The sequence below is a fragment of the Camellia sinensis genome, chromosome 11, assembly GCF_055761805.1.
Source record: "Camellia sinensis isolate YWXY chromosome 11, ASM5576180v1, whole genome shotgun sequence".
In the NCBI taxonomy this organism is placed as follows: domain Eukaryota; kingdom Viridiplantae; phylum Streptophyta; class Magnoliopsida; order Ericales; family Theaceae; genus Camellia; species Camellia sinensis.
Window position 1 is genome coordinate 137,437,527 of NC_138971.1, and position 72,089 is coordinate 137,509,615.

At 38.2% G+C, this 72,089-nt stretch overlaps 2 protein-coding genes across 3 annotated transcripts; one reads left to right on the forward strand and one right to left on the reverse strand.

Moving 5' to 3' along the window:
- Positions 1-25,045: 25,045 nt before the first annotated feature.
- Positions 25,046-31,981, forward strand: LOC114314384 (cytochrome P450 711A1). 2 transcript variants are annotated; one of them, XM_028260864.2, is made up of 5 exons: positions 25,046-25,491; positions 29,177-29,329; positions 30,332-31,121; positions 31,245-31,340; positions 31,456-31,981. In XM_028260864.2, exons 1-5 carry the CDS (start codon positions 25,226-25,228, stop codon positions 31,783-31,785), a joined length of 1,635 nt encoding a protein of 544 aa, XP_028116665.2. In that variant the 5' UTR covers positions 25,046-25,225; the 3' UTR covers positions 31,786-31,981. The 2 variants fall into 2 exon arrangements, with proteins under 2 accessions (XP_028116665.2, XP_028116664.2); XM_028260863.2 differs by lacking the exon at positions 25,046-25,491 and adding an exon at positions 27,691-28,565.
- A 37-nt stretch (positions 31,982-32,018) lies between these two features.
- LOC114314385 (protein IQ-DOMAIN 6) lies at positions 32,019-35,063 on the reverse strand. The gene is made up of 5 exons (XM_028260865.2): positions 34,671-35,063; positions 34,322-34,579; positions 33,196-33,423; positions 32,973-33,086; positions 32,019-32,899 (listed from the first exon to the last, which is right to left on the reverse strand). The coding sequence occupies exons 1-5, from the start codon at positions 34,734-34,736 to the stop codon at positions 32,207-32,209; spliced, it is 1,359 nt and encodes a 452-aa protein (XP_028116666.1). The 5' UTR covers positions 34,737-35,063; the 3' UTR covers positions 32,019-32,206.
- Positions 35,064-72,089: the final 37,026 nt, after the last annotated feature.

Sequence of the window (72,089 nt, forward strand, 5' to 3'; positions counted from 1 at the left end):
CACTTGAGTAAAAATTCTACTTTTCATTTGAGATCAAAACACATTGATGTGAGATACAATTGGATTCGTGATGTGTTAGATTCGAAATTGTTGCAACTCGAAAAGGTTCACATAGATGATAATATTTCAGATATGTTGACTAAGACTTTGTCGAGGGACAAACATTTGAAGTGTCGAATTTTGGCGGGTATGGTTGATGTCTCCACCTAAGTCGGTAGGGGGAGAATTGTTGGGATATACCTCCTTATTGGAGTTTGAGACCCATTTGATTTTGGAAAAAAAATTTTAATTTGGTTTGGTTTAGGTATAATATATTTTAATATATTATATCTAATTTTGTGGAAACCTAATTCAATTTAGATACAACTAGGGTTTTGATTGAAAAGCTCATTAATCAACAATATATAGATATATATATTGTTTATGTTTTTGCCCGGTGGGAGAAAAAAAAAGAAAAAAGCGGCAGTAGCAAAGTTTTTCGGCAACAGTGCTTCAATTGGTGTTGTTTGTTATTCTCGAGTTGACTTGGTCAATCAAGAATTGGTGCTTTGATTTGTGAAGCGGATTGGTTCAATTTCGGTTTTTGAAGCTCGGTTTGGGGGCATCTTCGGTTAGTATTGGTTGGCTATTTTGGCTCTTCTTCAACTCTGATTTTGAAGATTTTTATTCATCTATTTGGTGAGATCTTTCCTCTTGTTTATTTTGTGATTATTTGGAATTCACCTAAGGATGGTTTTGTGAGACTATTAGTGTCTCATTTGTAATCGTTTGGAAACTTATTTGGTTGATAGTGGAATCGGATTTCGATCCCGTGGACGTATCTCATATTAAGGGAATCACGTAAAAATTCTTGTGTTGCTTTTGATTTAATTTTTCCGCATTAGTTTTTATTCCTATTGATTGATTTACTTATGGAATCATTGATTTTTCCTAACAGGTCTAACCACTTGACCAATCACATTTGATTCGATTTGAGACATTTTGTGTGGATGTTTAGAAAATTGTCATTTTAGTAGACTATTTTAATTTTTAGCTACTTTAATAAATTAAAATTTTTATGTTTGATAAGATAATTGAATTTTTTTATAATCGGATGTGATGTTTGTAAGAAAAAAAAGTAAAATAATTATAAATTTAATGTGACATTTTATCTTATAAATTATTTTAATTCATTTTTTTTAATATATATAAATTTTAGCCCAAAAAAGGCTAAAAACTTTTGTGATCGGAGGCAGTGATTAACTTGAATTTGACTTCTCTTCAATGGCAGTGAATAATTTTTCGAAAGTGATGGTGATAATATGTATAGTTGGAGTGAAAGGAGTTAGAAATCTGTCAGTGTTCGAGAAGAAACCTGTCTGTGTTAAGGTGCTTGCTATTTACCCTTCTTTTCTTTTCTTTTTTTAATTTTATTTTTTTATTCAAATTTTTTAAAAAATATAATTAATCTCATATTTTTAATATAATTACAGTAATATCTCTTGAAGTTGTTCACATAATAGTAAGATCACTTTTTTATTATTATCAATAATTGGTTAATTGTATGAATATAAAAATATTTTTTTTAATATTACATGTATATTTACTTTATTTTTTAATGTCTGCCTATTATTTATATTAATTTCAATCATTTTAACCTTATTAAAATGGTCAATATAATTATGTTAAAAATGTGAGATTGACTGTATTTTTTTCCAAATTATATGAGAAGTGTAAAATAACCTTTTTTAATTTAATGATTCTTTTAAAGAACCTATTTTTATAAAAATTAATTTAATTTTTTTTTATACTTTTAGCTTCTACTCAACTAGGTAGATGAGAAAAAACAATTTAAAAAAATTCAAGAAGAATAAAAAATAAAAAATAGTTAGTAATTATTTTTTTTTTGGTCTGTAGTTAAATGTACTTTTTAGATTTCTTTATACAAGATGAAATTTTTTATTTTTTTTAGATAGTCCATATAAGACGAACTTAAAAAGTAAATTTTTTTAATATAATTAAAATAATATCACTAAAAACAAAAATAAAAAAAAAATGTGAAAAAAAAGGGGACTTTTTTGAACACCAGACCCGGTGTGTGTTGCGTTACATTTGTGAATTGTGTGTGGTGGAGCCTGGAGGTGGCAAATTGGCAATCGTGATTCGTGGGGTCGCCCATGCACAAGGTCAAATCTAAATATCACATTCTTTCTAAGCGTCATGCCCCTCGTCAGCATAAAATTATTAAGGCCAAGTTTGGGAAGACTAAATAAGTGCACTTTTTGTCTTTTTAGACTAAAGAGTTGAGGTTGAAAATATGAATGTTTGGGTTAAACTTTTGACTTTTTATAGAAAAATGTGTAATAAAAAATTGTAAAAATTAGTTTGTAGGGGAAAATTAGAATTGGGAATTGTGCAGCCGTAATTGTTGACTTTGGTGAATAGTAATGACTTTTTAACTTTTTGAGTAACTTTTTGACTTTTTGACTTTTTTTAAACTACCCAAACTTATCCTAAATATTATTGGATATGACTGTAAAATTTATCATGAGTCTTATTTTATTAATTGGAATCTATTATTTTATAAAATTATTTGTATATATTATCTATGAAAAAATCCTAAGTTGAATCGATAATCAAATTCATTTTCATTTTATCAAGTTTGTCCCTACAAAAATAAATAATAAATAAACGATAGTCTTCTATCCTATTATTAAAAGGTAACACTATTTTTGGTGTCATGAAGCCTCTACCATGTCCACGTGTAATTTAGGTGAATTGACCAAAAAAAAAAAAAAAAAAAATCACATCCCATGTTTTCCACTTTGTCCTCAATCAACTACCCAATACTCGGTTGCTCAAAAAAACTACTCAATACTCAATTTTCTCTCTCTCTCTCTCTCTGCTTTGTTCTCACATTTCTTGGCTCAGAGTTTTCTCTCTTTACCACCCCATGGCCACCGCATCCCAAAAGCTCGCTTTCAGAGTCCTCTTCCTTTCTTCGCCACCGCATTGCCAGAAACTACTGCTATTGTTACCGTTGCTAGAATCACCACCGCAAACCTCTTTTCTCGCCGCCCGCAAAACCTTCTCGATTGATCTGAGATTTCTCTCCCTCTCTTGCCCCGACCGAAGCAGAAGCTTGATCACATGTTTATTCTTCTACGACGAACAAGTTGCTTCAATTGAGAAGGCTTTCGAGAGCTCTCAAACCTCACCTTCCTTCTTCCTTAATTCAAAGATCATATTTCTATTCTTCTACAGACCTTCCGGAAGCTTCGAACAGTGCTTGCAGTCCTCATTTTTCTTAGTCACACAGGCTTTAAGAGATGGCCATTTCATTATGAAATTCTGTATGAATTTTAAATTCATACAGTGTTGATTTCATTTATTGTCTTTGGTGTCCATTGCTTTTAAGGTTTTTTTTTTTTTAAATAGTTTTTTTTTTTTTTTTTGGTTTTGGCTAGGTTATTTTAATTTTAATTTTTTTTTTATAAATCTCTTTGATTGTAAATGTTTTAATGGGTTTGTATTTTTGTAGTTTGTGTGTGCTAATTTAATTATACTTTTTATTTTTTTCATTAAAAAATAAAAAAAAAGTTGAAAAGTTTCATTATATTATCAAGTTCTAAGAGAGAAAATTTGATTATTATTTTACTTGGTTTATATCAACAAAAAAAAAAAAAAAAATCAACATAATCGTTTTTATATATATATATATATTTTGTGTATATTAAATTTATTTGACTATAAATATTCTAAGAATCTTAAATTTATAATTTTTAAAAAGAGTATTATTTTTTTAAGAATTATTATTTTATTTTGTTTATATCAAAACTGTAAGTGTTCTTTATTTATTTTTTTAATAAATTTGTGATGTATATTTATTTTTTTAAAAAATAATATTATTTATTTTTTAATTTTAAATTTTATAAATTTGTTAAACAATCGACTTACAAGGAACTGAGATATTTTGCCTTAGTTTTATAGGCAACAAATGATACAAAAATTGAAAGCTTACTGAGATATTACAATGTAATATACTTATAGGTTTGTATGTATAACAAAAGTTACGTACTTCATTTTTTTGTCAATTCCATCTTATTTTTTGTAGTTGTCATAAATCTATGACAAAAATTGGATCAAGACAATTTGAAAAGATTGTTGGACGTGACGTGTGATTTGGACTACGTCAATCTATCAAAATGTAAGTTTTTAATTTTGTTTATAAAAAATTAACACAATAGTTACCTTTTGTGTCTTTATACATAATAAGTCAATTAGAAAACCAAAGTTATTATTGTACTCTATTAGCTAAAGTATGCATATGTATAATTATGGCTCACTTTAAGAACGAAAATTTTTAATTTAATCAATGTATATTATTAGCAAACTAAGTTTTACATATATCTTACATATTTTTTTGCAGGATTTGCAGGATCTCCAGTCATATATTACCAAATTCAGATTTTATATAAATTTTTGTTAGACAAATTTTTTAGTTAATATTAATAAATATTGTATTTTTTTAAAGATTTATACATCTTTTAATGTACGTGTATTTTATTTGTCAAACACGTTAATATCAAATATTACATTATACATAGTTACTCATTTTATAGTATATGTATATTATTAAAAAAATAATATGAAATTCATATTATAATTCAAAAACAAATTACACACGCATTGCGTATACCCGACCACTAGTGTTTTTAAAAATAAACATGTTTTCATGTATAATCTGTTGGACAACCAAAAAAAAAATCTGTGAAGTCGTGCTCAAAACCGGTTCCTATTCCATCACTGATATCACAAACCTATTAAAAAAAAAACAAAAGGATAAATTACACTTACACTCCTTAATGTTTATATTTATTATAGTTTTTTCTCACATTTAAAAAATTACATTGACTTTTCTTGTTAATTTAATTTCATGTATGATGATCATTATGGTGAAGGGAAAACTATTATGAAACTTTAAATTTCAGGGAGTAATCTGTAATGAAATTTTAAATTTCAAGGAAGGAGATGTAATTTTCAAAAAGTGAGAAAAAATTATAAAAAATATAAATCTCAGGGGGTGTCAATGCAATTTACCCAAAAAAAAAAAAACCAATTTAATATTTCTTAAAAAAAAAATCAAATGCCTGGAATGAGTGGGGTGGGCTTGGGATGCCAGATGTCAGGGGGATTCTATTCACTCTTACTTTTAGTTTTTTGAATTCATTTTTTAAAAAAATTTATTTTTCGTATTTTTTTTTTAATTTTTTTAATAATTTAAGCAATTTTTTTAATTTTTAGACATACTTAATAAAAATGTACTTAAAAAGTATAATATTTGTGAAAAAAATCTTTAAAAAATTCACTAAATATCAAAAATACAAAAAATACAAAAACTTAGTATATTTTTAGTATTTTTGTGCATTTATTAAAATTTTAAAGTATCTTTTCACAAATATTTTACTATTTAGATACATCTATATAAGGTGCATCTAAAAAAGTAAAAAAAAAATTGTTTAAAATTTAAAAAATATTCACTAAAAATAGAAAAACATGAAAAACGAAAAACTTAATTTTCAGAAAACTGAATTCAGAAAATTGAAACCAAACAAACTGATTTGCACCAAAAAAATCATTCAGTACGCCTAATTTGTTAGTATTTTTTATTAAATTATTTAGGATTGTAATTTATTCTCAATACACTTTATGTTTTTTTTTCACAAATTACCCTTTAATAAAAAATCATAATTTGTGGTACACTTAAATAATAAAAAAAAAATCAACATTAAGTACCACACAAGCTTGAAAATCAACCAAAAGAAGCCTCACATAGCATTTAACGGCGGATACTATTTCCTCTTTGGATTGAATTAATTTTTTTGTAGGTTTAAGATTTAGGATTTATTGTAAAGATTGTTTCTCATTAGTTTACCTTTTTATTTTCTGATTCTCCTGCTATAATACATGCGAAGCCCAATCCTGGTGAACATGTTTTTTTTGGTTTTTGTGTTTTTCTTTAAGGAAAAGCTACTGCATCAATTGTTTGTTGTGGCTCTGGAGGTGATCAAATGCTTTTTCTTCTCTTAATTGATTTATTTAAATCTTGATGAAGTAAGTAACTGGGAATGCATGAGTGTTGATTTGGAGTAGTTTGGAGTGATGATGATGTTGAAAAGGGATGGATTTGAGTGAAATAAAGATTGTGGTGGATTGGTGAAGAAATTCTAATTATAATAGGCGGCTCCGTTTGGGAAGAGTTATTTGGGATTTTTTTTTGGCTATTTTAATCACAAAAGACAAAATAAGCTATTTTAGTAACAAAAAATAAAATATCACATCTAACCCATAATCATTACACTCTTCTCTCACAAAAAAAGTCAAAAAAGCCAAAAAGTCAAAAACCCTTCCCAAACTAAACTTTTTAGCACAGGCTAAAATAGTTAAAAAAGCCAAAAAGTCAAAAAGTTAATCCACTTCCCAAACAGAGGCTTACCTAGTCGTCAAAGTTTTAAAACTTCGTGGCTCTAAACCCAGTTCTTCCATGAATCCTAAAACTCTTTTAATTGAATACGTATAAATAATTAAGGTATACTATGAGAAAAAAATAATATTTTATTTTAAAATTTAATATGTATTGTCCATATTAATAAATTTATATTAAGGTATAATAGAAATTAAAATTTCAAAAGTTTAGTTAGGCATACTAAATTACTATTTGGGTACAAATAGAATCACCCGAGATATTATTTGTTAACATATGAACTGGCCCAATATATATATTTGTCTTACCAAAAGAAAGTCTTTCATGGTCCAGCAGCTAGTTTTTCAATCCTTTTAGCCGGGTTCCGGTCCAAGAGATTTTGTTTATAGAGAATAGAGCTTGGTTAAGATATGTGTATGCAAATCTAATATGACTAGCCCATCATTATTCATTGCTTCCGTGTTCCTCAAATGAGCACTTTTCATTTAAATTTTTAGCAATAAGTGATAAGAAAATTAAAGATGATGCTAACGTTCTAAAGGAACAAGCTGCCCAGACTCCCATTTCTAACATCTACTGGGACACATCAAATGACGGCACCGGAAGTAATAGAGAAATCTCAAATGAAATTGCATATTATTAATCAAAAGTTGAATTGCCTGAGGCTTATATCATTATTACTAAGAAGAAGCCCTAATCAAATTAGGAAACAAATCAGCAAAATACTCAGGTGTAAATAAAAAAAAATATAAAAATTATAAAAAATGAAAAGATTTGAGTTAAGCGCAAATCTGAAAACTATAATAGAAAAAGAAATGTAACGAAAAAAATCTAGCCAAAATTGAATTCATCTAGACCAAATTATAGATGAATAAATTATTTTCTAAAATGACAAAATTGCAAAATTGAAAACCTAAACGTTGAAATTTTCTTAAAATCTATCATCAGGGCCTATTATGACATTTTTTTTTTGTATCTCAGCCAAATTTCAAGCCATTCCAAGTACGAGTTGTTTTATCTCTACACACGTCGACTAATGACCTATAAAATGACACTCGCGGATTGTCTACCAGCAACTTTTGCCTTTGCCATATTTATCAAGCAGTTTCAAAAATTATATGGCCAAACACTAATAATATTGTGTTTGGTTGGGAGATTTGGAGAGAGATTTGGAAAGAAAAATGAAAAAGGTAGGTGAAATGTGAATAAATCATGCCTATATTTTATATAGTTTCACACACATTTTCTCTTTCCTTTTTCAAATCCCTCATCAAATCTCCTAACCAAACACAGCATAAGGAACTGGGTAGATGAGAATTTTGATTCCTCTTTAATTAAATGAGTGGTGCAATATTCCTTAATTTTATCCCCTCAATTCCATCTATAATGATATGGCTCACCCCATGTAAAGTGGTCTTACACTCCTTTCCTTCTCATTTTTAGCCTCCTCAATTCTACATCATTAGAAGTGGAATTAAGAGAATAAAATTAAGGGATGAATCATTATAATATGACACATTTGCAAAAGTTCTTGGTGAAAAACAAAAATATTAAAAATAGAGTATAGCTGAAATAGTAATTCTACATATTGGTCAAGTTTCAGAAAAGAAAAAAAAAGAAGCTGAAATACGACTATTGGTGAAAATTTGGGATTGGCATCTTTGACCTTGTTTAAAAAGTAAGCCATTAGATAATGGAAGAATTTAATTAATGTAAGGGTCTAATTATGATTGTTGAACTTTTTATTAATTTTTATTTTCTGAAGTGACTCTGTAAGTTTGTGTAGGCAAAACATCCTAGCCGAAATCTTGAAAGGAACAACAATGGGTTTTTAGCATTGTATTATTCGGATCAAATTGAAATTGGAAAATAATTTTTGGATAAATTACAAATACACTCTCTGAGATTTGTTTAAAGTATAAATTGTTCTTTGTAATTTGAAAAATTATAAATATCCCCTTGTCAGATGTGATTTGAAAAATTATAAATATCCTCTTGTCAGAATTTTTTATTTAACAGAATTAACTAAAAAAATAAAATTTATAATTGTTCTCCTATACAATAATAAAATTACTTAAATTATTAATGAAATATATTTCTAACATTATTAAAAACTGTTAATTGACTTAATAATTTATTAATAAAAAGGACAATTTGTTGTGAAATTAGAAATCTTAGGGGGTGGAATGTAATTTTTAAAATTATTAATGAAATATATCTCTAGCTTAATTTAATTTTTTTTAATGAAATCAAATGCTTGCATATTATTGATAAATCTATACAATCTCTAACTTTAAAATTAAATTGAAATCATATCGTAAGAATGTGATTGTATGGGAAAAAAAAAAGTGCATGAATTAAGATTCATCAATGTTTATGAAATTATAAATGTGTCTTTACTTTATGTTTGCATGTTTGGAAATAATGAATTTTAGTAAAAAAAATTAATACAAAAAGTTAATTTATTCTTTTTAATTTTTTTTCATGTCTTTTTATAAAAATTCAAGGAAAGAAAAAAAAAAAACTCAATTCTCAAACGAATTGCCATCAAATAAGAAGATCGAAACGGGAAGACAAAAAAATAATAGACAAAATAGGTAATAATGTACATTAATGATTAAGGAAACACTATGGTACATGTGCACCTTATAATTAAAAAAAAATGATATAATTTTATATTTTTTGAGTCATTATTAAAAAAATTATCATAATTAAATACAACATGAGATATAATTAAAGAACTTATGAATCATAACTAAAATAATGTCATAACTAGAGAAAAAAATTAGTTATACTTAAAGAAAAAAAATGACATAATTAAAAATACATATAATACACAATTTTTAAGAATGTGTATATTAAAATTTTCCAATGATTTAATCCATACTCTTGACCAAAATTATTATAATTTTGTAATTAATCAATGTACGCTAGGTTATGATCCAATATAACACTCCTAGAAGACAAAACCCACAAAAAGGGAATCCCCAATACAGAGAGTCTCATGCCGAACAAAGCATATTCTCATCTATCTGGACAAAACATGGAAAGAATGGTGGCATTTTTGAAGAAGAATATTGCCGGCTGATAAGATTAAAAGTTAAATAATGAACATGTAGGCCATGTTTGTTTGGGTGGACATGAGGTTGGGATTGGATTAATAGTCTAATAAAATTATTAATCCGATGTTTGGTTAAACAATTGAAGTACGAACTAATTATTTTAAACTTGACTTTTAGTTAAGATAGGATACATAATCTAACGGATTCGTAATCTTAGGATTATTAATCATGGGAATGCTAATCTAGTCCGCCCAAACAAACATGGCCGTAATGTTTTATGAATAAAAGAAATATAAATTAAACTTAGGTTCATCAACCCCCTTTTGGACGAAAATTTATTAGATGGTCTTAAGGCATTATATAGTAATGTGCTGACCAACCATCAAATATCAAATCTCTTTATCTTTCTATCATCTAATATTAAATACTAAGTTTTATTCATTCCACCAATCACAGTCACAGTACTTTCGAAAAATTATTTGGCTATACTTGAGGAGAAGTTATTAATTAGTTTTAGAATACTTGTTACGTGATACCTAACAGTATTATGATTAGTGAAGGGAATGAGACTCACAGATTCATGTCAAATGATTAAGAAATATAAAAAAATATGATAAATTATGATTAATAAAGAATATAACTACATAACACATCTGAACTAACCGATAATTTTTCAAACTTAAGACCATCAAATGACTTCCCCTTTTGCACCCCATAACCATCAACTCATCCATTCAATCAAAGCTCTAACTCACATGGGCTTTTAGGTCATTTCATGACAAGATTGCTCAACTTCAAAAGTCCGATGTAGGAATGGCAACGGGGCGGGGCGGGGCGGGGCTGGGGATCACACTCCCCGTCCCCGATCCCCGATGGTAGAATTTCCCCCGGCCCCGATCCCCGACGAGGAACGTATCATTGCCCCCACCCCCGCCCCCAACGGGGATCGGGTTTCCCCGACCCCGAGCATACCCCGGCTAAAAAAAAAAAAAAAAATTCAGAAAATACAACTCACCAACAACAGCAACAACAACATCATCTAAAAACAGATCTGAAACAAAATTATTAATGGTCTGAAACAGATCTGAAACAACATCCGAAAATACAACAACATAAACAGCATCATCCAAAAATACAACATCAACAATCAGAAAATACAACATCAACAACATCATCAGAAAATACAACTCATCTGAGACAGATCTAAAAAAAAAAATTGTGAATCAGATCTGTCTGAAACAGATCTGAAAAAAAAAAGAAAAAAAAAGATCTCATCTGTGGTGTCGAGGCTCGTCGAGAGAGAGGGAGTGGATGAGAGTTGCGATGTGGTGGTGCGAGGCTCGGCGGTGGTGGTGCGAGGCTCGGCGGTGGTCGGCGGTGGTGGTGCGAGGCTCGGTAGTGGTCGGCGGTGGTGGTGTGAGGGTCGGCGGTGGTGGTGCGAGGCTCGGCAGTGGTCGGCGGTGGTGGTGCGAGGCTTGGCAGTGGTCGGCAGTGGTGGTGCGAGGCTCGACGGTGGTGGATCTGAGAAAGAGAGAGTAGTCAGTGAGAGACGGACACGGATAGACAGAAATGTCTGTAACACTGACCTGGTTTATATATATATATATATATATAAGTGTAAAATTATAATTTAACATCGGGGATAAAACCGGGCCGGGTACGGGACTGGAACACTGATCCCCGTCCCCGGCCCGAATCTGTTCGGGGATTGATTTTTAATCACTATCCCCTTCCCGTCGGGGGTATTTTTCGGGGAAAACCCGCTTAATTCGGGATCAGGGGGTCGGGTCCCCATCGGGCCGGTTTTAAATTGTCATCCCTAGTCCGATGCCCCTCCCTTGTCCTATTTACTTTAATTTTTCAACTGCTGAAATGGGTAATCATTTTTATTGAACTTTTTTTTAATATTTTAATTATTATTTTTTATTTTGTAGATATACTTAATTTTAATATTTCTAAAAATTTAAGAAAATGACTAAAATATGAAAAAAAAAATACTAAAAATGAAAGAAAATCTGTCTACAAATATATAGATTTTTGTTCAATTTTTTCTTATATTTTAGCAAACTTTTTCAAATTTTGATATTTTAAAAAAATATTAGAAACATCTACATTAAAAAAAAAAATCTACATTAATTGCATTTAAAAATAAAAAAGGATTAAAATAAAAAAAATCATTAAAGACAAATGAAAACTCGTTTAAAAATAATTGTTAAAAAATCAAATCAAACATATTTAATAGGCTATGTTTTTGATTTAGTCGCGTTAAGAAGAAATTTAGTATCCAAAATTGTATGAGCATATGTGACACAGATTTTAAAATGTAAAAAGTAAAAACAGTGTGATCCAACTTATGATTTGTTAATTTGGTGAGTGTGTGAATGTTGTAATATAAATGTGTGGAGAAGTGGTTTGGAAATACTCTTCAGATCCTGTGAGACGTTAATGATTCTCAGCTAGTCACCTGAAAATATACAAACACTCCGGTCGGTGGTGCCGGAATTAACACTCCGACGGACAAGTCAGTTCAAACACTCAGGATAGCTTGTTTACTAAGTTAAGTGAAGTGATTCTTACATACCTTTCTAAATCTGTGATTCTTGTATTTATACTTGCTTTTTGGACCTCGGGGCCTGAGCCTACTTTTATCCTATTCCCTTTTATTTATTCGGAGCTACTGATCTCCGGCTATTCGGCCTTACTAACGTATTCGGCATCCTAGTCACGCAATATGGAGCCGAATAATATCTGATTTCTGGGGTACGCACCTTCCGACTATTCTATTTATTTGGCTCCCACAATTGCCCCCCAAACACTTTACCAACGACAGTCTGGCTAGAGTGCTTGGTTCCGAATTTCTAAAAGTCAGAGCCAAAATTCGGCGGTTGACCTCATCCTTATGCGGATGACCTCATCCTTATGCGGATATCTTAGCGCACCCCTTTCGGTGGTCGTGTCGACTTCTCGCCCCCTCGTACGTGTCTATTTATTGCGACTTAAAATTTTGACGTCCTTTCGAGTATGTATTTTATGACGCTCGTCGCTGGATTGCCTTTTGAATCGTCCCTGCAACTCTCTTCTCCGATATCCTCTTCGTCCTTTGTAGGTTCTCTCATTCCTTGCTCCGACGACTCTTTCTGGTTTATTCCTTCCTCGGCATATTCTTATAAACTGTTGGGTATGGCGAAACATTTAAAAGATCTTGTCTCGTCAGATCAAATTGCTTGCTTTAAACGTCATTTCTCCATTCCTGATGATGTCCGTCTGTCGTTTGTGGCAAACGACACTCTTGATATGGAAAGGGAGGACAAAACCACGATTGTCTTTCCTCTTTTGTCAATCGCAGAGGGTGGAGTCAATTTTCCCCTTCACCCGTTTCTTAGGGTTGTGCTTCGCCATTGGGGTTTAATCCCTTCTCAATTCAATGTGAATTTCTTTAGAATTATAATGGGGGTTATAGCGCTCAACCGTCGCCTTAGAATTAACCTTGGCATTCCAGCCATCTGGCATTGCTATGCCTTGGCTAAGTCTTCTGGTCGGCACGGGCGTTTCTTCCTTAGGGCCAAGGATATCAACCATCAGCTAATTACTATGCTTTCTAGTTCTGGGAAACGAGTTGATGATGTTATGGTCGTTGTCCAGGGTAACTGGGAATTTGGCGAAGGGGAAGATCACGCCAACCCTATTCCCAGACGGACGGGCGAGCCAGGTGGCCGATTGCCTTCTCGTTTTTATTATTTGTTCATTTTTGTTGTAAAGCCTCTTCTTTGAAATGTTACGGCTTGGCTTGTGTAGGGAACGGTTTGAAGAAAGTCCTGTCTTCGACTGACGACGCCGTTCTTTCGGATATCAAAGTCGCGCTCAAGTATTTCGGCCGTCGAAGTCTTCAGAAACAAGGGAGGGTGGCCAACGTTCTGCTTCGTTACGAGCCGACATACACGACCTTCTCGGCGGCGGAAAATATCTCGATTCCGGAGGGTGAAGATTCTCTTATCGCTCTTATTTTGTCCGACTTCAAAAACTTGAGGCACGTTGGTTTTGAAGGGTCTGATTCGGAGCGGGATGTAGCTAATGTTACCGAATTAGATCAGTACGAAACCAAGTCTGACGAGGCATTGAATTCGGTCGATCTTCCATCCACTTCGGACCGAGGGGATCTTTCACCTGACGGCGTTTTTCACGGCTTAGAGGATCTTCCCGCCGGAGGCCCCGAAGACATGGCCGGGTTAAGCCTGACAAAACTTTCCAGGAAGACGAATGCGGAAAGGTTGGCTGCGCGGCGAAGAGCGGAGGCCCTTCCGTCTGAAGTACCACCCGCCACCGAATCTCAACTCTCCCTACCTATTAGCGAATCAGAGTCCTTGTGCGTTATTGAGGTGGAGACGGCAAAAAATCGGAATGCCGAATCTACTTTGATCGTGCAGGCCGGCCAAGAAGTTGAGGAGGAGGCAGAGAAACGCCCTACCGAGTTTGAGGCTGGCTCGGAAGAACAAGGTGGCAAACGTCCTCGATTAGAGGGATCGAATGTGATCGTTCCTTTTGTCATTCAGCCGATGATAAAAAACATGCCGGTTTCTTCTGATGCTTCGGCGCTTAAAGATCCAGAAGTCGCATTCAGCTTGACTACATCCATGTCGTTGCCGTCTGACAAGGAGGCTTTCCGGGTGGAACCAAATCTGAATGCGACAGCACTAGCCGCCCAATCGGAACGTTTGGTACATATTCGGACTTTGCTTTACTTAATCCAAATGCTGTTGAAGTTATGGTTTTAAATTCTTATTTTGCAGACCGTTGGAAGGATAGCCGATATGGGCCGTCGACATCGCGACGCCGTCAAACAGATTGGTCGTTTACGAAAGGAAGTTGAGGGCCAGATGAGAAGGGCCGAGGTCGAAGTTTTGAGGGCGAACAAAGAAGCCTCAAGGGCCGAGGCCGAGGTGGAAAAGGCTCGTAGCGCGGATCAATTGAGATCGGATACCGAGAAGGGGGCGAAGGCGAGCGAAAATGCGCTCAAATTGGCCTAGAAGGCGGTCTCTAAACTGGAGGCTGAGTTGGCTGAAATGAAGGCGGCGAAGGAAACAGCCGACTCGGAGGCTTCCAAAGTATTCGAGGCCGGGAAAAATGCTAGACTCGCCGAGTATTTGGACCAAGTCCCCAAGTTTGAAAATCGGGGATTCAAACATGGCTAGCACAAAGCCCTTGATGCTACTAAAGTTTCATTGATTATGCCAATACCATATGAGCAAGTGGATGTTGAACCATTGGAGTCTGATTCCGATGACTGATCTGGGCGACTGGCATAGTTTTTAGGATGTCGAATGTATCTTTACAGTTTTTAATTTGGTATTTTTTATGTGTTGCTACAGTCATAGTTGTTTGCTAGGCATTTTCATGCGGGTTTGTAGCTTTTTGTTTAGTAATTTGCGTATATAACATTTCATGAGTCGTGCTGAACTTGCTAAGGAAAATGTTGTTGATGAATGATATTGCTTTCGGTTATGGTTAGATCGGCTGCCTAGCTTAGGTATTTGGCCGACCAGATTAGTAAATATGCCATTGCCTTAGCCAGGGCGCGAGCTTGCGAAGCCGAATGGGCCTAACTCGTGGGCTGGCTGAGGTACAGATTGATCGGCGCTTGCGCTTGGAAACATGGCCGACCAGATTAAAAAATTTACCCTTGCCTTAGCTAGGGCGCGAGCTTGCGAAGCCGAATGGGCCTAACTCGTGGGCTGGCTGAGGCACAGATTGATTGGCGCTTGCCCTTGGAAACATGGCCGACCAAATTAATAAATCTGCCCTTGCCTTGGCCAGGACGCGAGCTTGCGATGCCGAATGGGCCTAACTCGTGGGCTGGCTGAGGCACAGATTGATCGGCGCTTGCGCTTGGAAACATGGCCGATAGATTAGTAAATTTGCCCTTGCTTTAGCCAGGGCGTGAGCTTGCGAAGCCGAATGGGCCTAACTTGTGGGCTGGCTGAGGCACAGATTGATCGGCACTTGCGCTTGGAAACATAGCCGACCAGATTAATAAATCTGCCTTTGCCTTAACCAGGGCGCGAGCTTGCGAAGCCGAATGGGCCTAACTCGTGGGCTGGCTAAGGCACAGATTGATCGGCGCTTGTGCTTGGAAACATGGCCGATAGATTAGTAAATCTGCCCTTAGCCAGGGCGCAAGCTTGCAAAGCCGAATAGGCCTAACTCGTGGGCTGGCTGAGGCACAGATTGATTGGCGCTTGCGCTTGGAAACATGGCCGACCAGATTAGTAAATCTGTCATTGCCTTAGCCAGGGCGCGAGCTTGCGAAGCCGAATGGGCCTAACTCGTGGGCTGGTTGAGGCACAGATTGATCGGCGCTTGCGCTTGGAAACATGGTCGATAGATTAGTAAATCTGCCTTTAGCTAGGGCGCGAGCTTGCGATGCCGAATGGGCCTAACTCGTGGGCTGGCTGAGGCACAGATTGATCGGCGCTTGCACTTGGAAACATGGCCGATAGATTAGTAAATCTACCCTTGCCTTAGCTAGGGTGTGAGCTTGCGAAGCCAAATGGGCCGAACTCGTGGGCTGGCTGAGGCACAGATTGATCGGCGCTTGTGCTTGTGCTTGAAAATATGGCCGACCAGATTAGTAAATCTGCCATGGCCTTAGCCAGGGACAATTGTCATCCGTTTTTTGACGTTTGGGATTACTGACGTTGCCTTGGAAGAGTTGCATACATTGAAGGATAAATGGGGCGGGTGCACGCCAAAGGCCCTACTTATTTCCATTCAGGCGACTTGGGAGGTGCAAAGATTGGCTGAATTAGGCGCCGCAATGAGTCGCAGTAGCGAGCCCATGCGTACGGGAAGAAGAATGTCCAAGGATCGGGAAACACAGCAGCCTCTTAGTCGTCGAAGCAGATCGCCCCGAAAGGACAGGCAACAGTGGGGAAATTCTCCGCGCCCGCGATCGAGAATCGAGCCCGATGCGACACCACAACCGTTGAGTTTTGCATTTTTTGTGAGGAATAGACCAATGACGGAGGCGGATTCTATCATTAAAGACCCAGGTGTGGCAGTCGAGTTCGCTCGACAGATCTTCTTGTCGGAAGTCCAACAATCGATGGTCGGACGTCAAGATTTCGAAGTATTTTGAGACGGCATACATAGGGCCGTGAAAGAACTATATACTGCTTACGAAGTCGACATGCGTCTGCGGGAAGCGCGACGTGAGGGGGAGAAAAAGGACGAAAGAAATCTTAGTCTGGAGATTCGCGCGAAAAAGGCTGAGCGTGAGCTTCGGGAGCTGAAGAATGTTCAAACGAGTGCGTCGGTGGCGGCCGATCAATCTAAATTGGTCGTTGAGGAGAAAATGATCCAATGGACATTGGGTTATGAAAAGGGGTTTCAGGACGGCCTGAAGGTCGGGATAGAGAAGACCAAACGAGGCCTTGCCGAAGAGATTTGCCGATGTAAAAATCGTGGATTCAAGCACGGATGGATCAAGGCCCTTCAAACCGAGAAAGCTCTCGAAGCCGTGGGCATTGATTTGGCTTCGCCCCTGTATCATCGTCACTACTTACCCTATTTCGACTTCGAAATTGAGAAGAGCGACGATGAGGGTGCCGAATAAATAGACTTTGGAACGCGAGAACAGACTTTGCGCCGAACAAATAGAATTTCTCTTATTTTCAACATTCATATTTGGTCTTGAAATGTTATGTGCTTAATAAAACGAATTATTTCAACTTATTGGCAAGTTTTGTGTTGCGTGGTGCAAATGTTTAAACATGCATTGACCGGCTCGAATTAAGAACAATTCTCAGTGAATATTTATTCGGCCAGTGAAGTGGTCCGAATGCATCTCTCACAAAGGCTCCGAATTCGGAGTCTTAATCGGCCTTAAGAGGCTTAATCGGCCCTAAGATGTCATGCACCAAAAGGGCATTCCGAATCCGGAGTCTTAATCGGCCCTAAGGTGTCATGCACCAAAAAGGGACTCCGAATCCGGAGACTTTATTTTGGCCAAGCGTGATATCCATGAAGGGCGCTCCGAATCCGGAGTCTTAATCGACCCTAAGGTGTCATGCACCAAAAGGGGGCTCTGAATCCGGAGACTTTATTTTGGCCTTAGAAGGCTTAATCAGCCCTTAAAGGCTTGGGAGCGATCTTGAGAAAACGAGAAGCTTTGTATTGCAACGGTGGAATATGTACAAGTATCAAGCCCACAAGTCGGGTCAATGATAGAATTTACGTAAATGTGTTGAATTCTAAGGCCGTGGCAGGCTTCTTCCTGACATGTCTGAGAGCCGGTATGCCCCTGTTCCTGCGATGGATCCTATCTGATAGGGGCCGTCCCAGTTTGGACCCAATTTTCCATCGGCCGGTCTCCGGTCGCCTGGAAGTACCTTATTTAGGACCAACTCTCCTGGCGTGTATCGGCGCAACTAAACTCGTTGATTATACGACTTGGCGAGCTGCTGTTGATACCGTGCCATGGATGCCAGGGCACGGTCTCTGCGTTCTTCGATTAGAATTAGATCCAGGGCAAGCATCATGTTGTTTCGGCCCGTATCAAAAACTCGTGATTTCAGAGTTGGTAGGCCGATTTCCAGGGGTAAGATTGCCTAGGTTCCGAAGCATAGAGCAAACGGCGTTTCTCCAGTGGATCTCCTCGGCGTAGTACGGTGAGCCCACAATACACTCGGCAATTCTTCGACCCATTTGCCTTTAGCTTTTTCCAGCCTCTTTTTGATGCCGTCCAAGATGGATTTGTTAGAGGTTTCGGCTTGACCATTGCTTTGGGGGTAGGCTGGTGTAGAGAAGTAAGACCGAATGCCATATTTACTGCATAACTCTCGATATACGCCACAATCGAACTGGGTGCCATTGTCTGAGATGAGAGCTCTCGGAATGCCGAATCGTGTTATGATGTTTCTCCATACAAAGCGTTTAATGTCGGCATCTCGTATATGTGTTAAAGCCTCCGCTTTGACCCATTTTGTGAAGTAATTTGTTGCGACGATTAAGAATCGCTTTTTCCCTGGGGCCCTCGGCAATGGTTCTACGATATCAAGTCCCCACTGAGCAAACGGCCAGGGACTGGTGATAGAGTTCAACTCTTCGGCAGGCAGATGGGTTAATGGGAAGAACTTTTGGCACTGTTCGGATTTTTTTACATAACTTTCCGTGTCAGCTCTCATTGTCGGCCAATAATACACCTGTGTTATAGCTCGATGGGCCAGGAAGCGTCCGCCAGAATGGGCACCACAACTGCCCTCATGTATTTCTGTCAGAAGCTCCTGCACTTTGTCGGGGTGCACGCATTCCAAATATGGACCAGAGAGGGACTTTTTATAAAGCCCTCCTTGCCGATCAAGATAGTATCGCAGGGCTTTATTTCGCAGTTTGTGTGCTTCTTTTTTGTCCTCTGGGAGTTGTTCAGAAGAGAGGAATGCAGCAATGGGGTCCATCCAACTTAGTGCGGATTCTATAACGTTGACATGGATTTCCTCTGAAGGGCCAATACTCGGCTCCGGGATGAAACTTACTTCGATGATCCGTTTGATCTCAGAATTGATGGCGGAGGCTAGGCACGCCAAGGCATCTGTGTGTGTGTTCTGGTTGCGTGTTATTTGGTTCCGTTCGTGATGGTCAAATTTTGCCAGCAAGGAATTGGCCATTTTCATGTAGGTCGCCATACAGTCGTTTCTTGCTGCGTACTCCTCCTTTCGCTGACTGATTACCAGTTTTGAATCACAAAACACAAGCAGACGCCGAGCGCCGAGAAGGTGCGCATTCCGCAGACCAGCTAGAAGGGCTTCATATTCGGCTTCGTTATTTGATGCTTCGAAGCCAAGCTTGACGGCCTGCTTAATTACTGCGCCGTCTGGAGACATGATTACAACTTCGGCGCCGCTGCCCCTTTGGTTAGATGATCCATCACAGTATAATTGCCAAATATCCCTGACATAAATTCTCCAGTTCGGCTTTGGTCGAACTTCGTCAGGTTTGAGTTTGGCAAGCTCGCCGGTGAATTCGGCAACAAAGTCGGCCAACACTTGCCCCTTGATTGCGATTTTAGGTAAAAACTAGATGTCGTATTGGCCGAGTTCAAGAGCCCATTTTGAAACACATCCTGATGCTTCTGCACTCCGTAGTACTGATCGGAGGGGACAATCTGTTAGTACCCCAATGCTATGTCCCTGGAAGTAATGCATCAGTTTTCTTGCCGCCATGACTAGAGCTAAGATGAGTTTTTCCAGCGGAAGGTAGCGTGTTTCGGCGCCAACCACTGCCTTGCTCACATAATACACTGGCCGTTGCTCCCTCTCCTCCTCTTTTAGCAGTACGACGTTGACGGCCCTATCGAAAACTGCCAGATATAGAATGAGCGGGTCACCAGCGGCGGGTGTTGTCAAGAGAGGTACTGAGCGGAGGTAGGTCTTGAGTCCGTTGAAAGTTGTTTCGCATTCGGCGGACCATTCAAAAGCCTTACCCTGCCATAGTGTCTGAAAGAATTGTCGACAGTGATCTGTAGACCGGTTGATGAACCTGTTGAGTGCAGCGGCCATCCCCATCAACTTTTGGACTTCTTTTGCTGAACGGGGAGAGCTGAGTTCCAAGATTACTGTGACTTGCCTCGGGTTGACTTCAATTCCTCGGTGATTGACGATGTAACCCAGGAATTTGCCAGAGCCGATTCCGAAAGCACACTTGGAAGCGTTCAGTTTCATTCTGTATTTGCGTAAGATGCTGAATGTCTTTTCAAGATCAGCTATATGATTCTGTTCTTCTTTGGACTTGACCACCATATCGTCGATGTATACTTCCATAGTGTGGCCAAGTTGCTCTTTGAACATGGCGGTGACCAGTCTTTGGTAGGTTGCCCCTGCATTCTTCAGCCCAAAAGGCATAGCTTTGCAGTAGTAGGTTCCTCTTGGGGTGAGGAATGTGGTTTTGTCCTGGTCATCTGGATGCATGGCGATTTGATGGTAGCCTCTGTAAGCATCGATGAAGCTCATGCGTTGATGGCGTGCCGTCACATCGACAAGCTGGTCGATTCTGGGTAGAGGAAAACAGTCTTTGGGGCAAGCTTTGTTCAGATCCGTGAAATCGACGCACACTCGGCAAGTCCCATTTTTCTTATTCACCACCACTGTATTGGAGAGCCACGTAGGGTAAGTGACTTCTCTAATTGCCTCGGCGTCAAGCAGTCTGTCTACCTCCTCAACAACGACGGCAGTGTGCTCCGCGGCTGACCGCCGGCCTTTTTGAATGATCGGCTTACATTTGGGATCGATATTCAGATGGTGTTGTGAGATTGACGGGTCTATTCCCGGCATTTCGTACGGAGTCCACGCAAAGACGTTGAGGTTGTTGAGCAAGAAAAAGATTAGCTGTTGCCTGTCGGCCTGATCCAGAGAAGCGCCGACCATGAAGAACTTTTCTGGGCTTCCATCGATGTCAACTCGGTCTAAACCTTCCGTGGCCTTCTCATTTGGATACCGCCCAATGTCATCAAGGATGTCCCGATTCGGCACCTCAATGGAGTTTACTTGCAGTTCCTTTGGCGTTTTGGCGGCAAGGAGATAACATGCTTGTGCCGATTTCTGGGAGCCGCGGATTTGCTCAATGCCGTGTTCTGTTGGGAAACGTAGCAATTGATGATATGTGCTTGGGACGGCCTTCAAGGTATGCAACCATGATCGCCCCATGATGAGATTGTACAGCGATGGCAGCCTGACGACCAAGAATTCCACATCCACCATTCTGGAACCTGCCCGAACGGGTAAGCTGATCTTTCTCAATGGGTACTTTGGATTGGCATTGAAGCCGAATAGTGGATAAGGAGCCGGAGTCAGGTCTGACTCGTTGAATCTGAGTTTGATGAAGGTTTTATAATACATAACTTCCGAAGTACTGCCCTGGTCGATAAGAACGCGTTTGACGGTGAACCGGTTTACACGTAGCTCAACAACTAATGGATCGATATGAAGAAGTGTTAAGCCGATCAGATCAGAGTCGTCAAAAGTGATACTTGGCGTTTCTCAGAGCCGCTCTGCTGGCGTGAGTTGTTGTTGGGGGCCTGGATGTGATTGGATCGCATGCACGGCCGGGGCTGCTGGCAGGCTGTATATCATGTGGACGGTGTCAAGCGGAAATGCATCCTTCGGAGGGGCAGATGTTTTGGTCGCACTCCTCCGGACGCATTGTTGGAGACGTTCGTCCTTTGCCAACTCCTCAAGATGATATGTTGAGGCATAGCGGCCGTCAGTTTCTTGCTGTCGGGCTCGAGATCGTCGATCATCTGCCCTCGGGGGTCGTTCATAAGCCTGGCGCAATGTTTGTTTGGATTTTGCTATTTCCGAGGCCAGATCGCGACAAAGGCGTTCGTTCTCAGCGATGATGTCGTCCAACCTCTGTTTGGTTTGCCTAGCTTGTGCCATGGTCGCTTGTATCGTCTTTTGCGTTGGGTTTGAAGATGGGGAGAGGTCCAAGGCAACTCTTGCTACGATGGTTTTTGGTCCAAGTGAGTTTGCTGGAGTGAGGTCATCTCTCTATATGGTCTCGTCAGTGGCTATCGGAGAATCTTCAGTCGCACCTACCATGGATGTATTTGAGTATTCCCACAGACGGCGCCAGTTGTGGAGAAGTGGTTTGGAAATACTCTTTAGATCCTGAGAGACGCTAATGATCCTCAGCTAGTCACCTGAAAAGATACAAACACTCCGGTCGGTGGTGCCGGAATTAGCACTCCGACGGACAAGCCAGTTCAGACACTCAGGATAGCTTGTTTACTAAGTTAAGTGAAGTGATTCTTACATACCTTTCTAAATCTGTGGTCCTTGTATTTATACTTGCTTTTTGGATCTCGGGGCCTGAGCCTACTTTTATCTCATTCCCCTTTTATTTATTTGGAGCTACTGATCTCCGGCTATTCGGCCTTACTAACATATTCGACATCCTAGTCACGCAATATGAAGCCGAATAATATCTGATTTCTGGGGTACACACCTTCCGACTATTCTATTTATTCGGCTCCCACAAAATGTTAAAATGTGTATTAAGAAAAACAATAAGACCCACTTTAATGTATTTTGTAAGAATACGAGTAAAAAAAGAAAAGAAAAATCATTTGTCAACCCCTCCCCCCCTCTCTCTCTTTCTCGTTAAAAAGACTTACTACAATTATCAATGATTTTAAAATTTGCCAACGTTAACAATGATTTTAACAACTCCATTTTTCCTTTATTTGTCTAACACACACCAAAATACACTGAACATCTCTATCAGAGATGCTCTAAGCATTGAGAGATGGTTTAAACGTCTCCTATATTGTCCTAAAACTAGGGCCGCAACTTGCCAAGTTTCAGTAGAGTTGAAAGTTGAGCAATGTTTGGTAGCCTGAAAAAGAAGTTGGCTTAAATGGCTCAAAATTTATTTTGCCAGTCGTCCGAGCAGACGTCCAGCCGGTCATCCTGCAAGCCGTCCGGCAAAAAGGCTGACAGCCGCAATCGACAAAGGTGACAACCGCGGTAAACAAGTTTTCACCCGATTGTCCGAAAAGATGTCCGGCCAACACCCATTCGGACTATTCAAACCCCTCATTTTTAGGCTACCAAGCATTTTACGTTTGTCTAAATTCAACTAAAAAAGTAGACAAATTTGATCAAGCTTAGTTAGAGCTCGAGCCTAACCTGCACGCTAAGCTAAAGTCAACTTATATGGGCCAAAAATTTTGTTTTGGCAACATATTTGTTTGGTTAAAAAGTGAAAAAACTAGTATAAAAAAAGTCAATTTTCTTATTTATTTTTCATACTTTTTTTTTTAATAATAAAAGTCAAAAAATCAATTAAAAAAAATCAAAAAGTCAATTTATTTTTTTATTTTTTAGACATTTTTTTCATAAAACTCAAAAAGTCAATTAAAAAATAGTCAATTTTTACAACAATCTTAAGAGCATCTCCAACGGTTACTCAGATTTTTCACCAAATTTGAGTAAAAAATGACTCATTTTACCAATTTGATACCGCTCGCTCCAACGGTGTACTTTTATCAAATTTGTGCCAGGGACAACCGGTTGGTCGACCGGCCGGTCGACCGGTTAAGAGAAATTTTTTTTTTTTTTTTTTTGATTTTTTTTTTTTGAACTTTTTTTGAACTTTTTGAACCTTTTAGTGGTCGACCGGCTGGTCGACTGGCTGGTCAACCGGCTGGTCGACCGGTTAGGCAAAAAAAAAATTTTTTTTTTTTTTTTTTTTACTGTTTGAACCTTTTTCTTCGAACCGTTTGAACCTTTAGGCGGTCAACCGGTTGGTCAACCGGCCGGGCAACCGGCTGGTTGACCGGTTGGTCTCTCCCAACGGTTAGGAACAGTGATTTGGTAAAATGCTTCGCCTGTTCTCGTTTTGGTACAAGATTTGCTGAATTCTGGATTTGATATTGATTTGGTGAAACCATTGGAGCTCAAAAAAGTGACTTTTTCACCAAATTTTGAATTTGATATCAGGTTTACTGAAGCGTTGGAGATGGTCTAAGTTGTTCTAAACCAATGTTTTGTACTTTTTTAAATTTTTTTAAAAAAATTCTCAAGGATAACAAATGTAGCATGATTAAAAAAATTATTTTAAAATGTGTACAAACTAATAGAATTAATTATATTTTAGTTAAATCTAGGGTTAGTTTGGGAATTTAATTTTTAGTATTTTTTAAACTTTTTACAAAAAAAGTTTTAAAAAATAGAGAGAATAATTTAATAATTTATAATAACTTTTTGACTTTTTAGCTAAAATATTTGATTCCCAATAGACTTAAGAAAATATCAATATTATATCTATTTCATATTTATTATTTATACTAACAAAAGAGTTCAAGTTTTTTTTTTTTTTTTGTTGAATTGTGAGAGCCTTTTGTTCAGATTCTACTTGAATTTAATTTGGATCCAAACTCTCCTCAAATTTAAAAGGATTTAAATGTGATAAAGTCTATTTTTACGATAATATGACATTAGATATAAGAATTGATCTTTTTGGTAACAAAGACAGGATTAATAAAATTATTTGATAAGAAAAATAAATTATTATTTTTTATTTTTATCCTACTATTGTATCACAAGTGGCTGATAGAGACCACATGTGTTAATAGTGATACGGACATATCGACATATTAAGTGAACAAATAAGTGATGATATGTAAATAGATAAGTGACATAGATAGGTAGACAAATAGATAAGCATAATAAAATATTTTATATTATTTTGTTCTTTTGTTTCGGGCTATTATTTTAAAAAAAATTTAAAATCAAACTTATGATCGGAATCTTCATTTTAAAATTATATTTTGATTAATTCAACAGGTAAGAGAAGGAGAAAAAAATAACCAACTCATAGAGTGCAAATGACATTTATACTCATATATATACTTTTTCATCTATCCTCACAACAAATATAATTTCATTTCATATATTGATAATTTTTTTCCTCCTTTCTCATCTACATGTATCCTTATTTCAATCCGTCGCATTTTAGACCATAGTTACCTATGAGTGGGCCCACCATTCGGCCAATCTCATTAATCAATAAACAGACAAAAGACCAACTATTGAAGAAGATGCTCTATTACCAATTACTATATAGTAGCCACATTTCTCTCCTTTACATTGAAACCCTTGTCAATTAAAGAGCTCTCTCTCTCTCTCTCTCTCTCTCTCTCTCTCTCGTGATGGATACAGTGAGTGAAACGATTCAAAGGGTAATGGATATAGTAGTAGGACAATTGCCCTTAACAAGGGTCACTATGGTATCATCTATATGCACCATATTGGCCTTAATAGGAGGGGTTTTGGGGTACTTCTATAGTCCATATTGGGGTGTTAGAAAGGTGCCTGGTCCTCCAACTGTTCCATTCCTAGGTCACCTGCCCTTAATGGCCAAGTACGGTCCAGACGTTTTTTCAGTCCTTGCCAAGCGCTATGGCCCTATTTTCAGGTTTGCTTCTAAATTCTTCTACTTTTAATTTCTTCAATATTTTGAATTGATTTGTTAGATGAGACACTTTCTTGTACTGTGTTTGGATTTGGATTTATCAATTTGTGTAACAATTTTAGAGAGAAGAAATGGCAAGAGGAAACTAAAAAAAAAAAACCCCTTAATTATATATTTTTTCTTCTCACAAATCTCTTTATAAATTCATAATCCAAATGAGTCACAATTGCATCCAAAATAAAAAAGAGGGAGAGAAATTACCAATAAGAGGTAATTTGAGAAAGTTATTACATATTTATAGACAAATTTATAATTTTAATTAGTAATATTGATAAAGTTTATCACTTGATTTGTAATTATGTTTTAAGTCTTATTGATCTGAAATTTCTCCAAAAAAAATAAAAATAAATAAACAAATAAAAAATCAATTTGCATAGGTTATTTCTCCTTAAGCATTTTGCATCCTTAAGAACTTGATAGAAAACAATATAATGAGAAATTATTTAATCAAATCAACGAATATATATGTATATATTTATGGAAAATGCTAGAGGTCCCAAATTTTCTACCAAATAAATGACCAAATGTCTCACATGGGTGTGGGCCCACAAAATTGCAGACCCCACACCCATATGAGACATTTGGTCATTTGTTTGATAAAAAATTTAGTGTCTCTAGCATTACCCTATATTTATACTTAGCGAAAAGAAACTATACACTATTAAATAATGAAGATTTATGAAATGTCAACAAGTATATTTTGTTGGAAGCAGTACACATACATACATTTACACATCATATGCAATTTATTGTCTAACAATTATGTTTTGGTTCAGCTTGTCTCAAGTTGAGATCAAGATTGAACCCGTCCAGTTCGGTTTATGGGGTCTATTTTTGAGGCCCGTTTTGATAATCCGAACCGTTTAATGTGTAAAACTTGTCGAGTACTACATCCTTGTAAAAAATCACGTTGATCGGATATCAATAGCTATGTGATCAAATCAGTTTTGTATAAAAAAAATAGACGGTGAAACAATTAACGGTTGATAAAAAACTGTTTTGTTCACATAGCTATCGATATCCGATCATCGTGATTTTTTACAAGCATATAGTACTCGACGAGTTCTACACATTGAACGGTTCGGATTATCAAAAAGGCACCCGTGGTGGACTCCCACGAGCCCAACAACATGATCCAATTCGATCTTGGATTGGACCAAAGCCACTGCCATTTGACAAATCATCTGCAATTTATCATCACATAAGTAATAAAATTTTAATATTTTATAACTAATATCATAATATGTGATAATTTTTTTTAAAAATAATTAATAATATTTCTTATCACATAATTTGTAATATTTATATCATTTTATAATATAATCGCATCGTTACATAAGCACAAAGTGACATAATTGAGATTACAAAGTGGTGCAAAAATGTTTTGCCTTTTAACTGCAGCATATTCAACGGCTAATTGAGTTTGCGTGATAATTTTGATACTTCTCAATGTCTGGATCCGCATAATAATTAATGCATTTTGAATATAAAAATACGACAATCAAATATATATATATATATATATATATTATTGTTAGCAAATTTGTAAGTTAGATTATTGGTTGAACATTACTCTCGGTTCGTTTGGGATGTGCTTTGGCTTTTTAATTTTTTAGTTATTTTAATTTAAGGCTAAAAAGTTTCGTTTGAAATAAGTTTTTTTGATTTTTTTAACTTTTGTGAGAGAAAAAATGAAATGATTATAGTTTGGATGTGACATTTTGTCTTATTGAGCTAAAAAAATTTATTTTGCCATTTTGTGACTATTTTAATTAAAAAGTCCCATTTTAACTTATGTCAAATAAAGGCTGCATCAACTTTAACTAAAAAATCTCACCGCACTAAGGGCTCATGTAGAAATTGACTATTTTAATTGATCTTTTGATTTTCTAATTAAAAAAAAAAAAGTAATATGATTACTTGTACCGAATTTTTCACATTTTTTGCCCATTGACAAACAAGGCCAAAGCTATCAACATATTAGTGGGCACAGCACATTGTTTTGTTGGAATAACAACATTGTCTTCTCCATTTTTTTTTAACCACAAGAAATGGACATATTATTTTAACAAATAAAGTTGTAACACATCACCTAAATTCACAATTTACTGTTTTAAGGTGAATCAAGAATCAAAACCAAATAGTTTGGTCCTATGATTTTAGATTATAATTTTTTTATCACTATATTCATACTATCCAGTTTTATAAAAGCATTCCAAAAATTCAGAAGCATACTTAATTTTTTTTATAATATTCTCCAAACTGATTGCTATAAAATGTGTAAAGACATGTTAAATTCTTCATTACATACCAACTATTACAAAAACAAAATTTTCAATAAAATACGAAATGTAGATATTTTTTAAATAAGGGGCAATTCTATTTTGAATCTTAATCTGATGATTAAACTATAATCAACGACCTAATAGCCCTTTCAAAAAACCAGACCAAATGGTACCATTTGAATCGGTGCAAATCGATTTATTTGTATATCCCTACTTTTTTATGGAATTGAAAGACAAAATTGTTAAACAAAATATAAAATTTATTTATACTTTATAAAATATAAAATAGTTTTGCCACCCAAAATCTACAAAGGGTGCCCCCCACCCCCATTTTGCCTGTCTCATCATTGGATTACCCACAACACAAAGACCAACTCCATCAACTTGCTTAGTGACAACCATAAAATTCTCTCTCTCTCTCTCTCTCTCTCCGTCTCTCTCCCCCTCTCAGATGGACTTAGTGAATGAAATTCTCCAAGAATTGAAGAAGGAAGGACTCACCTTAATTAGGAACAGGACCCCAATGGTATCAGCTACAACCTCCATGTTGTTGGCCTCAAGCTTATTATTAGGTGCAGTTTTGGGGTACTTGTTCTTCTATGCACCCTATTGGGGTGTTAGGAGGTTACCTGGCCCTATCCCTTTTCCTTTGCTAGGAAACCTGCCCTTGCTTGCCAAGTATGGCCCAGACTTGTTCTCTGTCCTTGCCAACCAATATGGTCCTATTTTCAGGTTAAATTTCTCTTACATGCTTGTTCATAATTAAGTACCTTAATTATATATTTTCCTCTACTTTAGCTATGCATTTAGCTTTTCAAGTCTTGCTTTGGGTTTTAAGTGCATCAAACATATTTTAGACATGATTTAGTCAATGAATTTCAGCCTATTCTTTGATTTTTAATTTTTTTTATTGAGTTGTACAATAAGGTATTGTTCGATAAATCTGAGAGTTAACACTCCGTTTGTTTCGGAATAAAATATTTTCCTATTGAAAATATTTTCTTATGTTGTTTGCAACTTGAAACTAATGTACTAGTGGTGGTGGTGGTGGTGGTGGTAGGAGGGTGGCGTTGGTGGTGGCGGCGTTGATAAGACTAAAAGTACAAAAAAATGTTTTTTAAAAGTAGAATTTTTTTTCGTCCAAATAATTTTTTTTTTAAATTGACTTTTGTTTTCTTTTATATCAAACGTTAAAACTAATTATTGAAAAATATTTTTGCCAAAATAGACTGAGTATAAGTGCTGAAAACAGAATGTTGAATTGGATTAGCAAATTACCATGAAGCCATCCACTGTTGTCACTTATTCATGAGCATTTATATTGATTTGTGTTGTGGGGGCAGGTTTCATATGGGTAGACAGCCACTGGTAATAGTAGCAGATGCAGAGCTTTGCAAAGAAGTTGGAATTAAGAAATTTAAAGACATTCCCAATAGAAGCATTCCCTCTCCCATCTCTGCCTCCCCTCTTCATCAGAAGGGTCTCTTCTTTACCAGGTATCATGACTTCATTACAAAAACACACACACACACACACATATATATGTATTTTTTTGATCGGCGAAAGTCAGTTGTTAATTGTTAAATTAGCCCCTATGGTAATTAGTCTCCCCCACCTTTGTAAAGCACAAAGTGCTTGCTTCTTAATTCAATTCCTATATCATTGTGTACCTTACCAACAATGACAATTCCATAGCCAGTGCAGCCTATGAACAAGGTGATGCCTAAGCCTCCCTTTATGCTTGTATTTAGGATTTGGGAAGAAAAGGTAAAATTGAGATTTCTTTTCATTTTCCCTTTTTCTCCACAAATTTCATCCCAAATTCTTAATTCAAATCCTATATCGTTGTGTACCTTACCAACAATGACAATTCCATAGCCAGTACAACCTATGAACAAGGTGACGCCTAAGCCTCCCTTTATGCTTGAATTTAGGATTTGGGAAGAAAAGGTAAAATTGTGATTTCTTTTCATTTTTCCTTTTTCTCCACAAATTTCATCCCAAATACATGATCCGAACACAACCTTAAAAACTTGAATTTGGATTTACAAAAATTTGGGGTTGTAACTTCAGTGTGATGAAGTTGTAGAAATACCAGGTAGTTCGCCCAAAATTGAAAGGTTTAGATCCTGCCAACTCTCTCTTTAGTAACTATCCACTCTCCCTTTGGTTTTCTTGCAAGAAAATAAACCACTTCCCCTCTCTTCCATCTAGGCCTCCCATTTTTTGATGAACAGCTGAGATTTCTTCAATTTAATCACTAATGTTTGAACCTCAAATTCAGCAAATTGGAATTCAAGCAGGGCCACAACTACCTATCTTTGCTCAAGATTTATTGAAATTTTAGTTGCCTCTCCACTAGGCTACATTGCAAGTTGTATAAACATTCCATGTTTTTGAGAATAGGTTTCTAGGCAAGACAAATTGATTCATTGTGAATGAGATTACACAACGTTGTTTGGAACATGAATAAAGTTTGATACACAACTAGCTTACAGGGATCAAATATGGTCTACAATGAGAAACACAATAGTATCAGTCTACCAGCCATCCCACCTAGCCAAATTGGTGCCAACTATGCAAGCATTCATTGAGTCTGCAACTCCAAATATTCCTTCTAACGAAGAAGAGGACATCATTTTCTCTGACTTCTCCCTCAAACTAGCCACCGATGTGATTGGGCAAGCTGCCTTTGGTGTTGATTTTGGCCTCTCTTCTAAGCCACAATCAGGAGGAGACTCCATGAACGATTCAAGGCATCAAGGCAAAAACAATAGTGAAGCCCATGACTTCATGAAGAAACACATCTACTCCACAACAATGCTCAAGATGGACCTTTCAGGCTCATTCTCAATTATATTAGGCCTGCTTGTCCCCATACTCCAAGAGCCATTTCGCCAAATTCTTAAAAGAATACCAGGCACTATGGATTGGAAAGTAGACCGAGCTAATCGAGATTTGAGTAACCGCCTTGATAAGATTGTTGTGAAGAAGATGAAAGAAAAGGATCAAGGCTCAAAGGACTTTTTGTCACTCATATTGAGAGCAAGGGAGTCAGAGGCGGTGATGAAGAGTGTTTTCACCCCAGACTACATCAGTGCAGTTACTTATGAGCATCTACTTGCTGGATCAGCCACAACTTCGTTTACATTGTCTTCCACTGTCTATCTAGTTGCTGGGCATCCGGAAGTTGAGAAGAAGTTGCTTGAAGAGATTGATGGGTTTGGCCCGCATGATCAAATGCCGACTGCTGATGATCTCCAATTCAAATTTCCCTATCTTGATCAGGTAAGTCTAAGATATGATCAATCAGAAAAGGAGACATTCTGGCATTTTCACATTTTGATGAAGTATAGCATAGATCAAATGCCAATGATTGCTCAATCAGCTTTCTTGATTGTTTGATTGCAGGTGGTCAAAGAGGCAATGAGGTTTTATACTGTATCTCCATTAGTTGCAAGAGAAACATCAAAACAAGTGGAGATAGGAGGTTACACTCTGCCAAAGGTATTCTATTCTATATAATTTGAATGATAAAACAGTAAATTTATGTAAGATGGCGCGTTTGTGTAATGCATTAGAATAAGCATTTAAACTCCTAAATTTATCTATAAATAAGCAGGGGACATGGGTCTGGTTGGCACTTGGAGTTCTAGCTAAGGACCCGAAAAACTTCCCAGAGCCAAACAAATTCAAGCCAGAGAGGTTTGATCCGAATTGCGAAGAAGAAAAACAAAGGCACCCTTATGCAAACATACCTTTTGGAATTGGACCTCGAGCATGCATTGGCCAAAAGTTCTCCATACAAGAAATAAAACTGTCACTGATTCATCTATACCGTAGATATGTATTTCGCCATTCCCCCAACATGGAAAAGCCTCTGGAACTCGAGTTTAGCATAGTTCTTAACTTCAAGCATGGTGTCAAGCTTAGAGCCATCAAACGTGCATAAATGTGGTTGAGCATGACGCTGTGAACTTCTTAGCACGTTTGTAGAAGCTTATAACATAAGAAGTTTGAAGTTTTTCTGGGTTTTGATGATCTCTGCCTATCATCCCAATTTGGTCATGTTTTTTAATACTGCAAACTATATTGTAATGTTAATAGAGATTCTGGAAATATTATAGATTGAGCAAGTTAACTAGACATTCTCATGATGACCATGGAAATGAAATGCTAATAAATAAAAAAAAAGCATTAATTAATTCCACAACCAAACTTACTATTGTACATAATAAACCCCTAAATTGAATCTCAAGCACATCATAGAAGTTTTTCAATACTGATCAGCTCATAGTACAGCAGCTCTGAAGTAATATACTTACTAAACTAGAACAGAACAACAAGCTGTTGAACTTTGCAACTCACTTTAGTCATAAAAGCAATCCTCTCTCTCCTGACTTCATCGGATTTTTTTCCATTCTGGTGGGCAGGCAGAGTGGCCTGGACATGTTAACATAAGGATCAGAGCCAATACTGCTTTTTGAGTCCCCATTACAAAACGCCGCTGACTTCTTAAGAAACTGAAACTCATCCATGGACTGCCTTTGAATTCGGTGAGATAAATTTCTTTGTTTAGCCTTGGTTGATTCAGTGAGGCTCATATAGCTTGGCATACTGTTATTATTGCTCTCCTCTGTTCTATCCGAAGCCATGACAGTGTTTCCAGAACCAGGCGTAGTAGATGTGCAAATTGAAGACGAAGCTGAGCTCTCATCATATTGAAATTCAGAGCTTGGGCTTGAAGATGACCGAGTGACTTGCCCAATTGGAGGAGGTTTTGCTGAAATCCTTGTGCTAACATTGTTCCTTCTGACTTTCACCGAGCATGGTTCAGATGATTTTGAACGGTTACCTGATAAGGAATCTACACAATTTTTAGAAGGTGGAGTCGTCTCTGAGGGATTGGTGTGGACTTTCTCCATCAATCTATTTTCCCATGGCTTCGCCGCCATCCAACGTTCTAACCAATTCCAACCCCAGCTATTCTTGTCAAACTCTTGACTTTTGAGATAGGACATTGGGATATTTGTTTGGGAATCAGAACTCTGGATTGATTTCCATTGCTGGAAAATGAAAATTTTAGTCGTTTTATTGTAGCAAGAGAATAAGAGAAGTCTGAACTAATTAAATTCTTACCTTTTGAGCAAGAGAATATGCAAGTGCTCTTTCTCTCTTGAAAGCCCCTTCTTGCCTCATTTGTAGCTTTGCTGTAATCTCTTCTAGTGTACCTTGACTATCACACCACCCTTCCTGACAATTTCCAAGATTTGTATTTAAAAAAAAAAAAATCATAATTTCATGAAGGGCAAAAGGAATGTTCATAATAGAAACTTGAATTCATTAAGGGGCATCACGATACCTCAGCTTGTTTCAAGAGATCAGCCATGCTGCGCCGTTCATCTAGCATCTTCTGTACAATCTGACCCTCCATAGACATACGAACACGACGAGCTCTAACCCGGGCTTGCACTCGAACAAGAGCCTGCATGCATCTCAGAGTCACAGCAGCCTGTTTCCTCACCTGCCGACCCCGAACCAAAGCTTGAAGCCTCACCACTCCTTTCAAGGCCCTTAAAGCTCTTCTTGCCTATATTTATCCACAAGTTATTACAATACAGCCAGGATAACATTTGAATTTCCCAAATGGTTGAATCAAAAAGTAACTCAAGCATAAATTTATTGAACAGACATATGTTGCAAACATCAAATCTTACTTAAAATTTTGAGCAATGCTAATTATGCATCCAATGATTGATAAAATAACTCAAAACTGCAAAAAGGTGACTGCCTTGGACACAGTTGAGTACTCCTAGATTAAATTTTTTTTGCAATGAACAGCTAAAATTCTTCACTTCATGAGATCTGGTTTCTAGGTTTTAATCATTCTATTGATTCTCTAAATGATTAATCCATCAACTACGTATGTACGAATTAATTGTTATCGCATAGGCCATAATACAGAAAACTTGTATTAATTGAGACCTCCTCCTTTCAAAACATCTAGATCCAAGCTTCTATTGTAAAATTAAAGATTGATGTAGATTAGTCTGTCTATGAGTTTAAAAATAGTTCAGTTCCAAGTCTCTCACCATGCATCAATAAAGTTGTCTATCTATTCATCTGACTATGAAAATATAGAAGACCCCTAGGCTGCCTTTAATTGCAAAAAAGGAAAGAAAAAGCAAAATAGGAACTATTCTACTTTCTAACAGGAGTAAATTGAATGCATAATAGAAAAATGAATCATTTGAATTTTCTTTTCTTTTCCTTTACTTTAATAATTCATTTTTCTTAGAAACAAATTTCAGCTAAAATTTTATTGTTGTTGTATACCCTCTATTCTGTGTGTCACCCTTCATATATCTAACAAAAAAACTCTTCGAGTGACAAAATCAAAATGTCTTTATTTTTTCCCACAATTTCTCAGCAACCAAACAGATCAAAAAAAAAGGGAAGGGGGGGGGGGGGGGGGGGACACCATGTACCAAGAAGCCACGGAAAGCAGTTTGGATCCGGATTGCGGCCCATTCTTGTCTCACAACCCTGAAATCTTTAGGGTGAGCTCGGACCACAGTAGCTACAGCAGCTGTAAAAGCATCATTAGTCATCACTGATGAACAATCAGACCCCTCTGATGCAGTACCTCTGTGATGGTTCCCTCTGAAACCCTTCCATGAGGACCCAAGATCCCCTGATGAATTCCTCCATAGCTTCCATTTCTTGCCCTTACTTCGACCCTTTTCCTAGATAAACAAGTGAGACAGAGAGAAATTGAGAAGAAAAAAAAAAAAAAAATCTACAGATTCATGGTGGGATTGTTATAAGCAAGCTTACTTGGTCGTCTTTCTCTGGCTTCTTGAGACCTATCAATGCTTTTACCCATTTTCCTGAACCACCCATTGATGAGAAAGCTCACAACTTGCAACTCCTCAGAAAAAAGCTCTAATTTTTAATGAAACAGAGGCCTAAAGAGCTCAAATGAAACCCTTTTATACACAGGAGGAGGTGAAATTTAGAGAGAGAAAAGGGTAATTGTAGAGAGAGAGAGAGAAGAGGGGAGTGGTGGGATTGGATAATGGGGCATGTAGTGGTGGATTTGGTGGTGTTTGTCTTGAGTGGTGTTGTGTTGTGTTGTGAAATGAGCCGTTTGGTATTTGAAATTCGAAAATAACGGACACGAGGTGGACTTTAAATTTCCCGCTGGGATTCGCTGCTTTTTTTGAGGAGGGCGTGATTGATTAAACGACCCTCGGTTTTGGAAAATATTACGAGGTAGTACCCCACCGCCACTACTTTTGGCAAAATTATGAAAAGGCACGTTTCCTTTTTTCTGTTTATGAAAAGGCACACAAAAGTTAAATTAAAAAAAACAAAAACAGAGACAAGAAATCTGTAAAGTCAGTGCTATGAGGATCTGGTGTGTTGTAAATATTTTTATTTAAGTAGAAATATCTGTCATTATTGCTCATTGATGTATATTAGAGTACTCATCGTTCAGTTTTCGACAGTTTCAGTTTATGATTTGAACTTGCCTGTATATCTGCAGTTTGAAAAAAATTGAATCGGTAAGTGGTTTGTATAGATAGGGTTTGCGGATGTGGGGATGATTGCGAACGTTTTACGCATTGAATTTTTTTCTTTAAAAAATTATTTTGAGGCTTTTTTTTTTTTTTTTTTTCTATTTTGTAAATATTTGTTTTGAGCCATTTCTCTCCCATTTTCTAAAATGGTCAGCATTAATAATTGAGCGAATTATATTAACTATTTCTATAGTTTGGGATTTGTGTCACTTTGGTCATTGACTTTTCAATTGTGACACATTTAATTTTAAATTTTGAATCTTATTCCAAATAAAAACGATTGAAGATGTCATTGCTTAATTTCAAGGGTAAATCGTCAATTTGATAAAATATAAACTAAATTGACAAAATTAAATGTCACAAAAATATTTTTAAAATTTTAAAAATTATTTCTATACACTAAAGATAAAATTATATAAAATTGATAATTTTTTTGACATTTATTTCTTTATTTTTTTACTAAATTAAATTTTATTATGTGTTTTGGATGATGATTATGTAATGAGTGATTATTAGGATTTTAATGTGTAATCGATAAAAAAATTTTAGTTTTGGATTTTTTATTTAATGGATTGGTTTAATAATAATATCAAAATTGTCGCCATATTTGACTTTTGAAAAAATAGAAACTAATTTAATGAAAATAAAAACAATTACTCATTACATGATCATCATCCAAACACATAATATAAATTAATTTGATAAAAATAAATAAATAAATGTCTAAAAGATTTATTAATTTTACATAATTTTATCTTTAGTAGGTAGAATAATTTTTAAAAATTCAAAAATATTTTTTTGATATTTATTTTTATCAAATTAGTTTATATTTTATCAAATAGACGATTGTGCCCTTGAAATTAAGCAATAATATCTTCAATTGTTCTTATTGGAATAAGATTGAAAATTTAGAGTCAAATATGTTACAATTAAAAAGTCAAGAACTAAAGTGACATAAGCCCTAAATTATAGGGACCGTTAGTGTAATTCGTCCTTAATAATTAGTGAATTAAAATTATAAAATTAAAAACGCAACAAAATCAATTCCTAACACAAGCAAATCATTCAAAATCCTAAAATTTTAAATAAAATCATAAACTAACACAAGCGTGTCTTTCAAAATTTTAAACTAAAACATTAAAATCATTCACTACCCACCAATACAATTAAAGTAAAATCATATAAAATCTTAAATTTACCTAAAAGTAATTATTTGTTAACTCTTACACTCATTCAAAATGTAATAATAAAATAATAATAAATTGTTGCTAAACTTCATCCAATTCAAACCCATTAAATAAAATAAAAACATTTTGCAAACTCGCAAACTCCATCCAGGATAGGATGAATGAATCAACGATCCAGGTTTTTTTTTTTTTTAAAAAAAAATGTCTAAGGGCGGGCAGATTCTTGCAAGTGCAGGTAAAACTTGCAACTTGTAATTATGCTATATTTCAAACCGTATTTACCAGCATTGTGTTTGCGAAACCGTCTATTTATATACGAATCTGTTCAGATTAGATGAGTTATGTGATTTGGATAACCCTATACTCATCGTTAGTGTATACACATAATTAATTGAGGCTCGAATTTGGTAGATCAACTCATAAGACCTACAACAAGTTTGGCATGATTCAAAAAAAACAAAAAGTCAAAAAGTCAAAAAGTCACTATATTATTTAAGTCACATCATCTTATTTAGGTCACATCACCTCTCTAACACACCACTTCAAACCCAACCCAAACCCAACCCATATTTTATAAAAAGTCAAAAAGTACACTTATTTAGTCTTCCCAAATTAGGCCTAAGTTTAAGGCCCACCACTAACAACCGGCTAGGGGTGCAACTCGGGCGGGTTCGGTCGGGTTGGGGGTCTGCCCAAGCTCGACCCGAATTGTATTTGGCAATGCCCAAGCCCGCCCAAGCCCGACCATGAACCCGAGCATTGCTGCCCAAGCCCGACCCGAGCTTTGTATTTTGAGCTCGGGTTAGCCCGAATTGCCCGAATTACCCGAATTGCCCGAGTCCAGAAACCTGTAGGTAGATCTAAGGGTAGACATAAAAGATGCTAATCTAATGGTAGAAGACTAACAAAAAAAAAATAAAAAATAAAAATTAAGACTAACTCTTTTACTTAATAGAAGACTAACCAAAAATAAAAAATAAAAAATAAAAACTAAGACTAACTCTTTTACTTAATTTATATATATTATATAATTTATATAATATATTAAATTCAATTCGGGTTCGGGTTGCTCGGGTTGGCCATTGGTTCTGCCCAAGCTCGGCCCGAATTGCAATTCGGGCATCAAAATTTTGCCCAAGCCCGTCCAGATTGCAAGATATAGTTGCCCAAGCCCTAAAAAAACTCGGGCTGGGCTCGGGTTGCTCGGATTGAGCCCGCCCGAGTTGCACCCCTACAACCGGCCAAGATAAAGATCCTCTACGAGACCCTCTATAAAAGAAGGATGTATGTATCAAAAATCTTCCTCCATTTTTACCTTTCCTAACTTATTTTGAAAATTAGGTTAAAAGTTAATTTTTTAATTTTTTTTTAAAAAAAATATGTAAAAAAGTAGAGAAGTGATGTGATTTAAAAAAATAAAAAAAAGTCAATAAATTAACTTTCAACCTAATTGTTAAAAGAGGTCCACCATTACAGGCATTGAAAAAATTTTGGTTGGTACCACACTGATGCTCTAAATAAATTATATCGGACCAAATAAATTTAAATATCATCACTCATAATTATTGACGTGTATAAGCCCATAAAGGCCACGAATCATTATGAACAATCCAAGCCCATCACTTGGAGCCCAATGCATAACCCAGCTGGTGAGGTCCAGGACAGCTGGAGTCCAACATGGCATAAAAAGCCAATGACATTCAGACACAGGCAGGTGAAGGACGGGCCACATCAGCAGACAAAAATCTGCAAAGTTATTGCCACTGCACATCACCATTAATGCAGCCCATCACGGCATTTATTACGACAACACCTCTCCGTCGGAACAAGACCCCCTTACCCTGAACAAGGTAAGCTACAGTATAGACTTTCGGCAATGAGGGCAGGTCGGAAGGGACAGCGAAATGATTACCAAAGGATATAAGCAAACGTTGAAGACAAGAAGAAGGTTAAACTTTTCTATCTCTAATCTCTCCCTCTATACTCTGCTTCTCTTCCTAACTTGCTCGTCGGAGGGTTCACTGGGGGACTACCCCGTTCCCCGTTGAACTTGTTTGCAGGTTATCCGGTGAGCTTGATCATTTGGACCAGGGCTTGAGGAGCTTGGACCAGTCCGATCCATTCACTGGGACAAACTGTATTATCAGTTGGCGCCGTTTGTGGGAACTGGTTCTTATCCGGACGCCAGTTGTGCTCATTGTCGCCAGAGACCCTGTCCTAACAACCTTTTCCTCCCACCCATCCAAGTGTATAGTCACGACTAGATCCATGGCTTCTCACCATAAAGCTGCCGACCATCAAACCGACCCTCCCAATCCAAACAACCCACCACAGTATATCATTGAGCTTACCAACAGCATTAATCGCATGGCCGAACAAAACCAGGCCCTAATAAATGCTTTACTCCAAAGAAACCTTTCGATGCCTCCTCCACCACCTCCAGACATCCCACCCAACCAAGAAAGAGCCCCGAGCCATACTGTTCCCCAACCCTATCCACCCAACTTGGAGGGTTTGCAACCTTCTCCCCCGCATATAAATTTACCATCTCCACCACCATACCCTTCGGTCGTGGCACCAGGCCCTGAAGGGGAAGCCAGCAGCGTCCAGCCCCCATTGACTGACCATGGTGACCACATTCCCCTCTGGGACGCTGAACTTCGAGCAATGAAGCTCCAGCTCCAAGGGGTCATGCAGAACATTCAGCATAAACCCTCTACCACGGCAAGCTCACCATTTGTTGCCTCCACCCGGGACAAACCTCTGCCCGCCAAGTTCAAGATGCCCACCATTGACTCTTTTGATGGTACGACGGACCTAGTCGACCACCTAGAGACTTACCGTACTCTCATGATCCTCCATGCCTTTCCTGACGAGATCATGTGTCGGGCTTTCCCTGTGACACTGAAAGGGTCAGCTCGACTGTGGTTCAGCCAGTTACTCGCAGACTCTGTCTCCACTTTCCAGCATCTCAGCGACTCTTTCCTTAGCCATTTCATTGGAGCCCAGCACCAACGCCGCCCTGCAACCCAACTCCTCAACATCCGTCAGACCGAAGGGGAGTCGCTGCGCAGTTTCATTACCCGCATCAACACCGAAGCCCTGCAGGTCGCGAAAAACGATGACAAGGTCATCCTCACAGCTTTCACGGCCGGGCTACGATCGTCCGATTTCCTCTTCTCCCTCTTCAAAAACCCCCCGACCTCCATGGCCGCCTTACTCTCCAAAGCCCAGAAATACATGAATGCCGAAGATTCACTAGCTGCTCGGCAGGATCCAATACCTAAAAACCCGACCCCCAAAGAAAAGAGAAAAGACTCAGAACCCAGAAACACCCAGTATAACAGCCAAACACCCCACTATACCGACCGACCTCCTCGCATTGACCAGTCGGCACCAGCCCGACCGCCCGGTCGGTTCAAGCGGTACACGCCCCTTAATTCTCCCATGGAACAAGTCCTCCACCAGATCCAACGAGACTACCCCCTCAAATGGCCCCTACCCTCACGGACCCCTTCCAACCGGAAAGACCAGTCCAAATATTGCCGTTTCCACCAGGGCCATGACCACAACACTGATGACTGCATCAACCTCAAGGATCAGGTTGAGACCCTCATTCGTCAAGGGTGTCTCAGCCGGTTCATGGACACCCGCCCACAGTAGAGGCAAAGAACCGAGCCCCTCAGAAACAACCACAGGCGTACCCCACCCCGGCAGCCAGCCCAACCTAACCAAGGCCATGATCGCCCCCCACAACAGCCTCGGCCACCAGGTAATCCCCCTCCGCCAGTTGGTGAAATCTGAGTCATTTCAGGTGGCCTTGCTTGTGGTGGACCATCCCGCTCCGCTCAGAGGGCAAAGCTCAGGAAGATAAGGCAAGGCTCGGACAGAGCAGTTGCCACGGTAGACCGACCCTCCAAACAGCCCAAGTAGTGGACAGAGCCCATCACCTTCACGGGCGTCGACTGTACAGGCATCCGTTATCCTCATGATGATCCTCTCGTCATTTCTGTCATCCTCTCCAACTATAAGGTCAGACGGGTTCTCATCGACAACGGCAGTTCTTCAGACATCATATTCTCCAACTGCTTCCGCCAGCTCAAGATTGGGGAGGAAAGCTTGTCTCCCCTTCAAACCCCTTTGGTCGGTTTCACTGGCGACCGGGTGACCTCCATCGGCTCCATCGATCTCTCCCTTACCATCGGTGAATACCCACGGCAGATTACGAAGTTGGTCACTTTCCTTGTAGTCGACTGTCCCTCTGCCTACAACATCATCCTTGGCCGCACCGCCCTCAACGCTTTCCAAGCCATCACTTCAACCTACCACCTCACCGTAAAGTTCCCTACCGACCTGGGCGTCGGGACAGTAAGGAGAGAGCAGACTGTAGCCAGGGAATGTTATGTCGCCTCACTCAAGGAAGTCAAGCTGAAGGAGACCATGATCATTGAAGGACTTGGCGTCCGCGATGAGGACAAGCTGGTTAGAGGAGAACCGGTTGAGGAGCTCGTTGAGGTTCCCATCGATCCCACCAACCCTATGAAGACTGCCAAGATCGGCAGCCAACTATCTCCCCAAGCTAAGGCCGACCTTACCGCCCTTCTGATCGAGCATAATGATGTGTTTGCCTGGACCCATTCAGACATGCCGGGCATCGACCCCTCTTTCATAACTCACTGCCTCAGCATCAAACCCCATTTCCGACCTTACTGCCAGAAGCAGCGCATCTTCCATCCAGAGCGCAATACACTTATAGCCGCAGAGGTTGACAAGCCCCTTGAGGCCCAATTCATCAAAAACGTGGATTACCCTAAATGGTTGTCAAACGTGGTCCTAGTCCACAAGAACAATGGCAAATGACGACTCTGTGTCGATTACTTTGACCTAAACCGAGCTTGTCCCAAAGACAGCTATCCTCTTCCCCGCATAGATCTGCTGGTCGACGTCACGGCCGGTCATCAAATGCTCAGCTTCATGGATGCTTTCTCTGGGTACAACCAAATCCTGATGCACCCGTCTGATCGGGAACATACATCCTTCATTATCGACCGAGGTACCTACCACTACCGCGTGATGCCATTCGGACTGAAGAATGCTGGGGCTACCTGCCAACGGTTGGTCAATGCCGTTTTCCATCATCAGATAGGTCGGAATATGGAAGTCTATGTTGACGACATGCTAGTCAAGAGCAAACTCTCTATTGATCATCTGTCCGACCTGCGAGAGACATTCGCCACCCTACGCAAGTACCAAATGAAGCTCAACCCAAAGAAGTGTGCCTTCGGCGTAGGATCTGGGAAGTTTTTGGGTTTTATGGTCAGTCAGCGGGGCATTGAAACTAACCCTGAAAAGATCATGGCCTTGATTGAGATGCAGTCACCCAGAACGGTTAAGGAGGTTCAAAGGCTCACTTGCGGCCCTCAACCACTTCATTTCCCGCACAACAGATAAGTGCCTATCATTCTTCAAAGTTCTTCGGCAAACTTTTGAATGGACAAATGAATCTGAAGAAGCTTTTCAGCAGTTGAAGCAGTTCATGGCAAATCGCCCCCTCATTTCACAAGCAATTACGGGCGAGCCCCTTTTCCTCTATTTAGCTATCTTAAGCACCGCAGTCAGTGCAGCTCTTATAAAGGAAGACGACTCTGTCCAACGGCCGGTCTACTACATTAGTCGAGCTCTCAGGGGAGCAGAGCAGAACTACCCACTGTTAGAAAAATTGTCCTTGGCCTTGGTCACCACCTCCAGACGGCTCCGTCCTTACTTCTAGGCCCATTCCATAGTGGTTCTCACCGACCAACCATTGAAGAAGGTCATACAACAACCAGAACTTTCCGGCAGACTCATGCAGTGGTCAGTGGAACTCAGTCAGTTTAACATCTCCTATCGGCCTCGAACAGCAATTAAGGGACAGGCTGTCGCGGATTTCATCTTGGAATTCACTAATCTTACCCCAACCGCTGCGCCCCCACCCCCACTAACCCCTATCGAGCCAGAAGACCCGCATTCATAGACTCTCAACGTGGACGGATCATCCCGTAGGGAAGGTAGTGGGTCTGGCCTCATTCTCACCGCTCCTAAGGGTGGCTATTTCAAATGTGCTCTCCGTTTCTTATTTAATGCCAGTAACAATGAGGCTGAATATGAGGCATTGATAGCAGGACTCCGCCTCGCCAAGGACATTGGAGTCAGCCACATCCGGGTGTTTAGTGACTCCCAGCTCATCGTCGGCCATATTACGGGGGAATTCGGTGCCAAGGAGGACACAATGCGGGCTTACAAGGATATGGCCCTCCCCCTTGTTCGCCTCTTCAATACCTTCCACATCAAGCACATACCTCGAGCGGAAAACTCCAAGGTAGACGAGATGGTTAGTTAGTCTCTGTAGACCAGTCCGACCTCAGCCACGGTGTCTACCTCGAATACCTAGCTCACCCGGCTATCTCACCCGACTTACAAGAAGTGCAGTTCCTCTAAAACGAACCCATCCTTTGGGCCTCCGACATGTTCCTAGTTTTGACAACGGGGGAACTCCTAGATGACCAACAGCAGGCCGCCAAAGTCAGGGCCCGGTCGTCCAATTACATCTTGGTTAGTGGCGTTTTATACAAACGTGGTTTTTCACGCCCATACCTGCAATGCCTCAATTCGGCTCAAGCAACCTATGTAATGCGGGAAATCCATGAGGGAATTTGTGGCAATCATTCGGGCGACAGGTCTTTGGCCCACAAAATACTCCGTACTGGTTATTTCTGGCCAAGTCTCAATCAAGATGCGACTGATTTCGTACTCAAATGTGATAAGTGTCAACGTTTTGCCAACATCCCTCATGCTCCTCCTACAGAGTTGATCACACTTTGCAGCCCTTATCCGTTCGCCAAATGGGGGATCGACTTGGTCGGTCTACTTCCCACCAGCCGAGGTTAGACCAAGTTCGCGATTGTCGCCATTGATTACTTTACCAAGTGGGTAAAGGCAGAACCCCTTGCCACCATTACCGAATGGAACACAACCAAGTTCATCTGGCAGTCGATCGTTTGCAGATTTGGCATCCCTCAGGCCATCGTCTCCGACAATGGCAAACAATTTGACAACGCCAAGTACAGGAAGTTCTGTGCCGACCTCCAGATTCAACCATGTTTCTCTTCCCCCGGTCATCCCCAGGCCAATGGCCAAGTGGAGGTCACCAACCGTTCTCTCCTGAAGATCATCAAAACTAAGCTCGAAGCTGCTAAGGGACTTTGGGCTGAGGAACTATCGAATGTACTCTGGGCTTACCGAACTGCAGCTCGGACTCCCACTAGGAAAACCCCTTTCCGCTTAACATACGGCGTTGAGGCGGTTATTCTAGTAGAAGTCGGTCTGCCTACTCTCAGGGTTTTACATCCGGATCCAGCACAAACCGAATAGCTCCGTCGGGCAGACCTGGACCTAATCAAAGAACTCAAAGAGACCACCGCTGTCAGACTGGCCTCGTACCAACAGAAAATAAGAACACACTACAACTGGAAAGTCCGACCAAGGGAGTTCGTTATAGGGGACCTTGTCTTGAGAGAAGCAACTCTTGCCACCAAAAATCTGACTGAGGGTAAACTGGCAGCCAAATGGAAGGGACCTTACGTTGTGAAAGCCAGACCATATCCGGGCACCTACCGACTTCAGGACATGGAAGGTCGAGACCTCCCCCACCCATGGAACGCCGAACACCTGAAACATTACTTTCAATAAGCTCCTACTTTTGTGTCGCTCAGTTATTGTGTTTTCTTTCCGGAAAATTTACGCATTCTTGATATCTCCTTACGCAATGTAACTTTTTAATTAACTGGGTTACACTTCCCCTGCCATCAATTATATATCTCAGTTTTCTGTATGGTGTCTCAATGACGTTCTGATTGCAGCACTCATGAAAAGCCTCAGCCAGACTGAGCATCAACAAGCCTCAGCTAGACTGAGCATCAACAAGCCTCAGCTAGACTGAGCATCACAAAGCCTCAGCCAGACTGAGCATCAAAAAGTCTCAGCCAGAACTAAGCATCAATAAGCCTCAGCCAGACTGAGCATCATTAATCCTCGGCCAGACTGAGCACTAAAATGCCTCAGCCAGACAGAGCATCAACAAGCCTCAGCCAGACTGAGCATCATACAGCCTCAGCTTGACTGAGCACTAAAAAGCCTCAGCCAGACTGAGCATCATAACGCCTCAGCCAGACTGAGCACTAAAAAGCCTCAGCCAGACTGAGCATCATAACGCCTCAGCCAGACTAAGCACCATAAAGCCTCAGCTAGACTAAGCATCAAAAAGCCTCAGCCAGACTGAGCATCAAAAAGCCTCAGCCAGACTGAGCATCATGAAGCCCTAGCCAGACTGAGCATGAAGCACTCGTCCAGACCAAGCCTCAGCCAGCCTAAGCATAACAAGTCTCAGCCGGACCGAACGCCATAATTTCAGGTTCAGACTGAGTTCCTTACAACTTCAGTGAATCATAGCTTAGCCCCAACTGAGCACGCGTTCAGGGCTCGGTCAAAGCCATCTATGCAAACTTCATGCTTGTGGAATTAGTAGACACACCTGATCACAATTCCAGGTCCAAGTCTTTACATTACTCTTTGCTTAGTCAAATTCCAAAGACCTCTTTACACGTTTTCTTTATAAGTCAGGTTATCTTCTTTTCAATCAAACTATTACAGGTCAGCCTGTTTCCTTACAAGACAAGCCTCACTCCAATAAACCACTAATCTACTTCAGCAGTGTGGCAAACACAAACTTATAATTTTATTACATTTTAAATTTCACTCTGCATTGAGGAGTTCTTAACTTTACTCTGCATTGAGTTTTTATTACAAGTTCAATTTCACTCTGCATTGAGGAGTTCTTAACTTTACTCTGTATTGAGTCTTTATTACAAGTTCAATCTTACTCTGCATTGAGGAGTTCTTAACTTCACTCTGCATTGAGTTTTTATTACAACTTCAACTTCACTTTACACTGAGGAGTTCTTACACTTAGTTCTTATTACAAGTTTCACTTCACTTTGCACTTCACAATGAGTTCTACACCCACTTTGCCCATGCCTCATTCATTTCAGCTGTACAAGAATAGACAATCAAACGAAAACATAATTGCAATTTTATTTATTCAGAAATTTGTACATGAGTTCATTACAGCCATTCAAAAAAAAAAAAAAAAAAAACTCTCTTAAGTACAAACTTTCTTCACATCACTCATTCCTCCTCACTGGAGACAAGGTCTTCTTCTTCAATACCCTCATCCAGGGGGGTTTGGGCCACATCATCTTCACCAATTGTTACACTACTGAGGTCTACGTCTGGGAGCAGTTCTTCAGCCCTACGTTTGAACATTTTCCAGCCGCTGTCCCAGAACTCAGCCATTTTGTGTTTATAGAAGTCTGACTTCTGGAAGCTCTCAATCACTTCCGCTTCAGTTCTGCCCCCAGCGGTCGTCCTCGATGGGCCCACCCCCCCAGACTCCTCCCTCGCCAAGCTGCTGGCGACCGCGGCATCCACTGCCATCTGAAACTCAGCAGACCCCTTGAATTGATCCACTGCTGCCACATACAGATCGGGGTAAGCCGTCCTTTTAGAGGCTGCCTTCGCCCTTTCTTCCTCCAGCTCCTTCCGCAGGGTCGCCGTTTCAGAGGCTGCCTTGGCTTTCTCTGCCTCCACCTCCTTCTTCAAGGTCTCCCTCTCAGTAGTCGCCTACGCTCTCTCTGCCTCCAACTCTTTCTGAAGGCTCTCCCTCTCTTCTAGTGCTTTCGCACGCTCGCCCTCCAGCTCCTTCTGTAGACCGCTAATCTTCACGTCTACCTCATCCTTTTGCCTGACCAGCTCTTCATGATTGATCATTGCCTCTTCATGTCGTTCAACCGCGACCGCGCAGGCTTTTCGGGTCTCATCCAACCTCTTCTGCTCGCCAGCCAGTTGGAACTCGAGCGACACAACCTGGCGGCGTGTGTTCTCCAGCTCCACCTTGACCGCTTGCAGATCAGCGTAGGCACTTTCCTAACTTGCACTCTTCTCCCTCAACTTGGTAAGCTGAGTCTTGGCCTCATCTGCCTTGATCTTTGCAGCCCCAGCCTTCCTCAGCAGAGCCCCTGCTAAGGTGGTTACCTCCATTTGAGCGGAGCATAACTCCCTCAGCAGTTCAGCCTCATTGAATTTGGCTGCTGAGTGCAAGGCTGCCTCTTCTACAATCCCCACAAGGCAGTCTGCCCCTGCCCTGGCTGGGCCTTCTTCTCCCTTTAGCCGCCCAGCCATCGCACGAGCATGATGGATCACAGTAGTCAGATTGACCCCCCTTCATGGGGTGCAGGCGCCCCTTAGGGCTATTCTTCCCCCCTTGGCTCAGGGCCAGTCGCTCCACCTTCTACTTGCACTTTAGGGGCGACCCTCGCCACCCCCGCGGTGATCGCTGCCACTACTGGAACTACTTCCATGCCCTCTGAGGCAATGTCCACCACTTCTGGGGCAATTACTCTTCCTGGGGTCTCCTCCACTTCCTCCCCCTCTGCCTCCTTCGCTATGCTGGTCTCTTCACCCACCACTTCTCTCCTCCTCTTCGAGGCAGGCTCTTCTTGACTCCCCTCCACCCTCCTTTTCTTCTTCTTTAGAGCATCCCTCTCTTTGTTCGACCGTCCCTTCACAGGATCCACTGGGGGCGGTCGGGGCACAAAACTGCCTAAGTCTTTCTCCCCCAACGGCTTGGGGCGCTGTCAGATCCGCTCTCTCGCGACTGGCTTCGAGGCAAGCCCCAGTTGGGACTCCTTGTACTTGTCCGCCCGCGTGAACAACCTCCTTTCCTCCTCCTCCGCTTTCCTCTGCACCTCCAACTCCTCCCTTTTTGGACCCCCTCCCAACGGCTGCGGTCCCAAGTTTAACGCAAATAGAACCGACGGTAGGACAAGCTCGTTCCACCTTACCCCCTTCTCCTCCCTCCAATCCCTTACCCTCTTCACTCGGTCCTCAGTCGCCTTGTCCAGCTTGGGCTTGATCGATTTGGTGGGCACCTTTCAAGTTGTGCGAACTCTCGCCCCGCCATTTGCCGTCACAAAGAACCACCTTGGCCTCCAGCCTTTTACCGAAGATGGCAGACCCGCCACCAGACCTCGTCCATCCACCGCCTGTAGTGTAACCCAAGTGTCCTGTTGGCCGGAGGCCTTGTAACACAAGAAGAACTCATCTACTATCAAGGCCAACCCTCCCGTTGCCTGCGGCCAGGAACTTGCGCACGCCATCAATATTTTCCAGGCATTTGGCATCAACTGACCTGGCGCCGCATCTAGTTTATTCAACACATCAACTACAACTTGAGGTAGCGGTAGCCTCACACTTCCCCGCAATGCCTCTTCGTACAAGCTAAATTCCCCCGTCCGTGCATCCGACGCCCTCTCGGTAGATGTCGGCAGCCTCAACCCTATTTCCAAAGGAATCTGGTACTTCCCCCTTATTCCCTCCAACTCTGCCGGTGTAAGAGTGGATCTGTCTGCCTTTGTGTGCCAGTGATCTGGTTCTGCCTGGCTGATTGGCCTTGGAGCCGCTATCGTGGTCGAACCTTGGGATCGTCCCATCAACTCCCCCACCCTCTTCGTCCGGTACTGCTGCGCCAACTCCACTGCATCATCATCACCAAGTGGATCCACTCTGACATTTGCAGTTTCTTCTTGGGCCATCTCTATGGTATGTCTGCGAATCGCTTCGGATGTAGGTGCAAGGAAATTGAAAAAGTGTTGCAGAGGCGTATCGTGAGCAACAAAGGAATTAACACTTGGAATGTTTTGATTTTTTGTAAACAAGTAGGTGAATCGAATGATGCCAAAAGCCCACAGTTTGCCCGTATTCCAAGGATCCCAATTAATTTTCGCCAGTTCGAAAACTTTCCAAATCATCCGCCAAAACTGTCTTTTCAACACCCATAATGACCTATCGTTTCATCTCTGATCTGGCACCTAATCTCCCCCCCCCCCCGCGGGATGTTGCCACGTGTACGACCACGATTCACTGTCTCCTCCCCTTACCCTGTCTTTTCTACTTCAAATCACCACGTGACACGACGCCCCTTGAGTCCCACGTCTCTCTACCTCACCCTTCGCGGTCGGCCCTCCTCGCGGTCAACCCTCCCACTCAGCCAACCTCCGCGGTCGGCCCCCCTTCGCGGTCGGCCTTCCTCGTGGTCGACCCTCCCACTCGGCCAACCTTTGCGGTCGGTCCTCCCCGTGATTGGCCCTTCCACTCGGTCGCCCTGCACGGTCAGACCACCTCCCTGTCGGTTCACCCCCTCGGTCACTCTTGCCGGTCGACCTCCATCCTGCCAATCCCTAACACCCTCATCTACTTCATTAATATTCCCTTCGTTGGACTAAAGCTGCACTCGGGAATGGGGGAGTACTGACGTGTATAAGCCCATAAAGGCCACGAATCACTATGAACAATCCAAGCCCATCACTTGGAGTCCAATGCATAACCTAGCTGGTGAGGTCCAGGACAGCTGGAGTCCAACATGGCATAAAGAGCCAATGACATTCAGACACACGGCAGGTGAAGGATGGACCACATCAGCAGACAAAGATCTGCAAAGTTATTGCCACTGCACATCACCATTAATGCAGCCCATCACGACATTTATTACGACAACACCTCTCCGTTGGAACATGACCCCCTTACCCTGAACAAGGTAAGCTACAGTATAGACTTTCGGCGAGGAGGGCAGGTCGGAAGGGACAGCGAAATGATTACCAAAGGATATAAGCAAACGTTGAAGACAAGAAGAAGGTTAAGTTTTTCTATCTCTAATCTCTCCCTCTATACTCTGCTTCTCTTCCTAACTTGCTTGTCGGAGGGTTCACTGGGGGACTACCCCGTTCCCCGTTGAACTTGTTTGCAGGTTATCCGGTGAGCTTAATCATTTGGACCTGGGCTTGAGGAGTTTGAACCATTCCGATCCATTCACTGGGACAAACTGTATTATTAATTATAAAAATATCACGTCATTCTAAACAAGTACAAAAATTCTATTTATAAATGAATTTTCATTTTCTTTCAGAAAGAGTACCAAGTACATTATTTAGTGAGATAAACATGAGTAGATGAGTGAAGGCACCAAAAACACATGCGCGGATTGGCCTATGAGCTCTACTATGGTGACTGGAATGGTAAACAAGTCGAGTCATATAATGAATATTTAAATTTAATTTTAACTTTCAAGTCAATTTCAAAATAATTTTAATCGTGCAAGATCATGAGTAGTTTAATTTTTAATAATGTATATAATATAGTCAAGCCAAATAAATAAATTGTTTAAGGTTAACTTAGAAATTTAACAAATTTTAAAATATGTTTAAATTTAATATATTTATATATGAGTTGATCTTAAATAAAAACCTCATGGTTTAAACTATTCATCTATTTTTGTTAATAAAATCGTCATAAAAAGAGTATTTTAATTATTAAATATACATGAAATATTTGAAATACCATTTTCAGTTCATTGTGTCTAACGACTAAAATATTATTTTCCTTTTGATTTTACTTAATGGAAATAGCCAAATGTTTTAGATTAAAAATAAATTAAAATTTTAAAATTAAAATTTATAAAATTAAAAATTTAAGAATTATTTTGTCACAAAGGTCACAGATTTTTTATTTTGTAATTTTCCTTAAATTTGAAAAAAAATCAAACACAAATCAAATTTTTGAATAGCTTTGCTCTTTCTACTCATACACTTTGAATTTCTATTTCAATTTCCCTTATAAAGTAAAATAATAAATAAATAAAAAAATAATGATTCATCCCCTAAGTTTGCTCTCCCAATTTCCTTCTTAATTATGTGAAATTAGGGAGACTAAGAGGGTATTTGGTGTCCTATTTGGATTACATCACCTCTCTATTATATTACTTTAAATCCAACTCATATTTCATATTTTTTTTCGTAAAAAATTAAAAAGTACATTTATTTAGATCATTCTAAATATCCCCTAAAGAGAATAAGAGAGAGAGAGGTGTGAGACTGCTTCATATGAAGGTGAGCCACGTCATTGGAAGTAGAATTGAAGAAACAAAATTTAAGGATGTCGCACCATTCAATAAAAAATTGGGTGGCACTAATAGCCCCCACCTTTTTTCTAAGGATCTCTGTCCATTGATTTTTTTTTTTTTTAACGACAATTATAACACTAATTAAAATTACTATAATAGACACAAATTAAAATGGAGCACCACCCCTCACAAAAACAATACTTAGAATTGAACACCCATCCCTATAAAGTCAAATTCATGAACACCCAACCCTCGTGGTATATCATTCTCATTCATTCTCATTATGCTCTTGAGCTACCTATATCCTCCATAATCCATTCTTCCTGATAAAATCATTCTTATTAATCTATCTTCACCATCCATTTTATTTAATCTTAGCATTACATGATTTCCCACTTTTTGATCTTTAAAAATACTTTAGTGTCTAAATTGTCATAGGGTGTGCAGCTTAGGTAGATATGTAATATTTTAGATAAAAAATAATTTTAATATTATATGAGGAGTCTTTAAATTTTTTATCAATATTCAAATTTTATAAGGAATGAATCAAAAAAATGAGAGTACAAAAAAAAAAAAAAAAAAAAATGAGTGTTAGCGCCACCCTAAAAGTAATTGGAATTGTTGTGCTCTATCTACATGACAAAAGTGAAATTAGATAATTACCGACTCGGGTTTAACATTTGTCGAATTGTCGGGCGTTGACCCCGACGTTAAAGTTGAAAGGTAGCTGTAGTGTAGTCTTTTTTAATTTTTTGATCGGAAGCTGTAGTGTAGTTTGACTCTTCCTTTTTTTTTTGTTGTCTTATTGCGAAACTGCCCTCTTTCTAATTCAAAATCTCCTCTGGGTCCATTGCACCTAAAGGCTTCTTATTATTATTACAGTAATACTTGGTGACCCGAATTTGTATAGTTTGAATAATTTGAATGTATTAAAATAATATCGTTTTATCAATTTATGATTCAAATAGTTCGAATGTATTAAAACGACATTATTTTAAGAATAAAACGATATCGTTTTAATATATTCGAACCATTCGAATTACACAAATTAAGACAATCAAGAACTTTTCTTATTCTTATTATGTACATCACATAACAATTATTATATTAATAATTAAATTACAACGTATATTAATATCTTTTCATAATATCGAATATGAAATCTCGATTAGTTTTATGACCACTTAAACAATTGTATGGAATCCCATCCAATTAATCTTCATAACCTAAAGATTAGATTAACATCTATTTGAAATTAAATGCAACTATTAGTAGCTTTCATTTACAATTGCCAAAACAATTTGAAATGACTAGTTATATTTTCTTTTAACAATTCAATTTCAAATTCCTTGTTTTTGGATATATTTCACTATAAAATTCAATTAAAAAAAAAAAACGTATTTGGCATGGTTAAATTAAAAAAGAAGGGTGAAAATTCACAAGGTTTTGATTTTTTTTTTTTAAAATTCAGGTAGAGTGATGAAATTATATGCCTCTTTGCATTTTCCTATGATTAATCTCTGTAGTAATCGTTGGAAGGATTTTGAGATCCCCCATTAAATATTAAAATGAAATTTTATCTTCTGAAACCTTTAAAAATTAAGATGTTCAATAATAATAATTTAACAAAAAAATATATTAATAGACTTTAGGTGACAAACTAAAAAATTCAATAATTGAGTCATCTTTGATTTTGAGCGGTGATGATATAAAGAAAGAAGACAAGTTAATATTACTAATTATCATTTTAAAATCTATCCTGTGGACCATGACTTTCAAAAGGCTTGGGTGTTTGGCATCCATCTAAAAAAAATTACACCTTTTTAATTTTAATTTTTTGTTTTTAATGATTTTTTTTTTTTTTTTTTTTTATTATCAAAATTGTCAATTTTTCCCCCACCAAATCTGTCTTATGTAGGCCAATCTAAATTTAAAAAAAAAAAAAAAAAATCACTAACGACAAAAAAAAGTGAAAAAAATCTGTTTTTTGTTTTAGTTTTTGTGTCTTTTTTGGTCCTTTATGGACTTTTTTTCAAAATGTTTTTAAAATTTTCAACTTTTTTCATCCGTCTAAGTCGAATAGAACTTAAAAATGTAAAGTGTTTTTTAAAAAATTAAAATAATTTACTAAAGACGTAGAAAATGTAACATAAAAGTTTAAACAAAGACAACCCCATACATCAACTAAGTTAAGACTGTTTCAAATGGACTACAAACGGAACATGTTTATCATATAGATTCATGTTTAAATTTCAATGTTGAAAAAGTAGGCAAGAGAGAAATTAAAAATTGGAGAGGAAAAATCTTTGTGAAGCTGGTTTTTCTTGAAAACATAAGCTCATGCTGCATGAAAATTGTCATCCCACCCCTACGGCTGTGTCATCTGAGCTTAGACCCACGGTTAATATATTTTTATGTACGTTATCATTGGATAATTAACAGTGTAATTGTTGCATAAGATTGATTATAAATGAATGTCAGACTTGAGGTGACTGGCAGCACAGTAGTCTCTGCTGTGTGGTTAAATGAGTCTATTTCTGGGTTTGTTTTGATGATCTAAACTATAATATATCGAGTAGAACATACTTGTAAAAAATCACATTAATCGGATATTGTTAAGTCTTTCATCCACTCACATTTATATTCATTTTAATATTTTAAATTACAATTAGCATTTATTTTTGTAAATACAAATGTGAGTGGATGAAAGAGTTAACAATATCCAATTAATTTGATTTTTTGTAGGTATATTCTGCTCGATATACTTTAAAATGTGAACGGTTCGGATCATCAAAATGGGCCCTTAAATGGACCCATTTGGCTGCACAGCCCAAATCCATATATGCCCGTGCAGGATTTAAATCATCTCCTTTGCATAGTCGATCTTCAATTTAAGGGATAGAGTTGCAACAAATGATTAAAAATCAAAATTAATGGTTTATAATTGTTAAGTCAATTTGAATTTTAAAATCCCTCTTCAAGTGTTTTTGAATTTGAAATTTAAAAAAAAAAACAATTATTGATATGAATTGATTTTGAAATAGACATTACCATTCTATTCATATTTGATTTGAGGATAGAATCAAGATAAGTTACCTCAATGATGACAGTATTTAAGTTATTTTGTGATCAAAGTCTTATTCAGTGGTAAATTGTATCACTTTTGTTTGGATAAAATTATCTCAGTTATCTTAAGATAAAAAGATCTTTGGAATAAACTATTACGAGTCAGAAAATCTTCACAAAACATGAAATAATTTTATCTTGAATTAAAGTAGTCATCTTCACAAATTATTCAGTGTGTTTGATTTTAATTTTTTAAAAAGTAAACTTTTTATTTTTTGTTTTTAATGAATATTTTTTGTTTAAATATTTTTGTATTTTTGTTTAGCTTTTTGTTTTTTGTATTTTTGTTTTTAGCATTTTGTTTTTCGTGTTTTTGTTTTTGTAGTCATTTTTGTGTTTTTTGTTTTTTTGTTTTTAATGAATATTTTTTAAATTTTAAATATTTTTTTTTTACTTTTTAGATACACCTTACTTAGATGTATTTAAATAGTAAAATATTTGTAAAAAAATATTTTAAAAATTAATAAATATACAAAAATACAAAAAATGTATTGAAATTTCATTATTTTTTTGTATTTTTTGGTATTTAGTGTATTTTTTAAAGATTTTTTCACAAATATTATACTTTTTAAGTATATTTATGTTAGGTATGTCTAAATTTTTTTAAAAAATACTTTAAATATTAAAAAAATTATTGAAAATATTAAAATACGAAAAATAAAAAAGTAAAATTTTCTAAAAATCAAAACCAAACAAATTGATTTTTTTTTCATTGAACAACAAACATGGACGTAATTATTAAAAGGGGAATATTAAATAAATATTTTTGAAAAAAATAATTATAAATAAATAATAAATTTTATAAATATTATTATAGTTTTTTTCATAATTTTGTAATTATTTTTTTAAAAATTACTGAAATGTAACTTGCCTTAAAGAAATTACCTAGGTAAAAACAAGGGAAAAAAGAAAAAGAAAAAAAGGTACTGGTCAATATGCATAGTTCACGGAAAATGCAGGGCATAGGGTTCGCTCAAGGATATTTTTCTTTTTTGTTTCTAGTGGCACGTGATATTTTCTTGGTCAGTATAATCAGTGCTGTACAATTCTGATGCAGACTCAAAAGTTAAAAACTGAACTAGTCAAATTTGCTATGAATAAAAATTCTCTTTTACAACCATAGGGGTTGTGGCATTGTGGTAAAGTCTTGGGGTTTAAGCCCCAAGGTCACAAGTTCAATTCTCTTCTTGGGCCAATCTCCTGGGCGAAGCACTGTTGGTTAGAAGGTTGGACCTCAAGGATGCCTAATCAGCTACTTGGTGTGGGTTTAATGCTCCCCCGCTGTGCGAGTCCTGACTTAATCGGAACTTGCCTTGGGAGGTCGGGACAAGCTTCCAGGTTATAGTCTCTTACTCGGAACGGACAACAGGACACCCTGGTGATCTCCTCACTGCGGGAGGGTGGGAGGATTTCCCTGTAACAAAAAAAAAAAAAAAAAAATTCTCTTTTACGAAGTGGCCCGTGTCAGCAACACATATAAAGTTGATTTGGGAAGTAAATTAAAAATTATTTTTTTAGTTTTTTTTTATGTATAAAAAATATTAAGGTCAAGTTTGGGAAGACTAAATAAGTGTACTTTTTGATTTTTTTTGTATTATGTGTAGAAAAAGTAGAAAGAAGATGTTGATTGATGTGACTCAAAAAATATAAAAAGATGAAATAAATGCACTTTTTTAAGTTAGCCAAACTTGATCTAAAAGTGATATGATATAAAATGAATTAAAAATTAAAATTAAAAATTAATTTTTAATTAACTTTTCAAATTATCCCATAATTAATAGAATAAATTTTTTAAAGTTAGACAAATCATATCCCGTATTAAAATGTGAGTAGTATAAATCCATAACTGTAAGTGACTTTATTATACGAAAACTACCTAAAAAGTGACTTCTAAAATTTCGGTTGCTTATATAGTTTAGCCCATGAGCCTTTTCCTCTTCTACCAAGTGACTATTATACTAATGGAAAATGTTTAAAACTCTTGTAAAAGAGGATTCTCGCTACCTTTATTGAAGTACTGATTATTTATGTATTTAAATTTTTTTAAAAGTTGTATCTGACAATAATATGAATAGTTCAGATTATTTTAAAAGTAGTGAAAGTTATGTTTTGTAGGAGTCTCTATCATTATTGTACACTAATATTGTAAGCATTGCACCAAAGGTATTTAACTTGAGCTATCGCAAAATTAAAACATTTAGGGTCTATTTGGTAATCATTTCGTTTTCAGTTTATATTTACAAAAATTAAAAAAACTGTTATAAAAACTTGTTTAATAATTGTTTTGATTTATAAATGGTTGTCTCAATTTCTAAATTTGAGGAAAAAACGTAAACTCAAAAAAATGAGTTTACGTTGGTTTTTAAACAAAGAATTAAAAAATTTGATTAACAAATTTTTTTTTTCAATTACTTCTTTTCCCAAATAATTTTTTTTTTCAATTAGTTTTTTTTTCCCAAATAATGTTTTTTAATTATTTTTTTCCAATTAATTTTATTTTTCAATTATAATGTGTGATCTCATTGTCATAAACAATAAAATATAAATATAAATATTTTAGACCTGAACAAACATATTTATTAGTCTATGTTTTTAAAATTTTTCAAACATTTTGTTCAAACTAAACTCGTTTGTAGTTTTTGTTTTTCTAAAAATAAACAAAAATCAGTTTATAAAATTTTTATAAATATAAACAAAAAACGTAAATGTTACCAAACGCTACGTCAATAACACTTTCGAGTCATTCTATCATGCATTTTTTTTTTCTTCTTTTATGTAAATTATGACATTTTATGGTGTTGATATCATAATTAAATTATTTTCAGTCATAATTAAAAAGATAATCATAATCAAACACTCTTTAAAACACAACTAAATCTATTTTCGGTAATAATCAAAATAACAATCATAATAAACCATAACGGTCATAAGAGCCATTTCAATGGTTGTGCCAGGGGTTGGTCATGCTAAAATGACAATAAATGGTCTAGCCAAAAAATGGCAAAGCCAAATCAAATTTGACTGCAGGTTTGACGAAATCATCTTGTTGCAAAGGGCATCAAATCGTCAGGAAAAAAATAAAAAATAAAATCTTGGATTGTGAATCTAATGACTAAAAAAAATGGTCTTATTATGTGGTTATTACTATCTCTTATTAATCATTTTATCTAATTAAGTTACATTTTGATTTTTATGCTAAAATTTTAATGGATTGTCATTATATAAGTCTTTACATCGTTCTTTTTAAAATTCTTCCTGGATACTAGTTTTTTAATACTTAGTTTTATGATTAGTTAGTGACTAAGATCTTGTTAATGTCATGAATCATCAGCATGTCTACTTTTAATAAATGAAATGTAGTTCAAGTCCACATTTAAAATCTATAAATAAAATATTTTATTACTATAGAATAGGAATTGGACATAAAATATACATATATATATATATATATAAGGATGAATAAAAAATTTTTAAGTACTTGATAATTTTACTTATAAATTTTGTAAAATCTTATCTATTCATGTAAATTCTTTGTTTATTATCTGTTATGTCGTGAGTGGTGGGCAATTGGGCATTTGTGGTAACTGCAAATTATTAAACTAGCAAGTTTGGTTTTTTGTTTTTTTAATTATTTATAAAGGAAAAATTGTACAGACCTATTAAATTCTGGGGTTTGTGGTGTTTATTAAATTCTTCTCTTATAACTCATTAGTGGAAGCAAATGAATACAATATGATGAGAATCATGCATACATGAGTATCATATGAATAGAAGCAAATGCATATAATATGATAAGAATCACGTATTGTAAATTGTATCAGCTTATTATAATTGGTTTGACTTTCTTTGTCTCACCAAAATATACTAACTCATTTCTCATATATATATATATATATATATTTTAAGATTATTAAGCTATATAACAACAATGATATATTGGAGAAAACTAACCTATTATAATTTCTTGATATTATTAGATTATAATGTAATACAATATACATATTTTTCTAAAATTAATAATCTTTTTTCTATTCCATTTTCAGCATCAACATTTCACCAAAAAATCAGTTCTAGGATTGAAATTTTTTCACTAAATCCATCACCAATCACTTACAAAATTTAACAGACAACCACTTCCTTTCTCTTTCATATCATTATTCATTTTCAAAGGGATTACCTCTTCATGTTTACTGCTAGTCAATTAAGATTACAAATATTTTTAACAATTATCAATAATCAACACTATACAATAAAATCTTAACTATTCACTTAAAGCCTAAAATATTTAATATTTTTCAATAAATAACTCATTGCTTTATTAATAAGTTCGCTTTTGAGACAATTTTTGTTGATGTTCTACCATGTTCGTCATGTTACCTTCAAAATTCATTTTGAAGGCATATCTGGTTCTTATTACGTAGAAGATCAATTTATAATATGACATGTTGATATAAGAAAAAATGCACGCACTCGGAAAGGCTAAAAGTGAGCTTCAGGGTCAACGCCCAAAAAAAATGGTTCAAAAATGATTGAAACCTACATCTTTAATCAAAAAGGTAAAATGGCTTTGCAGCAAATCTCGTTGAACAGTGTTTATGTTTAAGTTTTCAACTTGTGTCTCGATAAACTTGAAAGCTTCCTCTTGAATGTTTGCATAGTAGAACAATTTATAATATGACGTGTTGATATTAAAGAAAAAAGGGTAAATTATACTGACCTCCCCTGAGATTTATCTTAATTACAGAAACCTCTCCTATAGTTTTAAAAATAACACTTACCTCCCTTGCTTTTGAAAGTAATCCCGTTAAAGGATATAAATGACATTAACTTGACAGCCAAATTGACCATAATGCCCTTGAACCACATTGTGAAAAAGACACAATTGGCCCCACTCCATCTTCATCTTCTCTATCTTCACAAACCCTTCTCCCACCACCTTAATAGTAGAAACCATCTCTGCAATTTCACCCGTAAAAAACCCATTTCCATTCACAAACCTAGAATCAAGATTAGGGCAAGAATTCCCATCAATCTTGCCTGAATTCTTTGATCTAATTCTAGTAGGAATTGAATATCTGTCATTGAATTTCTTTGCCCTAAGCCCAGGAGGTACCAAACCTTGATCTATTGGGATTTTTATGTAAAACTCACCATCTGAATCAAAATTAGGTCCAAAATTTCCATGAATCTTCTCAAATTTCTTGCTTCTAATTGGGCCTTGAAAATTAGTATATCATTATCAACAACAACAACAACAACTACAAAAAAAATAAAATAAAATAAAATAAAAAAAATTATAGAATTGAAAATACACACCAAAATCATCTGACATGTGTGTGTATGTGTGTGTGTGTGTGAGAGAGAGAGAGAGAGAGAGAGAGAGAACACAGCTCTCAAGCATCTGTCTTGAACAACCTGCAAATCTCAATCTCTCAATCTCTCAATTTTTTTTTCTCTCTTTCTCTCTTTGTGTGCAGCTAATCGCTATACGATCCACACAACCTTACCGTCGCAGGCGGTGTAGCTCAGCCATCGCATTCCACTGCCTAAGTCCCTGCATCGTCGCCTTCGGCGACGTCTCCGGCGGGAATGTCGAAGGCAGCGGAGTTTGTGATCTCGAAGGTGGAAGATCTGATGAACTGGACACGCCGTGGCTCCATCTTGGACCATGACCTTTGGCCTTGCTTGCTGCGTCGTGGAAATGATGCACATCGGAGCTGCTCGCTACGACTTGGATTGTTTTGGCGTCATCTTCAGGCCTAGTCCTAGGCAGTCGATTGTATGATCATCGCTGGGTTTTGATATGTATATGTTGATGTATATGGGTAAATTACACTAACCTCCCCTGAAGGGTAGCATTGGAATTTGAAGAATAATTATGGATGACATCAGCAGAATCTATTGGAATTTAGACGGATAGGTAATAGAAGGGGGTCTTTGTATATTAGTTTCAAAAGTGAAGGAGGTCTATGTTATTTTTGAAACAATAGGGGAGGTACTTGTAATTAAGGAAAACCTCAGGGGAGGTCAGTATAATTTACCCAAGAAAAAATGTAAAAGAATATCTAATCTTATTAATGGACTCCCCAATGTTTCAGTAATATTGTATAATAAAGTAACTGAAAAAAATTTTGAAAGAAAAAATAAAAAATTCAGGCTGTGTTTGGAAGAGTTTTGGAACTTTAGTTCCACCCTTTAGTTTGCATATGACGTTTGTTTGTAGCTTTCAAAAATTAATTCTACGCTCACTTCTAAAAACTCGATCGAACACAGAAAAATTTGAGTTAACCGGTTGTCCCACCGGTCGTTCGGCTGGTTGACCAGAACAGTGCAATTTCTTTTTTTTGACACATGTTAATTTTTATATATTCAACAAAAAATATTTTCTGAATTTTTAATTTTTTTTATGAGTTTTAATAGAATTTTGAGTTGTATGTTTGGTTATAAGTTGTAAGTTTTTGTATTAAATATCATACGTCACATCAAAAACTTCTCACTGAATTCAAAACTATTTTCAAAACTCATTCACTAAACAAATTTTCCACATTCAAATTATAATTTCAAAATTCACAAATTCAAAATACAACTTCTATTCTCAAATTATATTTAGAAAACTTTACCAAACGTTACCTTAATGTTTTAAAGTTAAGCTAGGTTGCCCACAAGCCAAAAATGAATATTTTTTTTTTTAAATCTACATTATAATATAATACCTCTTTCTTAGAATCACAAACGAAAAAAAAAAAAAAAAATCAAAAGACATGAAAATTACATTAAAATCATAAATTTTATCATTATATAGCACCATCAAAACTAGATTGAATATCTAAAGTTGTTTAACCAATTTAAGCAGCAATTTCTATTGGATGGTACATTAAGCCAAAACTTCATCATGCCGTACGTGGTAAAATCAATTACAACAGAAGGCACAATCTGCTAACAAAATCATAAAGCTTTCATTAGCAACAAAAATTCTTCATTAAAAATTAAAAGAATAAATACTTTTTATATTGTTAATACAATAAGGAGCAATATCCTATTTCCATTCTCTAGTTAATATACCACCCTATCCACAATAAACGTGTCCCAATATGTCAGACAAGCAAACTGCAAAACCATTTTTAATGGGTAAAGGTATTTGGTTGTTTAATACAAAATTTTGTTTGGCCAAGTTCATATATTTAATGATATATTACAAGAAAAGAGGCTTTATAATACGGAAGCATTTGTGACGGTACTACTTGCCATGGCAAATGAATGGGGTTTTTAGCGACGGCACCCTTCCTGTCACAAAAAAGTAATTTTTTGCGACGATAACAACTGCAATCGCAAATAACGTGCATTTTTTGCGACGGTAACCCCTGTTGTCACAAATAAAGTTATTGTTTCGACGGCATGTACTGCAGTCGCAAATAAGAGAATTTTTTGCGGTGGTAATAGGTGCCGTTGCAAAAAAAAAAAAAAAAAAGAGACTGTTTTGATGAGATGGCATTAGAAGTATGCAAAAAACTGAGATTTTTGTAGTGTTTCACCAATTTTTTTATCTTCCTGTCTCTCTCTCTCTCTTTCTCTCTTTTGCTCATCTTTCGTATTTCTTTTTGTTTTCACTAAATTTTTTTAATATTTTGAGATTTTTTTTTACACCTAACATAAATACACTTTAAAAATATAATATTTGTGAAAAAAATCTTTAAAAAATTTTCTTTTTCTTTCTCTCTCACTCATCACTCTTTGTTTGTCTGTCTGTCTGTTTGTGTCTCTCTCTCCCTATCTCTCTCTCTCATACTGTGCTTGTGTTGCTTACTCTCTCCCTCCACTCACTACAAGAAAAAACACTTTCCGTGACCAACATTTTGGTCGCGAAAAGTACCATATTTGGTCGCTAAAACCTTTTCGCGACCAAAATATGTTGGTCGCGAAAGCCTCGTCACAGATAGTTTTCTGCGACCAAAAAAGCCTTTGGTCGCTAAAAGTGACCATTCGCGACCAACTTTTTTGGTCGCGGAAAGTCCAATTCATATTAGCCAAAAGTAAACTTTTAGCGACCAAAGATAAGTTGGTCGCCAAAAGTCAGTGCCTTGACCCAAAAAAAACAATTCTTTTGTGCTCCCTGGGACTTGAACTCCTGACCAAGGAGTCACCATGCACCCAATCCACTCTGCCACTCTGCCAATAACATACTTCTTGTTCATATTTGGCGAAAAAAATATATAACCCATAAAAATTGGGCTATATATTATTTTATAAAACTTTTAATGCCTAAATAGAAAAATAGCATGTAATTACTGTAGTATCATTTTTTTAAAAATTTATCCCGCCATAACTTTCTGCGACCAACTTTTTTTTTTAGTCGCCAAAGGGTAATCTTTCGCGACAAAAAAAGCCTCTGGTCGCCAATAGTATACTTTCCGCGACCAACTTTTTTTTTTGGTCGCCAAAAGGTGATCTTCCGCGACCAAAAAAGCCTTTGGTCGCCAATAGCATACTTTCCGCGACCAACTTTTTTTTTTGGTCACCAAAGGGTAATCTTCCGCAACCAAAAAAGCCTTTGGTCGCCAATAGTATACTTTCCGCTACCAACTTTTTTTTTTAGTCGCCAAAGGGTATACTTTCCGTGACCAATTTTTTTTTTGGTCGCCAAAAGGTGATCTTCCGCGACTAAAAAAGCCTTTGGTCGCCAATAGTATACTTTCCGCGACCAACTTTTTTTTTTGGTCGCCAAAAGGTAATTTTCCGCGACCAAAAAATTGTGGTCGCCAAAAGTTAAATTTTAGTCGCAGAAAGTGGACTATTTGCGACCAAAAAAAATAGGTGGTCGCCAAAAGTGTTTTTTCTTGTAGTGACTCTTCTCGATTTACCGATCTCTCTCTCGATTTATCGATCTCTCTCTCTCTCTCTCTCTTTTTCTTCTCCCTCTCTCTCTCTCTTTTCTCTTTCAATTGCTCATCTCTTATTTCTCTTAATCACTTGTCGAAAGAGAAAAAAGTCAAAAAATGAAATGGGCCTCTCTCTCTCTCTCTCTTGCTCATCTTTCTTATCTCTCTCTCTCACTCATCACTCTTCTCTCTGGCTCGCTCATCTCTCTTCCCTCTTGATCTCTCTCTCTCTCTTTGTTTATCTCTCGCTCATCTTGTTTTTTTTTTCTCTCTCTCTCTCTCTCTCACTCATTACTCTTTTCTCTAGCTCTCTCACCTCTCTTCGCTCTCTATCTCTCTTGTTCATCTTTTTTCTCTCTTTCTCTCTATATCTCTTATTCATATCTTTTTGCTGTCTTTCTCTCTCTTTCTTTGTCTATCTCTCGCTCATCTTGTTTCTCTCTCTTTCTCTCTCTCTCTCTCTCTATTTCTCTCTCTGTGTCTCTCTCTCTCTCTCTCTCTCTCTCTCATTTCTCTTCTCTCTCAATCGTCATTTCTCTTAATCACACTCATCTATTTCTCTAAGCCCATTGTTGTTGAAAGAGGAAAAAGTCAAAACATGAAATGGGTCTCTCTCTCTTTCTCTTTTTCTCCGTGTCTCTCGCTCATCTCTTTTCTTTCTCCTTTTCACTCATCTCTCTTCTCTATCTCTCTCACTCATTTCTCTTCTCTATCTCTCTTATCTCTCTCCCTTTCTCTTGCTCATCTCTTTTCTCTCTTTTTTTTTGTCTCTCCCTATATCTCTCTCGTTCATCTTTTCTCTCTCTCTTTCTCTCTCTCTCTCTCGCTGATCATCTCTTGTTTCTCTCTCTTCCTAGCTTTCATTGTGTAACAAAATGGACACAGAGGTTTTTGACAAAAAAATGAGTTTTTTTTTTTTTTTTTTTGCGATGACAACCTTCCCATGTCACAAATAAAAAAAATTACTCCCTCCGTCCCAAAATATTAGTCCCTTATTCAATTTTTTATTGTCCCAAAATATTAGTCCATTTCCAAAAATTAAGAAATAAAATAATATGAATTTATTATTTTGCCATTCTTTTAAATTCATTAATAATACGAAAAGTACAATTATTGCAATTTATATTCACAAAAAAATGTACTATCAAAAGGTAATTTTGAAAAATTAATATTTTAAAATATAATAATTGTACTATCAAAAAAAGTTGGATTCTCGAAAAGATACTATTATTTTGCGATGGAAGGAGTAGTTAAACGCCATCATTGCATTGTTTAGGGCCTGCTTGGTGACCATTTCGTTTTCAATTTTCAGTTTATATTTTACAAAAATTTAAAAATTTGTTTGATAATTTTTTTGGTTCATAAATGGTTGTCACAGTTTATAAATTTGAGGAAAAAACGTAAACTCAAAAAATAAGTTTACGTTGATTTTTAAACAGAAATTTAAAAATTTGACTAACAATTTTTTAATTAATTTTTTTTTTCAAATATTTTTTTTTTCAATTAATTTTTTTCGATTATTTCTTTTGTCAATTATTTTGTTTTTCAAATAATTTTTTAATTGAAAAGCAGTACAATGACAACGCATGTTCTATGCAACATAAGATGTAATGCAAGTTCTATGCAAATAGGATAGGTATATGAGTTACGATACAATGCATACATGTAATGGAATAGACATTGTAAATCGAAAAGATGAACAAAAGCAATGTTCGCCAATGACCTTCAATTTACCACTGGGAGGCTCTGCAACATGCTCAAAAATGATACAACTTGTTCACATTTGAAATCGGGGCACGTCTATGCACCAAGGACACAACAGGATTCGAAACGAGACAACCGAAACACAAGTTCGAGATCCTCGGAAATCCAATCCACTTCAAATACCTCAATTCTTCTTCCTAGACCCAAAACAAGACCTCCCATACATTGATTGGGCAAGAGGGTAGCAAAAACCAGCTCGGGACCACAAAAGGGGCCAGCTGGCCACTAATAGTGTACGACTAGCCACAAATGTGTACGGCCGGCCACTAATGGCACTTTCGAGGGCAATTCAAACATTTTGCCTCAAGTCGTCTTTAAATCAACATCACACCTCACTTTTTACACACCCTCACAACCGAAATCACTCTCATTCTCTCTCTAAGTGCTTCATCTCTCTAGATTTGTGCTTTGTACGCGTTTTCCAATGCCCCACACAAACTTTATTCGTAAAACCTCTTTGGTCCTCTACACTTTGAATCGATCAGATTTTGTTTTCGTTGATTTTGTTCAGGTTTTCAATACTTTGAGCTTGTTTCCCTCAAGTTTTTCTTGGGTTTTGTGAACTTTCCCAGGTTTTGACTTTTTCTTCCATTTTCTCTCTCCTAGGGTTGACTTTTTCCAAGTTTTCCCCTTTTTCCTCATTTTCTCAATTTTTTCAGTAGTTTTCACCCCACTTTCCAGATGGCAAATGACACACCTCATGATGATGCCTCTCCCGAGGTTCCATCTGTACTTCCACCCCCTGCAGAGATCGAGGAGCCGGCAGTTGCTGGAGCTAACGGGGTGGCGGAGGACACTTATGCCGATTTTGAGGTCGAAAAGGTCTTCGCTCCAGGGCCCGAGCCTAAGTTATTGCCACTAAGACTGAGGCCATTTGAATCGGCCACTTACCACCTACAGACGCACGCGATGGCCCCCCGCGACATGTTGCGGTTTGATGATTTCATCGGTGGCGTGTCGGAGGATGTTTTACTGAGGGAACAAGACTCCCACCTCTCCCATGGCGCTACTGAGGTACCAACTTTGCTTTCTTACACTTTATTTGTTTAGCCATTTCGGCACTGCCTTTCATCTGACTGGTTGTTATCACGGCCTTTCATCTGATTGTCTGTTCTCACTGCCTTTTATCTGACTGTCTTCTTTTATCTGATTCACTCTGTCCTTGTCACATGAGGACTCTCACTCTTTGAGAGGCTATGGGACCATGACGGCCAGGGACTGGTATCACAAGCAACCCACTTAGGACCGTGATCTTGTCGACGATGCGGGCTTTGGCTTATTCTGCATCGGGCTCTCACGCCATATGGCCAGTTGGGCCCTACTCGAAGCATTGGTAGAGAGATGGTGGGACACCATTGACTCTTTCCACTTCTCTTCCACTGGGGAGATGACGATGTCCTCCTATAATTTCTCAACGATCACTGGTTTAGGAGTAGGGGGTGATTTGATCCCATTTGATATTGATATGGACCAGTGAGAGGCAGCATGGATCTACCTGCTTGGAGCGAGCCCACCTCTATACAGGCTAGCTGTGGTTAGATACAGCTAGTTCCTCAAACACTTCTGCGGGAGTCAGCCTGAGACTCAAGAGGAGGTAGAGCAGTACACTAGGGGCTTCTTGATATACCTTCTCGGTACCACCTTGTTTGTGAACAGGTGGAACACCGTAGGCTTATATCTGTTGAGTGCCCTTGTGACCTTGCCCCGGGTCCGGTTTTATAATTGCGGTGGAGCCGGCCTCGCCACCCTCTATAGCTACATGAACTTCAATTCCCGCATAAAGGGGAACAAGGTTGGAGGCTATTGGAGAGCCTAGGAGGTACGCATTTGTCCATGCATCTTCTGTTTGCTTCTTATGCTTTTTTATTTTCATTTTCTACTTTTATATCTGTTCATGCATAGTGTTTTTTGCTTTGCACTTTCTACCTTTATATCTGTTTCCACATTGTTTGATTCACATTGCCGACCTTTCTCTTGCAACTGTGGGTTTACGCATATTTCCCGGCCTTTGCCCTAGTACTGGTGGATAAGGTTGCTCTAACTGTGCCCCTACTCGCGGCAGTATGATGGCAGGTGCAGTCGCTAGAGCCATAAAAACATGATCTTTTCCTACTACCGCCGATACTTCGACACAGTGGTAGCCCGAGAGGTAATCCGAAACTCAGTCATTTATGCTTTATTTCCCTTGCTACTGTTCTAATTCATATTCTGCCAACTAACAGCGACTAATAACTTGTAGATTCTTCATTTACAGATCACGTGGCAGCCATGGGTGATGATGCCGGCTAGAGTTAGGACCAGTACGCCGGGGCTTGGGCTACCTCTCGGTATCGGATCTTGCTGGAGGGCCTATTCTACTGGGCTTAGTTTATGGGAGAGAGGTTCGTGCGCTAGACCTAGGGCTTGCCTACTCCAGTCGTTCTTGCTCCGCTGCCAACATCTATGAGGTCAGCCGATAGCCTCTCAGTTGAGGTTATTATTTAGTTCATGGCGGGGCAGGATGCAGCCTACTTCCGGTGAGATGGAGATTATACAGCCTTCATCAAACTCACCTTATGCCAGCCATCCCTGATTGGAGTTCGTTCCGACAATGCTATAGGTGCCCATTTTGCTAGAGAGGCTGCTTAGGAGGCTGAGGCTGATGTTGGAGAGGCCCCTCCCATTGTACATGCAGCCAGTTGGCTAGCAATTCCCACCACGATCCTTTGCGGGCGGCCAAGTAGGACGACCTATCAGCTCCCGATAGAGCCACCAAAGGCGGGGCACGGGTATGTCAGAGCTCCGAGCGCACCTCAGGTATGCACCTCACTTGACAACTTGCATCCTGCATAAAAATTTTCAGATACTGATTATTCAAATTCACTTGCAGGCACCCACAGAGTACACAGAAGACCTTTTTTAGCTGGTTACTTCCCTAGTTCACATGGTGCAGAGGTGAGAGATGCTGCTTGCTTTGCATAGTATCCATGTATTCCCTTCCTCTTCTGTATTGCCTTATTTCCCATACTATACTGATATACCATACACCTATTGATATACTGATATGCATTCTGGCACTGCCTCACACTGCCCTAATTTACCACACTTATGCTGAATCTTCCTTTCGCTGTAACATACATACTGTGTCTGATACTCTAATATTTTCTTTTCAGGTTCCACCTTCACCAAGAGCACCAACAGCGGCAGTACCTCCCCCAGCAGCAGGGAGGAGAGGTAGGTAGGCCCCAACACGTAGCCGAGATGATCAGCGAGGTCGAGGTAAGAGGAAGGGTGCTCAGGGTAGGAGCATTGAGTCCGAAGATACCTCTCATTCCTCGGAGCCAATTTTGAGTGGGGTTAATATTAAGACCTGCGACATAGAAGAGGTGGTGAGCCGACACTCTGAGCCATTTGAGAGCGAGGATGATAATGCTGGCTCGGGGTTCGGGAGCGATAAGGACACTGATGCTGGCTCTGACTCCGGGAGCAGAGATAGCGATACTGATTCTGGCTTGGAGTCCGATTCTGATAGCGGTGCCGACGGAGACAACGCTCCTGAGTCCCCTTTGAGAAAAAGGACGAAGAGGGCCTTTCGAGCTTGATGCGATTGGCGCCCATTTTTGTAATTTTTGCTTAGTTTCTTTTTGTTTTGGTAGCTTAGCACATGTATACCTTTAGATAGGTTTTTACTTTTGTTTTTGAAAAGACTTATATTTTCTCTTTTGTAAAAACTATGATTGGAGTAAAACCCTGCAGTTTCACATAAAAGAGCTTCATCTTTACATCATGAGAACCACACTTGCATAAAATGAAAATGGAGTTGAATTTGAAACTAAAAATGCTTGTATTGGAATAATGTTCTCAATAGGGTAACGAGCCAACGATCGACTAAAATACAACTCGATAAACAGAAAACAAAGTAAAACAACCTAAACACAACTATTTACACTTGCTAAAACCAAAAACTCAAAACAAGACCCCAAAATACAAAGAACAGAACAGAACCAAATTGCCAAAACTGCCAGGCCCACAAAAGTGGACGGCCAGCCAGTTGTGGTACTCTATTAATTGGCTGACATCTAGCATCCTCGCAGCCTTATCTTTTACAGAAGGTTTTCCTTCGCAATTTATTCGCCAGAACCTCATTTTTGTTGCTGTTTCTTCCACAAATGGAGACATTTCTTGCCGAGAAGCTCACAGATTGGATAACTACTTTGGACGGCACGAAAAAGGTAAATTTGTAAGATTTTGGTATAAACGCACTTTTTTCATTGAGCTGTGCTTCACTTTGTTTCCCGTTCTTTCATGTCGCGGTCTGATATTGGCACCCAATTACATATGTGTTTCACTTCGGAACACAGGAAATGTGTCCAACTCTTGAAGAGTTTCAAGCATTGATAAAGTCCCAGTGCGGTGAAGAGATCACACCCCAGCCCCGTTTTGGCCATGCCCAAGCTTTGGGACAGATGTGCGGACTCACTTTGCATGAAGCTCGATTTTTAGCTCATGACGGGGAGATAGATATACCCAGCTTGATTCATCAATTTTTCAACATTGGCGATAGAGGTGACCTCCCCTGGCGAGGTTATCGGCAACATGCCCTCTGTTTATGTATGCTCATCCACTTCCTTCTTGCCCCTAGTTATGGCGGAGCTAGCATTTGGCTGATCGAGGTGTCCTAGTGTCTGAAAGAGAGTAAGAGTTGCATTGGTTTGGCATTGGCTAAGACTCTGATGGGTTTAGATACTTTTCATAGGCGAGAGACTACTTGGTTCGTAGGGAGTTCACTGCTACTTCAGGTATTGTTTCCCACCCTTCCTTACTTACAATTCTCATATCACTCGGCACTCGTACTCTATTTTTCTCTCTAAGCCCTTTTCTTTACTTTTCTGTCGACATACATCTCTCTATTCTTTAATCTCTCTTATTTTTCATCCCTTCCCAGGTATGGCTAATGGATAAGCTGAAAGTGGTGGACCCTTATCCTGAGTATTCAGCATGAGCTTACTTCTTTTGCCAACAACTTGTGGGCTTTCCCACAGAGGGATGGTGGTGCAATTGGATGTTTAGCAGATCTGTAACTGACATCGCCTAGCATTGCCCCTGGCTTAATTTAGCTGAGATGAGCTACCGCATGTCCTGACAACCGGGCGCACAGTTGATTGGCCTCACACATTGCGTGTTCTATTTTCCATTCCGGTTCAGACGCCAGTTTGGACAAAATGATTTTCCTTTTGGTCCCAAAATGGTCTAAGTTGTAAAAGGTAAATTTTGAGAAAACCCACTTTTATTAAAACTTTTCAAAACAATTTTCGGGAATGATCACCACCTGACGCACATGAAATTAGCCCTTAATATGCATAACCCCGAATCAACAAATCGCAACTGCCCATAACTGCATCCATCGTACCGGCCCTTCTACCGACATGAAGATCACACAACCGAGCTAACTGATAATGGAGAAAGATGGCCTGATCAAATAAACGAAGAGGACAGTTGAGTTGGAGATGATCACGACCGAACTTCAGAGTTTGGTTCTGGTTCACTCGAGTATTAACTCTCTCCTTTTGCGCTCTAAAATTTTCCAAAGTCGCCCTTTAGGGTTTTCAACCTTGCAAGCTCAGTTTTTTTTCATTTCTAATTTTTCATGCTCTAACTTTTGCCTGGTGTAGACACCCCATTTTTGACTGTCCTCAAGACTTGGATGTTCTTGCAGGTACATCCAATGACGAGTTTGATTGCTCGTCGAGCGCTTGAACTTCGCGGGAGAGTACCCCAGGTTTGATCTTTCCAAACCCTGCATCAGTTTCATCTCATGTTTGGACCATGTTTTGGTCCTTTTGGCATGTTGCTTTTGGAGCACTGCTGGCCATGGTAGGGCACTGCCGGCCATGGGCTTTGGCCTGTCGGCCATTGATAAGCCCTGCCGACCATCAATAAAGCCCTGTTGGCCATCACTGGATGGCCAGCTGGCCACCAGTGCATCAGTAGATATTTTGTAGATATTTTTGATAGCTGTTTGCATAGATTGACCCATCCGCTTGCACGTGGATGGCTGGATTTCTTTGAAGGCTTCTTGTATCTTCTATATATAGAGGTCATCCTCTTGCATGCAAGGTGTTAGAAAAATTTTGTGAGCAAAATTTTTATCTCTCTCTCTAGAATCCTCTCTCTCTCTCTTCTTCTTTTGTGCTTGAAAGTGGGATTTCTTTACACATTTGCACACAACCCCTTAGCCAAACACCTTCACCTTGGAGCTGAGGTTCTTGAAAGCTTTGTTTGAGGTCTTGAGGTTGGTTTTGGCTCAAAGTTGGGGCTATTTTGTTGCTGTGCTTCAAAGGTAAAAGCTTACCTCTTTTAAGCTTTGTTTTAATTGGTTGCCTGGCTATCTCTTTACACTGTTTTGACCTGGTTTTTCAACCATAAAAAATGATATTTTTAAGGTTATATGCTTAAATGATTTTTCTTAAAAAATTTTAGTGCTTGCCATGAGGCTATTTGCTAAAATGATTAATTGCATGAATGCCGGTAGATGAAGGCTTTGTTGCTTGAATTGGAACAATTCGATAAATGTGAGTTTTAAGCCCACTTTGCGAAGTGGCAAATCATGTTTGAAGACCACTTGAGGTGGCGAATCCGTGTTTTAGCACACTTGAGAGTGGCACCTTCAAACTATTTTCGAAAACGAACATGAGTTGTTTTGTTCCAATTCTCGCGATTTAGTCTATACTTGTATGTGTGCGTCACATAGTAAAGTTAGCTAATAATTGGATAAGAACACATGAGGTTTATAAAACAACATATCATGCTTAGTAGAGGCCGATCCTTGATCGGGCGAGCGGGGGTGCTCATTTCAGGACCTTCCCCTCTCGTACCCAAGTTCCCGAGCCGAGGCAACTTTGGTGATTACGGACACGTGGCCTTTGACACGAGTCAGGGTTTCCTAAATTTCCCAAAAATAAAATATTTAAGTGGCGACTCTGTAATCTGGCAAAGTAGTTCAGTTTTGGCATTATTTGATTCAAAATTTGATTTTCCAAAATGATTTGCCGGATTGGACTCTTTGGTGTTCATCAGTCTCACATTGCACTTTGTGAGATTAGATTCAGAACCGTGATAGGAGTCTGAACTGTAGGAGACCAATTTGCGACTCTTTGAAAGGGGGCCGCGCGAAGAAAGTCGAGTCTACAGTTTCTAGTGACTCTGCTGGGGATTTAGAGAACTTGACTCGAACGCATGATATGTTGTTTTATATACATGTATGTGTTTCTTTGCATTGCATTGCATTTGCATAGGTGCGCCTAAGTCACAGTATTTGCCATCTGTTATTCCTGAGCGGTTTGCCAGAGGCTTGCTTAGAAAAACGTGCCATAAGGCTGACCGGTTATGGGCTCTGCCACGATGGGAACACAAACCTTGGATCTGGATCACCGCTGTACCGTTTGATCCCCCTTTCACTTCTCGGTGTTAGGGGCGAGAGGTATATTAGGTGGTCTTGTTGAGGCACCCTTTTGACCAATTGACCTAGTTGCATATCGGAAGCTATAGAGATTGTTCCAAACTAGGAAAGGTTGCTCACCCGAATGTAGGATTGTATGGAACCGCGTGCGTGCATAGTGAAACCCTAGCTCCTGACGAAACTAGGAGAGGGAAACCCTACTCCACCATAGGGGTGTTTTGGCTCTCGCTTG

Bases quoted from the DNA above. Each gene is read 5' to 3' on its own strand.
- LOC114314384 (XM_028260863.2), top strand. From the start codon at position 28,285: ATGGACTTAGTGAATGAAATTCTCCAAGAATTGAAGAAGGAAGGACTC. The intron at 29,330-30,331 runs GTATCATGACTT...ACTAGCTTACAG, and splicing joins AAGGGTCTCTTCTTTACCAG to GGATCAAATATGGTCTACAA. The intron at 31,122-31,244 runs GTAAGTCTAAGA...GTTTGATTGCAG, and splicing joins AATTTCCCTATCTTGATCAG to GTGGTCAAAGAGGCAATGAG.
- LOC114314385 (XM_028260865.2), bottom strand. From the start codon at position 34,736: ATGGGTGGTTCAGGAAAATGGGTAAAAGCATTGATAGGTCTCAAGAAG. The intron at 34,580-34,670 runs GTAAGCTTGCTT...TTGTTTATCTAG, and splicing joins AGCCAGAGAAAGACGACCAA to GAAAAGGGTCGAAGTAAGGG. The intron at 33,087-33,195 runs GTATCGTGATGC...GGAAATTGTCAG, and splicing joins ATCTCTTGAAACAAGCTGAG to GAAGGGTGGTGTGATAGTCA.